General features: G+C 47.3%; 1 protein-coding gene, 3 long non-coding RNA genes, 1 pseudogene and 1 gene segment (V, D, J or C); 3 read left to right on the forward strand and 3 right to left on the reverse strand.

The window, feature by feature from the left end:
* The first annotated feature begins 948 nt into the window (after positions 1-948).
* Positions 949-6,643, forward strand: LOC121201959 (uncharacterized). Of its 2 annotated transcripts, none has more exons than XR_005897200.2 (3): positions 949-1,106; positions 1,607-5,409; positions 5,597-6,643. It is a non-coding gene; the product is annotated as an uncharacterized LOC121201959 (long non-coding RNA). The 2 variants fall into 2 exon arrangements; XR_008693688.1 differs by having other exon boundaries at positions 1,607-1,760; positions 2,899-6,616.
* A 157-nt stretch (positions 6,644-6,800) lies between these two features.
* On the reverse strand, positions 6,801-12,857 carry LOC129603616 (uncharacterized). The gene is made up of 3 exons (XR_008693692.1): positions 9,779-12,857; positions 7,060-9,740; positions 6,801-6,941 (listed from the first exon to the last, which is right to left on the reverse strand). It is a non-coding gene; the product is annotated as an uncharacterized LOC129603616 (long non-coding RNA).
* Positions 12,858-13,164: 307 nt separating this feature from the next.
* Positions 13,165-16,695, reverse strand: LOC114848402 (golgin subfamily A member 6-like protein 22). Its single transcript, XM_029138871.3, has 2 exons — positions 16,605-16,695; positions 13,165-14,829 (listed from the first exon to the last, which is right to left on the reverse strand). The coding sequence occupies exon 2, from the start codon at positions 14,599-14,601 to the stop codon at positions 13,204-13,206; it is 1,398 nt and encodes a 465-aa protein (XP_028994704.2). The 5' UTR covers positions 14,602-14,829; positions 16,605-16,695; the 3' UTR covers positions 13,165-13,203.
* On the forward strand, positions 15,465-21,221 carry LOC114848424 (uncharacterized). 3 transcript variants are annotated; one of them, XR_008693691.1, is made up of 8 exons: positions 16,544-16,845; positions 16,984-17,086; positions 17,873-17,953; positions 18,069-18,344; positions 18,663-18,749; positions 19,732-19,990; positions 20,659-20,848; positions 20,935-21,221. It is a non-coding gene; the product is annotated as an uncharacterized LOC114848424 (long non-coding RNA). The 3 variants fall into 3 exon arrangements; XR_008693690.1 differs by lacking the exons at positions 16,544-16,845; positions 16,984-17,086 and adding an exon at positions 15,465-15,681 and having other exon boundaries at positions 20,935-21,219; XR_008693689.1 differs by having other exon boundaries at positions 16,547-17,086; positions 20,935-21,219.
* Positions 21,222-26,419: 5,198 nt separating this feature from the next.
* On the forward strand, positions 26,420-27,691 carry LOC114848772 (T-cell receptor beta-1 chain C region-like). The segment is given in 6 exon segments: positions 26,420-26,441; positions 26,533-26,592; positions 26,683-27,075; positions 27,157-27,183; positions 27,287-27,393; positions 27,470-27,691. Coding segments are annotated over 6 exon segments (627 nt in total).
* A 2,231-nt stretch (positions 27,692-29,922) lies between these two features.
* Positions 29,923-40,245, reverse strand: LOC114848773 (papilin-like; annotated as a pseudogene).
* Positions 40,246-71,171: the final 30,926 nt, after the last annotated feature.

A 71,171-nucleotide genomic window follows, 5' to 3' on the forward strand; every position in this document is an offset into this window, starting at 1 on the left:
CGCGCACAACTAGACGGCCTTGATCACTTACAGACGCTTTCCCTCTAACGCATCATGCACATTTTTAGGTAACTCACGCAACCACGCAGTAGAATAGTGATAATACTGTTACTTTTGCTACTACAACTGCTGCTGGCTAGTGTTTCCTATATGTGGACTGTCTGACTTTGTCTGGACATTTTAATTCTGCCACATACTGTAAACTGAGGCCGTGATCAGTTCACCAGAGAATGTGTCCCTGAGAAGGGAGGGTCTGAGAGGTGAGTGGGACAAAATAGATGGTGTTTTAGCAGCTGAATAATGCTACCGTCAGCTTCCAGCTAGCTTGCTAAGTCTACCTACAGCGTCCAGCTAACATGCTAATGCTAACGGGCATTTAACATAAACAAAACAATTTGTTTGATATTAATTAGAAATTCTTATAAAAAACTTGACTGAAATACGCAGGTAAAGTAAGTAAACTTCTTTCTGAGCACAATTTAGTTGGACTGGTCAGAAAATACAAGTAAAATCCACAATTTTAGCTTAGCTGTAAAATGTCCTACCTCTCAGTGTCTCTGTTGGGTCGGGAAAAGAACTTTCTAGTTCTTTCTCCTATTAGTAGGTAGGGGAATTCCATCTCGTCATGGTTACAGCACACAACCAATAAGAGACTGTATCTGTACACGTTGTTGTCCTCACATGCGTATCAGTAATATTTAACTCATCAGAGCTGTTTGTTTTGCTGCAGCAAAGAAACTGGACCCACTTTAAACTGTTGCCTGAATGTTTACTCATGTTAAACGGGTTTAATAAACAGGTAAACAATTTTTTTCTAAATGTTAATTTTACTTTTTATATTAGAGAGCAAAATATTTACATCATCAACTCACTAATTATTCAAAACGATGAGTGATGCTTTAACAACCTAAAAAAAACCTTTGTTTGTCACTTATGAAATCTGGTAATGATGATGAAGAACCATCAGGAGATGCTCCTAAGGATGTGTATGGTCTCATGCTGTCACTTAGTTGCCTACATGAAGGTGCTGTGGTGCACAGACAGTGGTTTGTCCACTAACATGCAGATCAGCATGAGGAACATCCTGTTTTTGGCTCCACCGTTGTGTAAGTTTGTTTTTTGCTGCTTGTGTTTACATAAGCCTGACTCAAGGTTTCTGTAATCGACTTCTATGAATCTGTTTTACTGCTGTTATGGGAAAAATGGTTTCTCTCCTATTCTCATTTGGGTTAAGATTTATGTTATCTTATGTTTTGTCATTCATATGTTTTAAGTACTTTTCATTTAGATTGTTCATGGTTGTCTCTGCCTAGTAGACTCTAGGGGCCGGGGAGTCGTGTCTTTCTCTCTGTTGAGACTTAACGCTCCGTGTTCCCTGATACTTAGATGCCAATGGTGCAGGTGTGAGAATGTAAACATCTTGACACATACGTGGTGACATGGAAGAGATAGTGCATGTAATTTGATTGGGTTAGACAGACGTTCCACCCTAGTCGTTTGTTCTGATCTCCCCAGCTGACTTTTGATTTGCTTTTCTCATTATTCTTTATTTACTTTGTTATTTCAATAAATCGCACTCTCTCTCTCATCTGCCTTTATTCTAAAGTTTTCCACCACAGTTCTTGGCGTCACGAACAGGATCCTGCTGCAGGTCGTCTGGACGGCGGTCCTGACGACTAGGTTCGCTCAGCCTCCAAACCTCTACAGCTTTCTGAGTAGGAAGTCTGCCCACACGTCTGGATCGCCTCTGACTTGGCTCGGTGAGAGAGATTCAGTTTTTTTTGCGACTTGTTGGAAGCAAAAAAAGGGTGGGTTGATATTTGGTTCCAGGTATTAAGGTTTCCAAGGTTCTGATCATTTGGTTTAGGGAAAGAGAGGTAAAAATAATAATTCTAAAACATCTACTATTTCGCTGAAACTTTCCAAAATTTAATAATTAGGAACAACAATCAATATAATTACTTAATTAGGTCAAGTCTGCTCAGGGTTGGCTCTTGGAACCGAGCTTTTGTCTGTACTGGGGGGGTAACAAACAAGTGTGCAGATCTGAGCGCAGTCCACACAGAGTCTGGGGGACAAGAAAAAAGACGGCTTCCGAAAGAGGGAGTGCTTACGCAGAAGGAAGTTTTCTCGAGATACGAGGGATCCGGGTCTTAGAGGGGCCTGACGGTGAGGGATTACTTCTGGGAAGAGAGCTCGGGGCAATCTAAGTCTCCACCACTGGACAGCAGCCTTACGAAATTAATGAGACGTAAATATGGTAATGAGTGCGTGTCATGTCTTCACAACTGGACAAAAGATTATGGGTTTCGAGAAGGGGGATCACTCAGTGTGAAGGACATACGCGATTTAAAAGAGAAATTGGAAGAAAAGGAGTGACAGCTCTGTACGAGCAAAGTTAAAACCTTAGAGGAAATTGAATTAATCCAAATCTCAGGGCATCTGTTGTTTAAAGAATGAGAACGCAGGGAAAGACTGAAATGCCAAAAAGTTAGGAGGGATTAAGGATAGGAGTGGCGACGAAGAAAGACTCTGTGGAAGCTTGCACACCACCACCATACACACATACACACACACACACACTGAGTGGACGGTTTGCGTACACTATAGGTTAGTCTGGCCAGACAATAAAAGAAAAACTTACTGTTCCTCTGTCTTGCTCAACATCAGATGGCAAGACACTCAAACATTTATTTCTGCTTTCAAACATATGCCCAGTTAGAGATGCATCTGACCTGTCTTGTACAGTGCAGCACATGTGTCCACTGGTCCTGATGAGAACTTTGAAAAATCGTGGTTACGCACACACACTGACAAATTGACCTCAATCTCTCTCTTTTGCGCTTGCAATTTCTTTCACTAATGAACAAGAGAGATTTGTTGATGCTTATTCCGCAGATCCACATGTCCTCCTGTCAAAGCATGACGGAGACAGATAGCAGGACTTGGGTCCTTTCGTGGACAGATGTCAACGGGAAGGAGACTGGCAAGCGACTTCCGACATAAATGTGATGTATTGACCTACCTTGCATGCTTACAAGAAACTTTTTCAGTCCAACTTTCATGCGCAGCGCACAGTGCACTCGGTACCTCAACATTCCACACCACGTGTTTTTGTTGGAGGACGCGCTGACACAGTATCCAGCCTTACCGGAAGTTCCTGCTTCCCTGTGGGCCACACACAAATACAGTATGATGTAGGTTTAATCAAAGGGTGCGACCCAGTGGTCATCACACCTAAATCTGACCACAAACCATGTAAATATACCCTTTAAAGAGAGAGTTTAACTCTCTTTTGAAAGCAGGAGTCATCGTCCCATGTGCAACTCTCCCGTGAGGACCCCACTTTTCCCGGAAGAAAATCAAGACAAGGGACAGCCATCAGAATGGAGGTTTGTCCAGGATCTGCAAGCAGTAAATGCGGCGGTCCAACTACGCGCGCCTACGGTACCGAACCCCTACACCATTCTTTCTCAGATTCTGCCTATGGCAAAAAGTCTTTTTAGTTGTCGATTTGGCCAATGCTTTTTCAGCCTGCTCGTCCACAAAGACAGTCAATTCTGATTTGCTTTTGAATTTAACGGAAAGTCTTTACCAGACTCTGTCAGGGGTATTCAGAAAGCCCTACAATCTACAATATGGCATTAAAGACAGCGTGGATGATCTTGTTTTGTCCCCAGGCACCGCCCTACTGCAGTACGTTGAATTGATGATCTGCAGTGAGAATCAGGAAACTTGCACAGCAGACACGATCAAGCTGCTGAAATACCTGCACGCTGCAGGCCACAAAGCGAGCCAGTCCAAATTAGTTTGTTCAGACTAAGGTCACCTTCCTAGGTCCCATCATTACCGCTGAAGGGAAATCCATTTTACCTGAAGGAGCTGAAGCTATTCAGAACCTGCCTAAACCGTGCACATACAAACAGCTTATGTCCTTTCTAGGCATGTGCTCTTATTGCAGGAATTTAATTCCTAACTGCGCCGTCTTGGAGGCTCCACTCAGAGCTCTGATGCAGACATCCTCTTCGTCCACCTCTCGCCTCATGTGGACATCTGAGACTAAACAGGCATTCATCGACTTCAAACCTGCTCTTCAGTCTGCTCCTACATTGGGTCTGCCTGACCCTACGCGACCTTTTACCAAACAGTGGATGAGGCCCACGGTGCCTCCAAGCAGAGGTGTCACTTCCTAACTGTGACCTCGTTCTCTTTGTTGATGGCTCCATCTCTAGAGACCCTGCTTCGCACCAATGTCAGGTTGGGTATGCAGTCTGCACTCCTCATGTCGTCTTGAAGTCTGGCTACTCTGCTCAGGCTGCAGAGTTGATCGCATTGACTGAAGCTAGTAATTAGCAAAAGAAGAGTCTGTTACCATCTACACAGACTCCACAGATGCTTTTGGCGTTACACTTTGGTGATCTGTGGAAGCATTGGAAGCTTTTGAAGTCTAATTGCAAACCTATCTTACATCATGATTAGGTTGCTGCTTTTCTGGACGTTGCCACCCACAGCTAATGCTGTTTGTAACTGTCTGACTCACACCATCAGTGACCACTTTTTTTCTCCTGCAATGGTCACTGCCCGGCAATCCCCTCCCTCTCCCCATCCTTGTTCCCTCTCCTGATCCTCCTTTCCTCGCTAACTCTCTCTACCCTCTCCTGCCTCATTTCTCCCTGTGCTTTAAACGTTCTTTACCTCACAGGAATGCAGACTCTGGCAGACGAATGGTTCCTCCTGTAGCCATGGAGTCTGGTTTGGGCCTGATGGGCAGCTACGCCGCCCAAACACTTTTTTTCCCCACAATTCAGATTTTCCAACAGGTGAAAACAGGCGACAGGACCATTACACCATCCAACCAGGGGACTGAGCGATCGTTAAGGAGTTCAGGAGGAAGCATTGGGACTCCAAATGGTGGCAAGGCTCCTTCCAGGTCCTTCTGATGATCCACATGGCTGTGAAGATCACAGAGAGAGCGACTTGGATTCACTCCATCCACTGCAGGAAGGTCCCGGATCCGACAGACGACCCTCCATCTACACCACATGGAGAATTCTCCACTAACGAAAAGAACTGAGAAGAACGACCCCCCCTTGCTCACACACACGCACTGAGGCGAGGCTGCGTTGACCGTTCAGCTAAAGGTGTGAGCCAAGCGCCGCCTGAAGCTGCACCGGTGAATCACACTATCAGACCATACATCTACACACACGTTCCTGAGAAAACACACACACGAGCAGCCTTGAGTTGTCAACGCTGGACGACGTGTAGACTCTTCTCATCAAGAGAGTGACAGTGACACAGGCGACATTGGGAGGAAACCTGGCGGTGATAACAAATCCCAATTGTCTCTGTGATCAGCTGATCACAACCTGAAGAACTCCTTCAAACTGTCAATGCATCTACACACAGGTTGGAAACAATCTAACCGTTTGATTATTGCCTTGATCATATGATGTTTCCATGTAACTTTACACACTATTTTTGAATGAGAAAATTTCACAACGACACTGAGTTTAAATATCCTAAAGTTGATTTGGTGTTTTATTTGCTCACAATCACTTTATTCACTGGTACAATTTTTATCCTTCATCTACAGATGAAAGACAACACAAGCGGAAATCAGTTATCCCACTGGTTAGAGGTCATGCGTGCGACCTCAGTAACACACTTGTATTAAATGACACAATGCACTATGTTCAGAAACCCCGACTCTATTTCACGTAATGACTTTGTTGATGATCTTAGGCTATCTGATCACAAAATATAATCTGATACAAATATGATTATTGGCTTATTTTCTTCACATGCTCATACACAGGTTATTCTTGTATAACTACCCACCAAAACAGCTCCCAACCTTTTATCCCTAAGTTACTTGTATTTTATGTAAAGGTGTATTTGTGAATCTTGATGAGGTAATACACTCACTGTTTCATTTGTAAGGGCCGTTATTACAAAATGCAATGTTTGACAATTTTTATTATTTTAGTGTTTGATTAATGTGTAATCAAAAGGGGGGAGTGTTATGGGAAAATTTTTTCTTCCTTCTATGCAGTTAATATCTAAATTTATGTAATGTAATTTGATATATCGATATATATAGATTTTGGTTTGTTGATGTGCAGGATCAACATCCATGCTTTTTATTTGCTTTCCCCATTATTTTAAGTTTCCTTTATTTTTATAATAAATCTCACAAAAGACAACTTTCTCATCTGCCTCTTTATGGGAAATTTCCACCACAGTCAAATATTGAAAGCAAGTGAAAATTGTTTTTTTGTTTTTTTCAAAACTAGACATGGGTTGATTTCAGTCAATACAGTTCCTGTCATTGTTTCACTTTTAATGGGGAATTGGCAATAGAAGTAAGCAGTGTTCACGTTTTATTGAAATGTTCCTTTCATGAAGGATCATATGCTGCTATACAGAAAAAATACACATTGGGCTCAGTACAATTAACCAACGACTTGCGTCTTAGCATCAACATTAACATATCTAAAGCACAGTGACCGTGCACCTATGCATTCACATTACTTTGGTGTCATATTGCAATGGTGACGTGGTGTAATTACCAAAATAAAACAGTAAATGGATAATACAGACTTGTGATATGACAGTAGTGAAGTAAAGAAGTTGATATGGACAAATGAACCAACATAGTCACAATCACACAGTGGAACTTAAACATGAAGCAAAACAAAGAAAAGTATATGTTTAACATTGAATTGATTTATTGAAGCTTATAACAGATGTTTGTACATCATCTATGAAACTTATTGTTGATGTCTCGTCTTGACCGTCTTCTGCTCAGAGGGAGACCAACAGTGAGTTGAAGAGCTTCCAAGCCCAGCAGCACAGAGGATGCAGTGATCACTTCCTCTACGTGGTTGGGATCCGGAGGCTCCTCTGCGTCGGCGCTGCAGGGATCGGAGAGGTGCAGGCTGCAAGAAGAAGAAACATCAACAGATGTATTGTTAACATACGTCATTACATCTACAGTCAGTTTAAACTTATCACCACTTTATGTCACTACGATTACTAAGGTAATTGATGACTTACTGCACTGAACCTCCGGAAGCACATGTGATGACATCTCTGTCTAGGTCCTATGGTCAACATTTGGTCTCTGTCATCAAGGAAACCCTGGGCGAAGTTCTCCAGCCTCTACAGCTGCATCTGTTATCAGGATTCTGACCTTCAGCTCTGGTGTTGCTCGTCCAGTGACGCTGAATGTCCCTAAGGAAAGCAAAAACAAAGAAAGAGAGAGAGAGAGAGAAAGGGAAAAGGAAAGGGAGGCAGCTTGGAGAGAACAGTAGAAAGAGATAAAGTTTGGAGAGAGAGAGAAGAAGGGAGAGAGGGAGCTTGGAGAGAGAATGAGTGAGGGAGAGAGGGAAAGGGAGGGTGCTTGGAAAGAACAGTAGGAAGAGACAGAGTTTGGAGAGAGAGAGAAGGAGGGAGAGAGAGGGAGCTTGGAGAGACGGAAGGGATGGAGCTTGGAGAGATATAAGGAGGGAGATGGAGGGGCTTAGGGAGAGGGTAAGAGTGGCTAAGGAAGATGAAGATAGGATTTGGGGGTGGGTAAGGAGAGAAAAAAGAGCTTGACTAAAAAAAAGAAGGTTTGGAGGGAGGAAGGGAGGGAGGAAGGAAGAGCGCTTAACTAGAGGGAGGGAGGGACGAAGAGCGTGACTAGAAAGAGAAAGGTTGGAGAGAAGGTGGAATAAAGGGAGCTTGGAGGGGGGTCTTAAGACAGCTTGACTAGAGGGAGGGAGTTTGGAGGATGAGACAGACAGAAAAAGAGAGCTGACTAGAATGAGGGACGCTGGAGAGAGGGAGAGATGGAGGGAGCATAAAAGGTAAGAGAAAGGGAGGAAAAGTGCTTGACTAGAGCGAGGGAGGGAGGAAAAGTGCTTGACTAAAGGGAGGAATGAAGCTTAGAGGTTGAGAGGGAGTAAGCTTGAACATATAGAGTAGAGGCAGGGAGGGAGCTTGGAGGGTGAAAGGGAGGGAGTAAGAGAGCTTGACTAGAACGAGGGAGAGTGCTTGAAGGGAGAAAGAGAGGGAGGAAAAGTGTTTGACTAGAACCAGGGAGAGAGCGAGGGAGCTTGAACATCAGGAAGCTCTGCAAAAGGGAGAAAGGGATCTTGGAGAAAGGAAGGAGGGGAGGAAAAGAGCCTGACTAGTGGGCAGGGGGGAGCTTAGACGGAGAGAGGGAGGGAGGAAAAGAACTTGACTAGAGGGATGAGGGAACTTGGAGCAAGAGAGGGACACAATAACAGTTGACTAGAGGGAGTAAAAGAGCTTGACTAGTGGGCAGGGAGAGAGTTTGACCAGAAGAGGGAGGTTGGAGAAAGGGAGGGGCGGAAGGAGCATGGAGGGTGAGAGGGAGGGAGTAAAAGAGCTTGACTAGAGCGAGGGTGGGTGCTTGGAGGGAGAAAGGGAGGGAGGAGTGTTTGACTAGAGGGAGGGAGCTTAGACATCAGGAAGCTCGACAAGAGGGAACTTGAAGCAAGAGAGGGAGAGAATAAGAGTTGACTAGAGGGAGGGAGCGTGACTAGAGTGAGGAAGGGAGCATGGAGGGTCAGAAAGAAGGAGTAAGCGAGCTTGACTAGAGGAAGGGAGCTTGGAGGTTTAGAGTGATGGAGGAAGAGAGCTGGACTAGAAAGAGGGGGGTTGGAGAGAAAGCGAGGCATGGAGCTTGACTAAAAGGAGGGAAGGAGCCCAACTAGAGGGAGGGAGGGAGCGAGGGAGGGAGCTTGACTACAAGGAGGGAGGAAGCTTGACCATCAGGCATCTAGAGGGAAGGAGCTTGGCTATAGAAGGAGGGACTACCACTTAATCCCATGCGGGGTCGCAGGATGGGCTGGAGCCTATCCCTGCAGGCCGAGGGCGGCAGGGAGGCTGACTAGAAGGAGGGAGGTTGACTATTCATCCATCCAGCCATCTTCTAATACTATTATACTATTGACTGAAGGGAGGGTGGAGCGCCCTCATCTTCAACTGCTTTCCCCTTGTACGGGTTGCAGCTGCTTGACTCTATTAATAACATATTTTTAATATATTAAGAGAGATAGTTCTCAATTATTTTTTTTAAGTTTCTAGTGAAGGAGGAGGAGGAGGAGGAGGAGGAGGAGGAGCAGCACCAGCCCCCACCTCACCCCTACATTTAGCCTTTGTTGAGTCGTCGCTCACTTGGCCGTCACTTGTGTTGTTCGAGTTTTCCAATTGGTCACCATGGCCCTAACCCCAGTCCCACTCGCTGGCCACCTCCAGCTCACCGGGGGGGATCCCAGGGCGCTCCCAGGAGCAGTCCAGACATAGTCTGTCCTGTCCTGGGTCTTCCCCAGGGCCTCTTCCCGCGGGTCTGGTCTGGATCACCTGACCTGGAAGGGATCCAGGAGGCATCTAAAAGTGATGCCAGGCTGTCAGAGAACCCTTACTCTAAGCCTAAGCCCAACGCTCCTCTCCGTGTGGACGAGTTGCGGCCTGTTCGTCTGGTCATAAGTCAAAGGTCATGACCTTAGGTGAGAGAAGGAGCGTGGATCCACCAGTGAATCAAGAGCGTCAGCTCTTTCTCCACCACAACAGTCGGTGTTGCGCTCATTCTCTCACTCGTGAACAAGACCAAAAGATGCTTAACCCGTCCGCATGGAGCAGGAGCGCTCCCCTAACAACAAAGAGCCACCCTTTTCCTGTGGAGACGATGGCCTCAGATTGGAAGGCGCTCATTCTCACACTCACACCTCACACACTGCAAAAGCATTCATTCTCACACTCACACCTCACACACTGCAAAAGCATTCATTCTTACACTCACAACTCACACACGGCAAAAACAAACCAAAAACAAATTGTTCCTCGTGAATCTGAGGTTCCACTATCGGCCGACCTTTTCTCAACCCCAACAAAACCCTGGCACAGACTTTAAAAAATGAGGACTCAGATCAGTCAGACGTTCTCAACAGACCCACAGGCCCACTGAGTTGGTCCGGCTTCCTCCTCTGCCAGTGGACTCAACGACCACCAGGTGGCGATAACCTACTGACCTATAACAGCTCAGACCCTCTTTTCACAGGAGTGTCCATACGAGTGTGGTTGTGCCCACGGACACAACCCAGAGGTCGACCTTCGACCTCCGGCTGGAGTTTCCCGGTGCTTCATGGTGATATTTAGCTTTTTTAAAATTTTGAGTCAGGTGTGAACAGGTGTTCTGTTGCCCAGGCAGAATGTCAGAACTGCACTGTGGGTGGCAGGCAGACCGAAACAGTGAAGCTGATTCTTCCAATTCACTTAATTCATTAATTAAGCCCAATCACAATTACCAGGTCATGTCTTTTTATCATATCTCCAGATATTTACATCTGAATCTGATGCAGAACTTAGAAGATACCACGTTGTGTCAGAACTACAGGTCGTGAAAGTCCAACAAACAAGTGTTTGTGCATAAGATTTACTCTTGGGGACATTAAAGTATAAAGTAAGTTAATTAAGATGTGACTGATGTTGTTCTAAAGCCATAAAGGCTAAAGGGAGTAAAATAAAGAAACTGCAAGAAGTTACGGTCAAAGCCTGGAAAAGCATCACAAGCAGATAAAGTTAAGTCTGGTGATGCCAGTGGGTCACAGGCTTAATGCAGTTATTGCAAATACATATTTCAACTACATACTGTATGTGTTAATGTGTTAATGACTTTAATCTGGCTAATGTATGGCAACTATAGTTGATATGTGTGTGGGTCAAAACAAAGGTGCTATCTTCTAAGTTGTGCATCACATCCAGATGTAGGTGTTAATTTGGAAAATGGAAGGTGAATAAGTCAATAAATACCTATGTCAGGTCAAATTTAGACATGAATTTAGAATTTGAAGTCTGTCTTTGACCGCTCTGTTTGGTAACTCAACAAAAAGGTTGTATTTTATTACTACTGTACAATAAAATACAACCTTCTGATAAAACACAACCTATCAAATATAAACACAAACTACTGATATAAACTACTGATATAAACATAAACTACTGATATACTGATATAAACTACTAATATAAACATAATACATCCTCATAATAAAAGACTAATTGATTAAACGTAAAAAATACAAACATGATGATTGACATTTGCCAAATCATCATTTTTCAGTACGAACTTCGTACATCGTGTATGACGACCTGACGTAGCTTGATAACCTGCTGTAACTACATTATTTATGCTGCCAACACGCGAGCCCAGCTCGCCATCAACCTCTAGCAACAAGCTTCTAGACCAAACCACGCGGACGTACCAAACAGAGAGGTCTAAGACACCACTGGCCTCCACTCATGTACAGTCTGTACAACTCATCCCAGGAACCTGACACCTTTATGTTCAGACCGTGACTCCCATGACTCGAACAACACAGGTGACGACCCGGTGAGCCGATGACTCAACGGAGGTAAATGTGGTGCTAAGGTGAGGGCTGTAAATGTGGAGGGAGGAGGAGGAGCTCACAATGGGGGAGGGGGGGGGATGTTGGGGCACAGCTGCTGGAGCCGATCCCAGCTGTCATTTGTCCTCAGACTGTGGTTCTGCTGGATTGTGTGAGTTAATAATATCTTTCTATGTGTGTATCTGGGTGAGAGGCAGCGTTTACGCTGGACCGCTCTCCATCCATCACAGAACCACATACACAGAGAGGAACTAACTATCACTAGAGCCAGTGAAATGACTGCATGTCTTTGGACTGTGGGAGGAAACACAGTGATATGAGGAGAACATGCAAACTCCTCAGAGAAAAGCACCTGGGCCACGCGGGAATCGAACCCGCATCTTTGCTGTGAGGCAGCACTGAAAAATGTCATCAATGTGTGGGCCCTTGTAAAGGGCCTTGAGATCACTCTATTATGTATCGGCTCTTTGTAAACAAAGTTGAATTAAATTGAAAATTTCTTAACTCAGTTCAGGAGCAGCCTTATTGTAGTTAAAGGTTTCCAGTATAAATGCGTGTGGCAGACACCTGACAACACGTTGGCAACCACCTGATGACACCCAACACTACCACACACACACACACACACACACACATGCACTCTAATGGGGGGGTGGGCGGGTGCAGGCTGGGGGGGGGCAGGTACCAGCCTCAGGTTATCGTGACTGTGCCTCTGGGTATTAGGTGGGATCTTACCCGTCACAGGCGAACCAGCCTTCCAAACCAGTAGCGGTGGTCACTGAGTGGACTCATATGGAGCTTTACACACATTCATACGCTGGGGACAACTTTAAGTCAAGCCGGGTATGGAACCAGCGGCTGTAGTCCCAGCTTTTCTTCAGCTCAGCTGCTCAGCAGCTCTGACCTCAAACAATCGTGACTGTGCCTGCCTTAGGTCGTCCCGGGTTTGTAGGTGGGATCTTACCCGTCATAGGCGAACCAGCCTTCCATGTTTGCACCACCAGCAGCTCAGAGGCTGTTGTTGGCTCCTCCTCCAACACAGACACCACTGACGTCACCTTGACATCACCACCCAGAGGTGGTAGTGCCGCGGTAACGTTTTTGGAGGTGTCTGGTGAGAGGGCCTCAGCTTGTGGTGACAGTGAGGTCAGTGTGGCTCATACAGAGCTTTGACAAAAACACACATTCACACACTTTCAGTGTCTTTCCCAAGGACACGTCAGCTCGAGTCCAGAGCAGCTTGTTTCTGGCGTCAAACAGTCGTGACTGTGCCTCCGGGTCTGACCCGTCATCGGCGAACCAGCCTGCCGTGTTTACGCCTCACCACCAGCAGCTAGAGACTGGTTTTGGCTCCGCCCCCAACACAGACCCCTCTCCCCTCCTCCCCCTTCACCCACCTCACACCACGTCACCCGTGGTGGTTGTGGGTGTTAACAGGTGCTTGTAACGTGGTTGTCAGGCAGCTGCCACACACATCTACAGTATATTGAGTGGCCCAGGCTGTCAGGCTGCTCCTCGTCTCCTCCTTCTACCTTCTACCTCTCTTCTGGGACCTTCTACTTTCACTGTGCCGCCTCCTCCTCCTCCTCCTCCCTTTGTTTCCCCTCCTCCTCCCTCTTACCTTTATTTCTCCTCCTCCTCCTCCTCCTCCAATTTATTTCTCCTCCTCCTTTTTCTTCCTCCTTGTCCTCCTCCTTTTACTTTGCCACTTTCTGTCTTTCTATTCTTCTTTTTGGTCTTTCGACTTTCTTCAGGTGGATTTTCTTCTTCATTTTTCTTAACTTCAACCCCACCTCCTCCTTATCTCTCGTCTTAGTGCTTTCTCGTTTCTCTTCTCCTTCTTTATCAGTAGTTCTTTCAACTCCTTTATATCCTGCATGCTGAGTTTTCTTAGTTCTGTAGATATCTTACGCAGCTCCTTGTTACTCTCCTTCAATTGTTTCTCTCTCTCATTCCATTCTTCTTCTTTTTTCTTCCTATTCTCCCTCCACTCCTTCTCTCTTAACTTTGCCAACCTCACCTCCTCCTTCTCTCTTGTCTTTTTTTCTTTCTTTCTTTCTTTTTCAATCTCCTTCCGTAGTTTTTCATCCTCCTTCATCATCTGTATCCATTGTTTTCTTAGGTTCTTTATTTCCTTGATCTCCTCCTCGTTACTCACATTCAATATTTTCTCTCTTTCCTTCCATTCTTTTAATTTTTTCTTATTATTCTCCCTCCATTCATTTTCTCTTAACTTCATCAACTTTATCTCCTCCTTTTCTCTTTTCTGTTCTTCTTTCTTTTTTGTCTTTTCAATTTTCTTCTGTAGTCTTTGTTCCTCCTCTCCCATCCGTATCCATTCCTTTTTACGTTGTTTCAATTCTCTAATCTCCTTCTCGTTACTCTCCTTCATTTGTCTATCTTCCTCCTTCCATTGTTCTTCTACCTCCCTATATCTCTTCATCCATTCCATTTCTCTCCACTTCCTTAACCTTACCTGGTCCTTCAGTCTATCTCTCATCCTCTCCTCCGTCACCTCCTCCTCTGCTGCCTCTGTCGCCTCCTCCAGTTCCTCCACCGGAGCCTTGTCCGGCTCCTCCTCCTCTGCTGCCTCCTCCTCCGCCGCTGCCTTGTTCGCCTCCTCCTCCGCAGCCTCCTCCTCCTTGTTCACCTTCTCCTCCGGTTCTGCCTCCTTCTCCTCCTTCTCCTCCTCGTCTGCCGCCTCCTCCAGTTCCTCCACCGGAGCCTTGTCCGGCTCCTCCTCCACTGCTGGCTCCTCTGACCCTGCCTCCTCCGCCGCCGCCTCCTCCACCACCTCCTCCTCCTCCTCCTCCGCCACCGCCACCTGCAGCTTCGCCTCCAGCTTCGCCTTCAGCTCCACCTCCAGCACCTCCAGCTTCGCCTCCAGCTTCGCCACCGCTGCCGCCCTGTTCAACTCCTCCTCCGCCACTTCCTCCATCTCCTCCGCCGCCTCCTCCTTTGCCACCGCCTCCTCCTTTGCCACCGCCTCCTCCTCCTCCGCTGACGCGTGCAGCTTCGCCTCCAGCTTCGCCTCCAGCTTCGCCACCGCCTCTAGCGCCGCCTCCAACACCGCAATCAGCTCCGCCTCCAACTCCTCCAGCTTCTCCTCCTCCGCCTTCCCGTCCTCCACCTTCGCCTCCTTCATCGCCGCCGTCACGTCCTCCACCTTCGCCTTCTTCATCACCGCCTCCTTCTCAGCCTTCACCTTCTCCTCCACCTCCTCCTCAGCCTTCACCTTCTCTTCAGCCTCCTCCTCAGCCTTCACCTTCTCCTCCACCTCCTCCTCAGCCTTCACCTTCTCTTCAGCCTCCTCCTCAGCCTTTACCTTCTCTTCTGTTCTCTTCACCTCCTTCTCAGCCTTCAATCTCTGTCAATCCTCTGTATATTCTTTCGCTTTGTGGTTTGTAATCTGTAATGACACATAACATTAAAGGTTATTTGACTAAAATAGTAGTTACAGAATGAAGCTTCACATTTACACAGTTAAAGGCTGAATGCTGACTAGTGCTCAGAAAGTTTTACACACCTTTAAAAACCTGGATAAGTAAGAGTCAGGAAAAAGCATGTTCAACTCAGCTTCAATAGTTTAAGTAGTTATGAAAACATGATGTTATAAACTCAAAGATGTTGTTGTGTGTACACATACTTATGTTTAAATCATGCTGCAGTAATAATATTGGTTAAATAAATGTTATTTGTGAGCAGCAGAACTCTATAGCTAATGTTCAGAGTCAGGACTTAAGTTGGGACAAAGTCAGTAGTGACGCTTTTAATTTATAAACTTAATCACACACCAGGCAGTAAATGTTACATGCAGTAAATCCAAATTCAATTGACTAAATCAAGTAATAATAAATCATATACAATTAGTATTTAAAATAACCTGCTGCTGAACCTTTACACTTTTCAGATTATGAAGCCATAACTGTTCATTTAGTGCAGTAGCAAAAAAAAAGTGTTGACTGAACCAAACACATTAAAATTGCTGATTAGAGTAAAACTAATATAACACATGACAGCAGTCCAGCTCATCGGCGCAGTTTGCCCCACTTGGGACGAGACGGGAGCCCGACCACACTGTGCTCAGATGGGTTAAACCTGCTTCAGGTCGCTGAAGCAGCGCACATGGAGGAAGGCGTGTCTATGACAGAGACTCAGCTGATCACCGGCCAGCGAGAGCCACAGCGTGAAACAGCGCAAACAAGCGCGTGGAGCGGACAGCAGGCACGCTGATGATCGCGCCAGCAGCACTAACAACTCGGTAAGACGAGAGGGATTTCCTTAAATATGAGCACGGCGTTCAGGACTTTATAGGTGGTCAGTAAATGCAGTATTCGCCTTTTATTTCGCTGACTGTACGAGCCGTGTAAGGTCTAATTAACCTATCGCTGTGTTATTGTCACGTGACTATGCCGCCGCACATCTTATGGTTATCTGCTTTGTTGACGTGATCTTTCTGATTTTCATTGCTCTGTGTTTAAGAGCTTTTGGGGTTGTGAGCTGGGTTTTATCCCGAACCCCTCTGTCCAAATTTAGTACTAAAACACTTTGTTTGCAAACAACAAAGATATGCGCCTATGCGCTGGGCTTAGCCGTCATCTTGTGTAAGTAAAGGCGGCCGCCGCCATCTTGTTTTCCTCGCGCACAACTAGACGGCCTCGATCACTTACAGACGCTTTCCCTCTAACACATCATGCACATTTTAGGTAACTCACGCAACCACGCAGTAGAATAGTGATAATACTGTTACTTTTGCTACTACAACTGCTGCTGGCTAGTGTTTCCTGTATGTGGACTGTCTGACTTTGTCTGGACATTTTAATTCTGCCACATACTGTAAACTGAGGCCGTGATCAGTTCACCAGAGAATGTGTCCCTGAGAAGGGAGGTCTGAGAGGTGAGTGGGACAAAATAGATGGTGTTTTAGCAGCTGAATAATGCTACCGTCAGCTTCCAGCTAGCTTGCTAAGTCTACCTACAGCGTCCAGCTAACACGCTAATGCTAACGGGCATTTAACATAAACAAAACAATTTGTTTGATATTAATTAGAAATTCTTAGAAAAAAAACTTGACAGAAACATGCAGGTAAAGTAAGTAAACCCTTTTCTGAGCACAATTTAGTTGGACTGATCAGAAAATACAAGTAAAATCCACAATTTTAGCTTAGCTGTAAAATGTCCTACCTCTCAGTGTCGCTGTTGGGTCGGGAAAAGAACTTTCTAGTTCTTTCTCCTATTAGTAGCTAGGGGAATTCCATCTCGTCATGGTTACAGCTTATGGCCAATCAGAGACTGTTTCTGTACACGTCAGTGTACAGTAATATTTAACTCATCAGAGCTGCTTATTTTGCTGCAGCAAAGATTCTGGACCCACTGTAAACTGTTGCCTGAATCTTTACTCATGTTAAACGGGTTTAATAAACAGGTAAACAATTTTTTTCCAAATGTTAATCTTACGTTTTATATGAGGAGAGAAAAATATTTACATCATCAACTCACTAATTATTCAAAATGATGAGTGATGCTTTAACAACCTAAAAAAAACATTTTTGTCACTATGTAGACTGTCTGACTTTGTCTGGACATTTGAATTCTGCCACATACTGTAAACTGAGGCCGTGATCAGTTCACCAGAGAATGTGTCCCTGAGAAGGGAGGTCTGAGAGGTGAGTGGGACAAAATAGATGGTGTTTTAGCAGCTGAATAATGCTACCGTCAGCTTCCAGCTAGCTTGCTAAGTCTACCTACAGCGTCCAGCTAACATGCTAATGCTAACGGGCATTTAACATAAACAAAATTTGTTTGATATTAATTAGAAATTCTTATAAAAAAACTTGACAGAAATACGCAGGTCAAGTAAGTAAACTTCTTTCTGAGCACAATTTAGTTGGACTGGTCAGAAAATACAAGTAAAATCCACAATTTTAGCTTGGCTGTAAAATGTCCTACCTCTCAGTGTCTCTGTTGGGTCGGGAAAAGAACTTTCTAGCTCTTTCTCCTATTAGTAGGTAGGGGAATTCCATCTCGTCATGGTTACAGCACATAACCAATAAGAGACTGTATCTGTACACGTTGTTGTCCTCACATGCGTATCAGTAATATTTAACTCATCAGAGCTGCTTATTTTGCTGCAGCAAAGAATCTGGACCCACTTTAAACTGTTGCCTGAATCTTTACTCATGTTAAACGTGTTTAATAAACAGGTAAACAATTTTTTTCAAATGTTAATCTTACGTTTTATATTAGAGAGCAAAATATTTACATCATCAACTCATTAATTATTCAAAACGATGAGTGATGCCTCAACAACCTAATAAACATTTGGTTGTCACCGAAATCTGTTAATATCTGTGACGGTGTGTGTGTGTGTGTGTGTGTGTGTGTGTGTGTGTGTGTGTGTGTGTGTGTGTGTGTGTGTGTAAATATTTGACCCCATCCAACCTCTGCATCAGGTCTCCACCACCTGATCATGATAATGATGATGATGATGATGATGATGATGAAGAACCATCAGGAGATGCTCCTAAGGATGTGTATGGTTTTATGCTTTCACTTTGTTGCCTACATGAAGGTGCTGTGGTGCACAGACAGTGGTTTTGTCCACATGCAGATCAGCATGAGGAACATCCTGTTTTCTTCTCTTTTCAGGTTGTTTGGTGAAGTCACCTCCAATGACGTTGAAAATGTGTGCTGGCAGCTCTCAAGCCCACTGTTGCACAAATTTCCCAGAGTTTGACAACAATTCACATTTCTGCACTTCATGTGAAAAAAAATTCACCATTTGAAACTCTGTTTTTGTGCATGACCCCAGCACGTTCCCGAGGTCTGTGCTGCAATTTGTGACATTAGATCTGCAGCGTGCAGCAAGAGTCCTGTTGGTGCCTACATCACTTTCCAGGTTTTTAGCACCAGAACCTACATTAGGTATGAACTCTGTCAGAACTTACTTCTTATATTGATGCAGACATGTAATAATTAAACCTTTGAATTGTTGTGCACATGTGGAAGGCAGTCCACCATTGAAAGGGGTGTGTGTGTGTGTGTGTGTGTGTGTGTGTGTGTGTGTGTGTGTGTGTGTGTGTGTGTGTGTGTGTGTGTGTGTGTGTGTGTGTGCGTGTGCGTGTGTGTGCGTGTGCGTGTGTGCGCGCGCGCAACAACAACTTCAGCTAAAACATGCTTCTCCCACTTAATTTGTGATCTGAGCAACTCTCCCTTTTGGTTCTCGGTGTTTGATCCTTCCAGATCTGTGGTCATCACAGGGCAGAGAAAGTGAAGATCCCTGCTAATGGGCTGTCACAGGAACTGGAGATTACCAGCAGCCATCAGAAGGTAAGGCAAAGAACCCGCACACATGTGGTCATATCATCAGACCACCGGTCATTCTTGGCCCTACAAAGTGAGTTACATCACATCTCTCCTCCCACATGTCCAAAAAACCACATTAACATCACGGCAGCTTCTTCCACTTCACATTCTGTTCTAATTAGTGATCTGACCACCTCTCCTTCGTCTCTTTTGGTTCTCAGCGTTTGATCTTCCACCTTGTAAGATTCACGATCATTTGTGGCCATGAACAATAGGCCATAGTTAAGATAATCCTGGTTTTCTAGGTTTTGTCATGAAAACACCACCATGTTGAGAAGGGATAATTTGTGTAGCAGTACAGTAGTTGTAGTATGTGAGCCCAAGGTAAAAAGGCCTCTGGCCTGCTTCAGAGGCTCTTTAGAAAATATGGAGGAATCTGAGTGTCCCTTCATTCTTAAAATACTACTCGAGATTGTGTTGGTCAATCCCCATTGGAAATCGGTGATGTTTTCCTTTAACAAACAAAGCTGAAGGTTGCAATAGTTTAAAAGTAGACTTGATGCGCAGGTGAATGTGCTAATAGAAAATCATCCAACAATCATAGGTTAACAGAGCTGAGAGGCAAAGCTGAAAAGGTTTCTCCAGACAGTGAAACAAATTTGTAAATATATTATAATTTCAACATGCAATAAAGGTTTGAAAGTTATAATAAAAGTTTAAAATGGGTAAACCTAGACCTTTTCACTAAATAAAGTGAATATTTTATTACAAAGTCATGCAGCAGTCATTTCAAGGGGCACTCCTTCTCACACCAGTTTCATTTAGGGTGCCAACATTTACTGACTATTATTAAAAAACTGATATTTACAACAGATTATAAGGTGCAACTTTGATGCAAATGTGAAGAGTCTAAGGCAAAAGTCATTCACCAATCATTGCAAGGGTCACTCCGATTTACACCAGTTTCTGTTATGGTGCATTACCCATTATATATTTGTGAAACTAGAGAAATACTAAGGGCTCAGAAGAACTGGAGAAGGCTTGGAAGGTGAATGCCACAGTGGTGCCTGTGGTGATCGGAGCACTGGGGGCAGTGACCCCCAAATTGGAGGAGTGGCTACGACAGATCCCTGGAAAAACATCCGACATCTCAGTCCAGAAAAGTGCAGTCCTAGGAACAGTAAGATACTGCGCAGAACCCTCAAGCTCCTTGGCCTCTGGTAGAGGACCCGAGCTTGGAAAACGGATGAGACCACCCGCGTGGGGTGAGAAGGGAGTTTTTTTATTTATATATATATATATACACACACACACACACACACACACACGTATAAGAGAGATCATCATACCCGAATAAGACATTCAGCTTCAACTGTTGCTGAGCTCAATCATCATAATGAGGACGGTTCTCCAAAGGCAGGAAACTCCATACATCAACAGCTCAATCAGTTGTAGAGAAGCTAAATTGCACTTTGCAATTGCAAATTTACTTTGAGTCCCAAGTCTATGGGAGGAATTCTGGAACTCTCTGCACTTTGAGGCCGCTACAGACTAAAGTATGGCTCTGAGGGCAGACACACATTTTTAGAAAGAAGACAAGTATGACTACGACTGAGTGAAAAAAATATTTTCATAGAGTCAAAACTGTGACTGTAGTGACGAGTTAAAGAGAAAAGTTCTGGCTCCAAAAAAATGTCTCCTCACTCTCTAGCTCTGACATCACGCACACTAGCTCATGCAATACACACTAATGGAAATCTGAGAATTCCTCAAAAATCCCCCTATGCTTTAACTGCTTTAACTCAGAAACCTTTAAATATATTAAATAGTTGAAGATTGTTTTGTAGTTTAAATGGTCTGTAGCCTAAAGTTTGCTGAAGTAGTTAAAGCTGAACATTTTAAATCTTCTTTGACCTTTTTAAATGCTCTTCAGCTTTCTAGTAGATACAGCTGAAGAGGAATTGAACCTGCAGTAGCGTCTCACTGACACCAGGAGACTGTAGCTGGCTGGAGTTTAAAGAGCAGGAAGCAGAGGGAGGGTCCAAGCTTCACCTGGAGCTGATCACCCTGAACAGTGGCTGTGAAGATGCAGCTGCAATTTGCTTTGCTTCTGATCTTCACTGGTGAGATGATTTAAAGTCAGCAGAAAAACTGAGCTGATGTTTGTTTGTTTGTTCTTGCTAAAGTTTTTTGTTTACTTGTTTTTCAGATTTCTGCTTCTGTGTGAAAATCGACCAGGCTCCATTTGTAATTAGCCGCGCTAAGGAGCCATCAGTAACTCTGCAGTGCAAACAGGATGACAGTACATACTACTACATGTACTGGTACAAACAGAGCAGCAGAGGGGAAATGCAGCTGGTCACATATTCTATCAATAAAAACATTGCAAGCACTGAAGCTCCCTTTAAGGAGTCCAAGCACAAAATGTCTCGGCCTGAAGTGCTAACGTCCTCCCTGCAGATATTCACTGTTGAACCTGGAGACTCAGCTGTGTATTACTGTGCAGCCAGTTTAGCACAGTAACACACAAAACCTCAGCAGCTCAACAATAACCTCAGAGGAGGAGATGACAGGGAGGAGGGATGAGAGCCAGATGTTCCTGAACTCTGAGAGATTAGAGCAAACATTTATGTTTAGATATTAAAACCTGGTGAAACCTTGAACTGTCAGAAGGCAGTCACACACTGCCCTCTACAGGAGCCACCTGGGATTACACATACAACATTTCAGTCATCAGAGTAATGCAATGAATAGAAGTCTCTAAACAGTGAATGTCTTTAAAATGAAAAGTAAAGGTTTGTGTTGGTTTTATATAGAATAACTACAACCTGTGACTTATAAATATAGTAAACATATTATTTTACCATATTACATTAGTATTAAAACTAATTCAGTTTGAAAAAAATCAGTTTGAAAAAACTGCTTACAGTGTATTTATTACAATATTAATAATAAAAAGAAATGAAATGTTTACAATTACTTCATTTTTTATTTTTTACTAAATGCAGCAAGTGACTTTTTTACATTGGTGGACAAGTAGGTGTGACCAGCGGAGATGTCACTTCCTCTGAGGATCTTCCAACACAAACAAAACCAGTTCCTCCCTTCCTTCCTTCAGTTCTCGCTGCTTTTCTTAGCCGTCACTGAAATAGCAGCAGTCGGGCTGGCTCCCGTTCAGCACCAGCACAGCTGCCATGGCACCCAGAGCGATGGAGGCTGAGATACGGAGTTGTGGGGAGGGGGGAGGAGAACAGAGAGAAACAAGGGTTTTTGTGTGATGCTTTTTCACCGTGGGGACAGGGGGCCACGGTGATACAACCCAATAGAGCCGCCGTACAAAAACCTCCTCGCACCAACTCCCATTGTGTTGAGTGCTGCGAGCGGCCTGGGACACACTATGCAGCTGAAACCCCAGTTTTAGGGCAGGAGGTGGAACAGCAGCACCTCTCAGCAGTTTAATGTCAATGTAAAGGAGAGGATTTGAACAAAACAACCTGTTGTTGATGACGTTTTAGTCAAATATGATGCATTTGGATGCTTCATTAACTAACCCTGAGTAAAACTAAGCAATCTGGACATCATGAAGCTCGTCCTGCTCGCTGACGCGTCCCTCCGCTCCTGGACTATTCCTTTGGTTCTCAACATGCTCATTACGGAGGGTTCGGAGACTTCTTGTCAGTGGGGACAGTCAGTGTGAACCAGGCAAGCGAAGCTTACTTTGGAAAAGGGACCAAACTCACCGTCTTGGGTAAGAAACAGCCCCGACATCTTCAGTTTACAGCCTCAAACTTCCACATGCATGAATGGTTTGAGCGTGAAATCAGAACCCGTCTCTGTGAAGCGTTGACATATTGCGCTGAACTGCGAACACTGTGACCTACACTGAACCTGCTTATTTCGGCCGAGGGACCAAAGTCACGGTTTTGGGTAAATATTCCAGTTCGTCTTACTGTACGTTGGAACATGAGTGAGCAGCTTGTGTAAATGATGCTGGGACAGTTTCGTGCTCGGTGGCTCTGCACTGTGAACGTCAACGAGGCCTATTTCGGCCCAGGAACCAAAGTGACTGTTGTGGGTGAGTAAAGCGTCGCGCTGATGCTGGTTGTCGCGAGAGTGAGGCTCGCTGGGCTGTTTGGGGCCTGATTAGGTTCACTGTGACTCTGGTGTTGGTGAAGCTTACTTCGGTGGAGGAACAAAACTAACGGTTTTAGGTAAGAACCGGGCTTCATAACACATAAAGTAGGACAGGCTCAGGCCACAGCTTTTTGCTGCCGACCTGAAGCGCTGTGCCAATTACGAAGCTTATTTCGGCCAGGGGACCAAAGTGACTGTTCTGGGTGAGTAAAGCCTCCAACCTCCCTGTAAAACACGTTAGAGCAGGTCTGTTGATTCGAGCGCTGACTGAATCCACTGTGAGAGCAGTGGATTTGAAGCCGTGTTCGGTGGAGGAACCAAACTAACTGTTTTAGGTAAGACACAAGTCCAGCAAGTTCAGGAAGAATCCAAATCCTTGGTCCTCAGCTCAAAAGCACACTCTTAATATTTGAAGTCATTACTTTTCTCAGGGAACATAAATGATTAGTTCAAACGCAGAATTGATCAGCAAATGCTCAGCGTGTTGCTGTTCTGAGCACTGTCTAGACTCACTGTGACACTGGATCTGAAGCTCACTTCGGCGGAGGAACGAAGGTAACGGTTCTAGGTAAGAACGTCTATGGTGAAAAATCATCAGTCAGGTTTAAGAGAAGAGGGAAAACCAAGGAGCTGGTGAGAAGGGAAGCGGAGGCCTTTATGAGCACTGACTAGACTCACTGTGACTCTGGATACGAGGCTTTCTTTGGTGGAGGAACAAAGTTAACGGTTTTAGGTAAGAACGTCTCATAAATCATCAACGCTTTGGCGATAAATCATGAGTCAGGTTTTATTAAACAACAGTGAATGATGAGAGAAGCAGAAGGAGCAGGTTGAGCCGCTCTGAGGACTGGTTGGATTCACTGTGACACTGGTTCTAGTGAAGCGTACTTCGGTGGAGGAACCAGGTTAACTGTTCTAGGTGAGAACCGCGCTGGACAGATTCTACAGCCAGGACTTGGTTCATGGCTGAAATGGGAACATGTAGATAAATCTCTCATCGGGTGAGATTCTCTGACAAACGTACGCAACTCGTAGTGAATGTGAGGCTCAGCTCACAGCGTTTTGATGTGGAGCTCTGACGCTGTGTCAGTACGAAGCTTATTTCGGCCAAGGAACCAAACTGACTGTTCTGGGTGAGTGAGACAAACCCAAAGTTAAATATTGAAGCTGTGTTGTTGAAATTGATTTAGGTTTGAGGGTGAACGGCGTCAGCAGGTGGGTTTGAGCAGTGTTTGAGCACTGACTAATCGCACTGTGACCGCTGGATATGAACCTGCTTTCGGTGGTGGAACCAAATTAACCGTTCTAGGTAAGAAATGAGACCGAACGGAGCTGATCGAGTCAAGATGTTTGTTTGATTGAAAACTGCTACGAAACGAGCAGCAGCAGCAGCTTCTTGGGCCGTTTTGAGCTCGGATGGGCTCACTGTGACTACGGCACTGGATCAGAAGCTCACTTCGGTGGAGGAACAAAGTTAACGGTTCTAGGTGAGAAAACACTGCAAAACGAATGAAATGAGGTCGAGGCAAAGCAGGAGCCGCGTCCTGGGCCGCTTGAGGCACTGACAGAAGTCACTGTGACAGCGGTTCTGCTGCAGAAGCTTATTTTGGTGCAGGAACAAAGCTGACGGTTTTAGGTAAGAAATCTGTTGATCCACTGATCCAGTGGGGCCCAGACGTGGATCTGCTGAAATGTTCTGACACTGTCATTAGGTTCTAAGTAAAATTACTGCTTCAGTCATTAGAAAGACGTGGGTTAAGTGTATTAGGTGGTAGAAGCGGCACGTCCAGATGTTCAGAGGCAGAGTTTTGTTCCAGCTCAGCGTCTCTGTGCTCCGATAGAGAAGCTTACTTCGGATCCGGGACCAAGCTCACTGTTCTAGGTAAGAAAGTACTAAAAATGCAAAGTAAAGGAAGGAAGTAGCTGTTTGAGCACTGACGGAGTCCACTGTGACTCCGGTGCTGGAGCAGAAGCTCACTTTGGTGGAGGAACCAAGCTAACGGTGTTGGGTAAGGAATTCTTAAAACGCGTGTTTAAACATAATGGCTTAACGTTAAAGCGCTCGTGACAGGAGAATCAGCAATGAGTAGATGAAAGCGAGGGCCGTCGGGTGCATCCAGGTGCAGAGAGGCAGAGTTTTGTTCCGGCTCAGCGTCTCTGTGCTTCAACTCAGAGGCGTACTTCGGGGCTGGGACTAAACTCACTGTTTTAGGTAAGAAGCTACTGTTCTATGTGAACCTAAAGTGTGAATGGAAGCAAAGCGGCTGCGTTTGAGCACCGGCGGAGGCCACTGTGACTGGTGGTTTGGCAGAGGCTCACTTTGGCGGAGGAACTAAATTAACCGTGTTGGGTAAGAAATAGCTTATTAACATCACCAAATATCGCGCTGGCATCAGTGACGCTGTAACAGACCGCTCCTATTTTGAAACTCAAACCATTCAGAACCGCTGACCGCCGGTTAATTCCCATTAAATGAAGCCGTGGATGTCAAACATCATGGCAGAGCAGAGCAGGGAGAGTTTCGTTACGGCTCGGAGCCTCTGTGCTCCTATAATGAGGCCTTCTTTGGAGCCGGGACCAGACTCACTGTTTTGGGTAAGACGTTTTGAAGTACAACCGGGTCTGAGAGCTAGAGTTTTGTCACAGCTGGAAGCCTCTGTGCTCCAACACCAGAGAGGCTTACTTTGGAGCCGGGACCAGACTCACTGTTGTAGGTAAGAAGCTAGAACCCACTAACGCGTTTGAGCACTGGCCGAGCGAGCTGTGACTCTGGATACGGAGCAGAAGCCCACTTTGGTGGAGGCACGAAGTTAACGGTCGTAGGTAAGAAATGACTGGCACGTCCGCGTATGAGCCTCACGTGGAACGTGTTTAATATCGCTGAAGCTGAGTGGATGTGAAGGAGGCCGAGGCAGGAGGGAGAGTTCTGTTCCGGCTCAGCGTCTCTGTGCTACAACGCTGAGGCGTCCTTTGGAGCTGGGACTGAACTCACGGTTCTGGGTAAGACCTCTCACCTCCGCTTGCTGCCCTTGAATCAACCCAGAGGATGAGCGCAGGTGGACGCGTCGTTCGCTGCCGCCTCTGCAGCAGTTGAACCTTTGGCTCCGGTCCCCAGACTCTCGCGCTGTCAGCCGGTTGTTATCAGCGCGCTGAGAGGCTGTGAGCAATCAGGCAGAAGCTCACTTTGGAGCCGGGACCAAACTCACCGTCCTCGGTAAGAACCCGCTGTTATTAGACGCAGGCCTGAGCGCTGCTGAGTAACGCTTCGCAGGCGAAGGGGACGATCTGACAGACACTAAGTCACAGCTGAGGTGCTTTGGTCAAATCGTCCTTTACGAGCTTTAAAATCAGGACTTCAACCTCTCCCTCAGCTTGTTCTCGCGTCGCCTGATGTGTAAAATGCTCGTGGCCAAAGACACCGGCGCCGGTGCAGGAGGTTCGGTGGCGTCAGGCTGAGCAGCTTTATCTGCAGCCGCGCGTCAGTGTGAATAACTACGAGCCAGCGTACTTCGGGCAGGGCACCAGGCTCACCGTGCAGGGTAAGCAGCGCGTGCGACGTGATGCCTACAGCTCCACACGAAGGTTTGTGTGTTTACGGTGCCGTCTGGAAAAGTAGACGCGGCGAAAAGGTGGTGTAGCGTTTGAGGCAGCCCGTTTTTAACATGTGAGCCAGCGGTGTGCTCCGGCTCCTATCCGGCTTATTTTGGAGAAGGGACCAAGCTGACAGTTCTGGGTGAGAGTTGCTTCAAACTCCCAGTGTTTGCTTGTTTTTTGTCGAATGCGTCCAGGGTTTGATGAGCTGACGCCTAATAATGTGCAGCAGATTTGTGGATTTCAACTCGTTTATTTTCCTGTTTCTCTGCAGAAGAAGGACATAAGATCACTCCACCAAAAGTCAACCTGTTTTCACCTTCGGAAAAAGAGTGTCTAAAGGATAACAGAGACAAGCAGAAGAAGAAGACGCTGGTGTGTTTGGCCAGCGACTTCTACCCGGACCACGTCACCGTGTCCTGGCTGCATAACAGAGAGGTGGTGACGGACGGCGTGGCCACCGACGCCGCCGCCGAAAGGGATGGCAAGTTCTACAGGATCACCAGCAGGCTGACGGTCCCCATCAAGATGTGGTTCAAGACGGAAAGCGAGTTCACCTGCAATGTGAACTTCTATAACGGCTCAAAATACACAGATCACACGGCCAGTATTACTGGAGAGAAAGGTGCGTTCGGGCGTCATCTGAATCTGACGGTTGTCTGTCATGTTCATGTTCAGCCGCTCTAATCTGTTTCCTCTCCCTCAGCTCCTGATGTAGGCGTATGGACAAATGGTACAGTTGCTTCTCAATGCATTCATTTAATTCATTTCACACATTGTCGGCTGATGGAGTTTAAGACTCATGCCTTTTGTCTAAATGTCCAAACTCTCTGCAGAAAACTATTTGAAGATGGTAAATAAGATGAAACTCTCCTACGTTGTCATCACCGTGAAGAGCTGCGCGTACGGAGCCTTCATCGTGTTCCTGGTGTGGAAGCTCCAGGTTTGTCATGAAACACGTGAGTCCACGGGCAAAGGCGCCGAGTGTGACATTAAGACCGTGTCCTTTCTGGTTTCAGGGGTCAAAAGGGAAGTAGAACCACCGGGAGCTGAGCCCTACGTGACGCCGTGTAAATAAGGATTCTTATAATGTTGGAGTAACTTCATCCAGTTCTGTGTTTACTCTTATGCTGAAACGTTTTCCAGTCTCCAGTTTGTAGTTTTTATAGTTACTGTACTTCATCGCTGTGAAATGCTTGTGCAAAGGTTCTTTCAATAAAATATTTCAGATTTTGGGAAAAGTGCTTTGACGTCTCTTACTGTCACCCACATTTACATGCACCTATGATCAAAGCACGATGACTGATTTGGAAACACGCCAACACGCTTCACACTCACTCCTTCCAGACACGGACGTGTTTTCAGCAGCTCGTCGACAGTTTGATTTCTGAGAAATCGACCCGTTCACCCACACAGAGATGGAGCATCGCTCAAAAGCTCACATGCAAATTCATTCAGATTTAGAAGAGTTTCCAGTGAGTTTGACCTTTGACGCTTACATGAAATCCTGACACTAAACTGCATGAGCAAACCTGTATTTTGACCTTTTTAGGAAATCAATTCCATATTCTTGAATTATTCTGGCATCTGAGCTTGAATTAAAAAAATACTGCTTCAGTTCAAACCCTCTCAGTCACTGAAAGGTGAGAAAACCAACGTTGTCAGTTGCGCTCCAATGGAGATCAACGCGGAGCTGAAGGCAGGCGCTCAGAGGGCGGATGTGGTCGCGGTGCAGCCTGCAGCTCTGCACCGACACACGGCTTCACCGCAGCCTCCGCGTCCGCGCGCACCTGCAGCCCTGCACCAACTCCCACGCCGCACATCTGAGCGCACATCTGGCGAGCGCGCATTTCTGGGTCAACCGAACAGCACGCGCCGCTGCAGCCGTTCGCTGCAGAGCAAAGTGTGAACGTCACCTCTGCGCGCTGCTTCTGTGAAAAAACATGTTGACGCTCGCATGCGGCAGATAAACAGGAAGCAGCGTTTGCGGCGCAGCAACCGAAAGCCGACGAGCCCGACACCTGTGAGCGAGATTATTATCCGGACTGCCAGCGTTCAGCTAAATTTATGAGCTGCTGTTTTCATCGCTGTTAGGAAACAAGCAGTTATATTTGTGTGTTGGGGAATAAAGCCTGTGGTTATTTAAAGCTCCTAGATGATAGATGTGCCAAAACATGGAGGAGTCAACTCCACGGTGACGGTTCAAACCTCCATCATCTACTCACATTTACAGTAACAACAGGACTGGAATCACACGAATGAATCACACGTAGATGGAAAACCGGATGAACAAACTACTGAATCTGAATCTGCCTTTTGTACATTATACTAATGATTGTGTACTTATATTTATATATTATATCAACTAATATATTTAGATACTTTTTATCTAATTAAGTAAGCAACAGTAAGTTTTGAAACAGGATTGGACATGAAACTGTATGAACAACACGCATAAAGGTATAAACACAGTATCATTTAATTCACTGACGGCTAGTTGCCTGTAGATCTTTCTGACACTGATAAATAAACATGATAGTTCTGCAGAGAATATAATGCTGCGAATATTAGTTCTTAGTTCGTGATGAACAACTGTCTGGTAAGATTTTGGCGAAGCCATTGAATAATTGTTGCCACTATAAATATTGTAAGTTAAATGTATTTGGTAATTAGTGCACTAAACTTAAAGTTGGTTTATCTGATAAATTCATACTATTAAATATTTTGAGTAAAATGAACATTGCATTTAGTATATTGAACTCAAAATTCCTATTTCATAGCAATCAAAAACAATAGCAATTTTGAGTTATTGTGAAATTTGACATTTGAGTTCAAAAACGTTAAGCGTGTACAATGCTCAAAGTGACTGTACTTACTGTTTACGTTACGAGACTGTTTAAGTTGCAGAGTTTATAGCACCAATGCCAGCCTTTAACAATATCACAAACATTTAGTTCAATTAATCATTGCTTCCATCAGGGAGGTGGTTTTTGTATTTGTTTTTTTGTTTTACTGACTGCTTCTTTTGCAGGTGTGTTACTCTATGTCTATTTATGTACTAACAGAAGGAATAGCTCAAATCTTTAAATCAAAGAGTCATTTGCTCACTACATGTTGTATTTTTTATAAATCATTAAATTCAGACTAATATCTGAATAGTTTCTGATGTCTGAAGTTGTATCTCTAGATTCCAATTAACAGATAAGATAAAATACAAAACTCCTTTTAAAGCAGATAGAACTTCTGAAATGACTCACTTTGGCCAGATGTCATTTACCCTGAATTTAGACTTTGTTCATCATCAGTATAATTCATGCTACTGGGAAAACATTTGGTATAAACCCACACGCTCTCACTGTCTGTAACATGAGTTGAAGCCTTATGTTCTGCTGCAGGAACCTGAAGGAGACACCAAATCATCAGCTGAGTGCCCCCTTGTGGAGCAAAGTCAAGATATCTGCAAATGTTTAATGAAAATAATATTTTTATTATGAAATAATGATATAAAAAATAAACAGCTTCTGGTCAAAGATAAAATATACATTTAAAATGGTGTAGTGGTTAAAACTAGAGCAGATATGAAATATATGTGTAACATGCTTCATTTCGTTTAAATGACCTGAAATAGAAATTCATGATTCTCTTGAAAACATATATAAAACGGTCCAGTGATTAATAACTTACTGTTAGGATGATAAAAAGCAAACAATGTTTTTCTCATCACATTCAACAGGTTTTAAATGTTCACCAACGGTACTTTAGTAGTAGCATGTAAATAGTCCTTTAACGTTTCAAACATAGTTCAACTTGTACTTTTAGCTGAGGTTCGATTTAAGCGAGTGTTTTCAGTTTTACTGACGTTGTGTACTTCTGCCACCTCTGGTTGCATCTTCAGTGTTTAATGCCCCCCCCCCAGTCCTCCATGCGCCCCGCCATCCCATAGTTTTGGCCTTAGCCGAGCTGCGCCGACCTGTGGCCTCCGCTGTGAGTGCCTGGTGCAGCTGGCGCAGCAGAAGCTGGAGTAGTAGGAGTTGGAGCAGAGCCGGGCGTAAACGATCAGCTCGCAGTTGGCCAGATCCGGCTGGTCCACGCACTCAGGGGGCACGTCCGAGCCTGCGGGCCCAAGGGCAAAGAGCCTCCATTAGTTTGCTTCCTGTGCGTCCAGCAGTCAGATGGAGGCATGAAATGCTCCTTTTTATTGGCTGCTTGAAGTTTTAACTTTTAGAATATGAGTAGAACGAAAGATTTTAAGTCTGACGGTGAAACAGGTACCCAGAGATGCCACAGCAGCTCCAGAGCATCACTGGTGTTACCTTGCTGTGAGTCTCTGATGACCTTCACTTCAGCCGTGGCGCTCACAGAGTAGATGCCAGTGTAGGCGTTGCAGGTGTAGGTGCCCTCGTCCGACGGCTTCGCGTTATTCAGGATCAGGCTGCCGTCAGAGGACTGAAGGACGTCACGGCCGTCCGGGCGGATCGGTACACCGTTCCTGTAGCAGGTCAGAACCAGAACCAGAACCGGAACCGTCAGTGAGACTGTTGATTGATTTTACTACAATAAAATGCCATCAGGTCACATCATCCACAGCTGTACACTTCACTTCACAAGACACTTCACTCCTAAAAAATGTATTTCATACATTTAGTGTTAAATGCTCAACAATTAAACGTGTTTCAGAACCAGTCTTTAGTGTTTGTTACTACCTGGACCAGCCAATATTAACATTGTCTCCTGAGACCACACAGGGCAGCAGGGCTGTGCTGCCTTCAGACACCTGGACGTTATTTGGAGCAGTTGTTATCTTCAGATCCGCTGAAAGACACAAAAAAACAAAATAACAAAAACTTTCTTTTCTCTCCTTTACAGCGCATGTGTTTTTCAGCTATACTGACCTCTAGTGGTGAATAAGTCAAAGTGAATGTGATTGATGGGACTCAGACTCACCCCGGACTCGGAGCTGCAGCTGCCGCTGCTCCAGCTGCTGCGGACCGGAGGCCGTACAGGTGTAAACGCCAGAGTCGTCGGACCTCAGCGGGACAATGATCAGGGTGCCGTCTGAAGCCTGAGTGAACCTACAGCCCACAGCCTCAAGTTAAATCCAACATCTGTAACAGACAACATCAGATTTGAATGAGTTCTACCTGGAATCAGTGAGGGGTCGTCCGTCCTTGGTCCACTGGATCCTGACGGACTGGAGAGCCGAGGGCGGGACCACGGTGCAGGGCAGGGTCGCGCTTTGTCCCGCTCGCATGTGCAGCAGAGATGAGCTGGACCGATCGATACTGAACCTGAAAACAGAACGGAACACATCTGCCTCCTGAAAGGCAACGAGTGGGCGATTCACGAGGCGGTGGAGACGACTCTAACCTCGGGGACGGACCATCTTTGGGGAGCAATGGAGGAATCAGCTGTGAGGATCCTTCTGTGAGACACACAGGGCAAGCATCACATTGATGTTACATAGAGTCTGACATCATCAGTGAAGGCTTCAATCTCAGGGTTATTGCGTCTGGGGCCAGTTAGTTACCACTACTACTACACATGTATGTGATAAGTAACGCATGACACCACCTGAGACAGACAGGTGAACGTAGCGGTGATCTCGCTCTCGCTCCTGAGTGGCGATGCATAAGAACCAGCCAGAGTCCGACTTGGAGACAGGACCAACCAGCAGGGAGCCGTTGGGCTGCTGGTGGTGCCTGGAGGTAACGTGAATAAAAGTAGAGGTCATTCCTACTCATCCCGACCTATGACGCCACTGCATGCGCGTGCTTCCACCCACCTCTGCGTGGACAGGGGGACCCCGTCCCTCCTCCACTCCACGAGGACCGTGGACGACGGCGGAGGGCTGACTCTGCACGGCAGCACCACCGTCTGGCCGACCAAGGCCTCCACGGTGGGAGGGTCGCTCTTATCGATTGTGACTCCTTTGAGGGTCAAACTGAGGAAACACGAGGGACACGAGCACAGGGGGAGGAAAAGAAGGAGGAGGAAGGACAGGAGGAGGGAAACAATGACAGGGGAAGAGTCACTTTATGCTCCGCTGTTGGCACCTGCGCTAGTAGTCACCAAAGCAAGCATAAAGATCGGCCACGACCTGGCAGCAGCAGACGAAGCCCAGAGAAGAGAAACCTTTGGCACATGCAACAAGAGACAGACAGATGCACCCACAGAACAGAATGTTCAACTGTGACGATGATGATGATGATGATGATGATGATGATGAGACACAAAACAGATGATTTTACCCAAACACCACAAACAAATCAAAGAATGTCACTGAAACACAAAGATGGACAAAGACAAGACACACCGACATGAAGCATCCCAGCAGAACCTTTATTAGTCTGGTGAACACACAAAACACAGGAACTGGTCAGAATGGGCCGCACACGCCAGCCGTGTGGAGCTGCTGGGAGGCTCCCAGCTTCCCCAGGGGCTGAAGCAAGAGATGAGGTGAGGCGACCGGATTTAAGAGTCTTTGAAAGCAGAACCAGAAGCAGCTGCGGCTGCGAGAGCACGGTGCACGGGCTAAAGCACAACAGGGGGCGCTGAGGTCAGTTGGCATTAGTCGCCCTCACATCTTTAGTCACATCCAGCTGTGACACTGCAGAAATACAGATGTTTGTACACTAGAGGTCACCAAAAGGTTAAAGGTTAAATAAACTTTACATTTATGTTTTCATTTGCTATTCTGCTGCTATTTATTCATCTGCTGCAAGTTTAATATTGACTCCCTGATCAGGTTTTGCTAAATTATTCTGAAGCTGGTGTTTGTTATGCAGACACACGATGAACGATGAAAAGCTTGGTGTGGATGTGAGTGAATGATGCCTGTTTCTTTGTCTCTGGGGGGTTTGTTCTCTCCTCCTTTCTTTGGCCCTGCTCAGTCAGAGCAGGCCGGAGTGGACTGGGCTCCTTTCGCGAGGTGAGGAGCCCTTTGACAGCATAATGAGGCCAGTGGTGCTGGGGCTGGAGCCAGGCGCCAGCGTTCCGCCGTGCTCTCTGGGACGTCGAGGTCTTACCTTGCGGCCGGGCCGGAGTGCTGGGCGGCGGTGGCGGGCAGAGGCCGGCGGACCCGCAGGTACATTCTGCCTCTGTGGGCCTGCCTGGCAGCGCTGCTGGCCTGTCTGCTGGTGGAGGTGGAGCCGCCGGGGGCCGTGAAAACCCTCCCCATGTTGCGCGACTGTCCGGCCGTGGAGCCCTCCCGCCCTGGAGCCCGCTTCGCTGTCCCGTCCAGGCGTGGTTTCTGTTCCAGAGCCTGGGCCGGGCTGGGGGCCGGGCTGGGGGCCGGGCTGGGGGCCGGGTTGGCTCTGTGCAGGTACCTGACATGCCCTCTGGCACTCCGCTTGGCTCATGAAGTTGTTGCTGTTGCCGTGGCAACCGCCGTACCAGAACTGGACGCATTTCGAGGCGACGACGTCGTAGTGGTAGCGCGACACCCAGCTGCTGCAGGAGCCGGCGGCGCGGGGGAGGGAGCAGATGGAGCGCTCAACTACAAGACAGACACAAGCGGTGACGCCACCGGCACCAAAGTGCTTTCTCTCATTCTCCCAGACGTTGTGTAGCTTGGGTTCCTTACTGTGGTTTGGCGGGTGGGGGCAGCCCTCCCCACTGGGTCCTCCTGCAGGAGTGCTGCGGTCGTAGCAGCAGCCGTAGGTGGTGGTTCGGCACTGCACGGCATTCTCAGCAGGAAGAGGAGCAACCTGCACCAATAATATTTAATTTCAAATAATATTCATCTTTTTTCTGAGCAGACAACACTTCAAACATCCTATCCAATAATAATGAGCATGCTGTTTGCTTACAGTAGGTTCAGGGGCCACGTACTCCACGCAGCCTTCCTTGTTGGGGCCCTGAGCAGCCGTCGTCCCATCTTGGCAGCAGCCATAACTGTACAAACAGAAGGGAGCAGGTTTAAACTATCAAACTGTTTATACTCCACGTTTGTGCCAGAAATAACAAAAACAAACTTCAGCATTTCTAAGAAAGCCTCGACCTCACCCTCGGTACTTAAAGGCTGTAATTACTGTGGTGAAACACAAAATGATATCTTGGTGGTTAACGCAGAGAGAGTGACACCCAGGCAGAGATGTCAAAACAGGCCTCCACCGCAGGGAGCAGATACCTGGTGTGGACGCAGGGCGGCTGGGCGGGGGTGGGAACCGGGGCCTGTGGACAGCCCAGGCCCTGGGGGCCCCGGGCCAAGGTGCCTCCGTCTGGGCAGCAGCCATAATAGGACTGGCTGCAGTGGGGGCCGGGGCCGGACGGATCGGCCTCTGGCCTGCGAGCTGCAGAGAAAGGGAGCAGTCTGAGCTATTGTACTCGAGGCCACGCAGAGAGAATGGAAAGAATATCAACCAAGGGAAAGGCTGAAACACACTGGGGTCCAGAAAAAACAATTCCTGACCACTAAGACAGCGCAGGGTGGTAAAAAACGCAGGAACATGCCGCTAACGCCACAGCTAGCACACTCCAGTGCTCCAGAAATATTTTAATCAGGCCCACAATGCTCACAGGCGTCATTCAGGCCTGGATAATTAGTGTTGGGACCGTAGCTGGAGGGAGAGAGGAGCAGGAATCACAGGACATTTACAAACCTTCTGAGTTTCTCACTTTGATGATGCTAAAACTCCATGAAATATTTTTACTTTTATGGATTTTAAAAGTGACTGAACATTATTACGTTAGGCCCTCTGTCCGGTCCTACCTGTTGCGTGGTCAGGCACATAGGGCCGGAAGCCCGTCTGGGTGTGTTCGTGTCCTCGCGGGTCCTGGATGCTGGGAACCGCTGCACAAAGAGCACAGACAAACGTGAGTGTGTTTCAGTTCACGGTCTTGAGTCCAGAACCTCAGGACACGCACCCTGCGGCCTGTAGCAGGACTGGCTGTTGCAGCGCTCCACAGCGGGGGGTTTGGGGTGGGCGCCGCACTGGTCCACAGGGTACAGGACGCCCTCCTGGTCCGAGCAGGTCACCTGGCGCTCCCGAGAACCGGAACCGCAGCTCCTGGAGCACTGCGGGGGAACAGATCAACAGTCTTTGAACGGAAGCACAGGAACGACGCCGCATTCAGCGCCGCTGTCCATTGCCGTTTGTGCCCGTTGCTGCTGGTGCCGCTCACCAGGCCCCACGCGCCGACGCGCCAGCCGATCCGCTCGGAGCAGGCGGCCACCTGGCAGTGCTGGACGGAGGCCGGGCGGAGCGACCCGCCGCAGGACTGCTCGTCGAGCCTGGCACCGTTGGCGCCGACACACGTCACGTCTCTGGTCTGTTCACCTGAGCCGCAGGTCGCCGAGCACTGCGGACGCCAGCACACGACGCAGCGTGACGAACAGAGCGCATTCATTTGGGAGGCGTGAGCCTCGTGGCGTTGGCTTTACTCACCGCGCTCCATCGGCTTCACGCGGTACTCCGCGCACTGCTGCATGTTGCAGGTCTGCAGCGCGGCGGGGGCCTCCGTGTAGGCGGCGCACACGGCGTCCTCCACCACCCGGGGCCCAGAGGCATCATGGGAGACGCACTGCACGCTGCGCACCTGGGAGCCGCCGCCACAGGTGACCGAGCAGGTGTTTCCACTCGCCGGTTGTCCAGCTGGGAGACGGACCAGGAGCCAGAGGTCAGGGGGGAGAGGGTAACAGTAACACAACACAAAGACCGACTTGTCCAATAAATAGGCAGTTTCTATCTAGGAAAGGTAGACAATCTCACAACTAAAAACAAAGAGTGCAGGATTGGTGGAAATCCTGGTGATGTAGTTAGTTTGCTGCTAATTACTAGAAGCAGTAATTACTAGAAGACAACAAGGCTCCCCTCAAATTTAGCATCTACAGGTTTTTATGGCTTTGATTCGAAGACTGGCATCACGCGAGCAGAGCGTCTTAAACATCTGCTTTTAAGCAGCAGGAAAGAAAAAAAAAAGCAGGAAATACCACAGAGTCACTGAGCAAAGTCCTGGCATTTTACTGTCACGTCCCATTGAGACCCACACAAACCCCCCACGAGGCACGACCTTTCACCTACGAACACCTCACAGCCATTAAGGGACACAGGAGGGGAGGTTTACAGTTCACTACAGTAACCAGGCAGCAGTCCGGCTCATTGCTCAGGTACAAAGGAGGAAAACCCTGGAGGGAATGTGGCAGCAAATCATGAGCGGACAAATAGTGTCTAAGACAGATGGTTGACGCTGAGCTGGACCGTTGCCCCGAGCCAAGAGGAACAGGCTCGTACTAAACATACTGTAGAAGCTAGAGGAAAGGCTTCGTAAGGGACATTCGATCACCATCAAGACATTGATTATGAAGATTACTAAAAACTATTCTGCTCAGGAAATGACCAATCAGTGGATCCGATCTCCCCATGTTGGTCCAGCTAACTACGACCACAGAGCCCGAGTTACCTGAAGACACAGGCTTTGGGTCTTTGTGAGGATCTCCACAACAGTGGTGGATACAGGTACGCCATCCTTTCAGACAGTCACACCACGGCCTGGATCTTATCTACTTATCTACCTGAAGCTCTTATCTACCTGTGGGTCTGTGGGCATGGATGGGGGTTGCAGGTGCGGTTGGTTTGTGGCCTTGGCAAAGACGCGCAGAGGTAGTCGGGGTAGGCCTCGTTATCGATGGTGCAGAAGACCGAGCGAGACTGGTAACCTGGGGAAGGAGGACGGCTCATTTTACACAAGGCAGGGAGAGGTCAGAGGTCACGTTTCGATGGCGGCCTGCTTTAAGAGTCGCACCTGATCCACAGTCCTTGCTGCAGGCAGACCAGGAGCCGAAGCTCCAGTAGTAGCCCTGTCTGGAGCGGCCGTTGGGCAGGTAGAACTCGTACTCCACCCCCTGGTTGGGCTCCTGGCTGATCAGCTGCGAGGGTCGCACATAAACATCACATTCACGGAGCTCGTGCTCAGGGACTCTCAGCGAATGCAGCAATCGTCTCGTATCCGTGCGATCTCACCTCGACTACAAGCGGCTCGGTGGTGGGGCCCCGGCCGATGATGGTTTCAGGGACGCTGTCGCCCTCGGCGCCTCGCTGGTAATACAGCACGGTGCCGGCGACGGGCGTCGCCCTGGAGAACTCAATCACCCAGTGGCCATTCAGGTAGTACTCCCCACGCAGGTTCTTGATGGCTGCACAACAGATCCATGTTCGTTAGGCGCCGGACAGACTAGAGAATTATGGACCTGATTCATCGTCCACGTCAAACAAACCGACCAATATAGTTGCGTGTGGCCGCCGTCTCTCTGATGCTGATGGTGGTGGCGCCAACAGGGATGATGAACATCTGGTTGTAGCCTAGATGAAAGCAAGACTCCCTTCACTCACACAGTTCTGTTGATTAATGTTGTGTGATTATAGGTTGGAATATGCCCGGTACCTGTTTGCAGGTTGGGGACGGTGAAGCTGTTCTTGACCAGGTGGCAGGACTGACCGCTACCTCCACACTGCAGGCAGGGATCCTCCTGCTGAGAAGACTCCAACACGTTGTCGCAGCCCAGACGCTGGACGAGCATCAAAAATGCATACATTAATTTTGCATAGATGCAGAGTTTGCAACGTTTAAAATCAAAATTCAAGGCTGAACCAATACCAGGTTTGATTTAAGAAGGTGTGACGGAGGGAGGAGTAGCAGACAATAGCAATCTGGGGTCAAAGGTTAAATTCATCTGGAGCACAGACTGAGAGAGCAGAGCCTCTGGGTTCATCTCACTACTCATTACTACCTTGCACACTCCAGCAACGCACACGTCCCTCCGCCCCGGGTGGCAGGGCGTCCCGTCCACCACGGCGCTGCGGTGCCGGTAATAAAAGTTCTCCCCTCTTGGGATGCAGTTCAGCTCGCACGGGTTCTCGGCTGTCAGAGGAGGGAGATGATGTCACTGAGACCCTGATCAGAGCCCACAGGGCTTCACTTCTGCTGGGTTCTGACCTCCGTAATATGGGAGCCACTTGTAGCGCCTCCCCTGAAAGTCAGTCCCGTCGAACTGGGAGCACTGCTCCTCACGGAAGTCTCTGGATCCCTCTGGACAGTCCTGGGAGGAGGGGGAGGCAGAGGGTCAAAGGTCAGAAAGAAAAACGTCACACAAAGGAGGAAGCACACTAGTGAGACATCTTAGCGTGAGGTCACCTGGATGTTGCAAGAGCGATAAGACTTATCGGGTCCCACACAGTTGTGTCCTCCATCGCTCCTGTTTGTAGAAAAGTAATGAATGAATATGACAGATGATGTGATCTCACAAGCACAATGGAAGGAAGGAAGAGCATCTTCACTGGGGAGTTACTTCTCATGACCAGTAAACAAAAAAAAGTAACGTGCACCTTTAACCCAAATCATTAAACAAGCTCCTCTTTAATCTGCATATGTGTAAAGCAAAACTGAGTTCTTCCAGTCGTGCCGGGAACCCGCGATTAGGTCACCTCCAAAAAGTACCTGCCCTGGAGCCTGGGAGCGGGACGTGCCCCTGCTGGCACCAAAACTGAAAGCAACGCACTTGGCAACGGCACCCGGGCCTCCACTTCCCCCTGGGGGGAGACAGCTAACACCGGTGCCTTACAATAACATTTTTAAATCATCCGTCACTCAAAAGGTCAGGAGTGTTTACACTGAGTGAGTTCCTGTAAGGAGCATGATGACTCAACTTGGTAAATTACAGTGTTTGGGTGTGATTCGCGGAGGACAAGGCCCATCGTAGGCAGGTCTTCTTCTCTGGTATTAAGGATTCGGGTGCAGGGAGGAAACAGCCTGACTCACTGACTGGCTGCACGGACATGTTGGAAACCAGCAGCGAACGCAGCGGTGACGACGGGTTGGGAACATGGGGCTGGACTGACGGTTTCAACATTAAATGCTTGCTGTATGTGGGATTTGTTGGGTTTAGTTATGTGAGGTCTTAAACCTTACTTTGTAAAGTGCCTTGAGATAACTTTGTTGTGATTTGGTGCTATATAAATAAAATAGAATAGAATAGAATAGAATAGAATAGAATAGAATAGAATAGAATAGAATAGAATAGAATAGAATAGAATAGAATAGAATAGAATTGAATTGAATTGAATTGAATTGAATTGAATTGAATTGAATTGAATTGAATTGAACCTCACGCTCCTCTACCAGCGTTTAATGTGACGCTCTGAGCTGGAGATTAATCATGAAACCGTTTCAACATGCTAAGAGGCCGGCGTTCTGCCTGGTGGCGTCTTTGCTCCCCATTACTGAGACGCACCGATACGCTGAGCAGCTGATGAGTGACAGATAACCTGCAGGTAGAAAACCATCAGCAGCAGCGACCTTCAATTGGAGGTAAATTCATAATAGAGACAGTGATGGATCGAACCAGCAGCATTCACTCGTATGCTGCTCTCAGACCCTGCTTACAGGACTCGCTCTTAGCTGCTTCGTGCTCCTCCAACAACCCAAACATATTGTGTAAACTCCATTTTGAGCCCTTCAATCAGATATTATGCTTATGCATTCATTGCAGCAGAGCCCAGCCCTTTTAATGTCGAAGGGCCCCTCCCTGCGTCTGCTGCAGACGTACGGTGAGACAAGCCCGCGTCTGTGTGACTTCAAGGCATTCCTCTACAATTAAAGATCCAGTCCACGCGCCTCCACCCCCTTGTACCTGTGTGTGCAGCGCCTCCCGGTGAACAACACCGGCTTTGATGTCGGCACGTTGACCCGCATGTAAATGTAATAAAAAATATATATTACCTTGTGAGTGATGCAGCGTCTGGTTCTCGTAGTTACACCCCCGCCACAGCTGCGACTGCATTCCCCATATGGACCCCATGAGTCCCAGTGATCACACTGGGCACCTGGAGCCAAAACAGAGATTTATAAGTGGCACTGTGACATAAATCAGCAAAATCCATATAATAACACTAACAGAGCGGAGAGGTTTGAGCTGAGAGTTTTCCCAACTGAAATCTGACATTGTGCTGCCTCATCTGACGTGATTAAATTGGGAAATTTGCATGAAATGTAAAACATAATGATATTTTGCATGCAAATATGTTTCTCCAGAGTTTTACCATCAGCACTGGGGCCAGGAGCAGCTGGACGACTGCCAGACACAGGAGCATCTTCATTGTTGCCTGGTGACGAAAACCCTCAGTGTTAGTCACTGTGTCTAAGTCACAGAGGCAGGAGAACCATGCTGACGTGAACTTCCCAACACGGACAGAGGAAAGAAAAGAGAGAGGAAGAAAGAAGAGAGTGAGAGGAGAAATAGAGATGGGGGGTTGATGGGGGGGGCCGCCAAAGCACCTCTGACCTCCTAGCCATGGTCACCACGGCCCCCAGAGTGAGGAAAAGCTACCGTGCAGCTGTGAACCCCCCACGGAGATGCTCATATCAGAGAGGAGAGAGGCTGCAGTCAGCAGGTCTGATGCCCCTGTAGTGAAGACGCTGACTTCAAACAAAGACCACCACCTCTGGAGACCACCACACTCAGTATTCAGCCATGTTTGCTCCATAGACGCTTAAATGATAACTGTACCACAACTATAGAACAGCTATAACTTTAAAGCCTTCAGCCTCGTGACCTGCTGTTATAAAACCAAAGAGGCAGCTCCACAACCAGGAGGAAGGAGAAAAAAGCACCTGCTCAGAGTCCTCAATAACACGATAAATCAAATCTTTAGGGACTCAGTCATTTATCATCACTTCTCAGTGGCGCGCGTTGGTTTCTTGATCTGATTCCGCTTCTCCTAATAATAACTTTCCGCTGAGGCGTCATTCAAACAAACGTACTCAATTAAAAAAATATCCGCCACTTTAAGTCATATTGAACAACCGGAGTCGCAGTTCAGTGAGATACGCGGGCCACTCACCTGATCTGCGGCTCTGAATGCGGCGCCTCGGAGCCCGAACCGCCGCTGGATCCTCGCGCAGAGAGAACACGGGTTTCTATCGATCCGACTCTCGGACTTGAAGGCGCGTCTGAGCAGCGCTCGGGCGTCCGGGATATTTGAGGAGGCAGGTCGGGCTGCTCCCCTTTGTCTCACTGCCTCTCGCTGTCTCTGTCCCACAGGAAACCGACAATCGGCGGGGAAAGTCCTGCCGGTCGAACCTCCTCCGCGGCGTCACCGGCGGCGCCTTTTAAGCAGCGGCGCATCCAGCGCAATTACAGCCCGTCGTGACAGCGACGGGGACCTTTCGCGCGCGCTCTGTAATTTCACACTGTAAAAATAACAGTTAAACAGCGCGTTCGTGTCACATAAGAGCGGCTATCAACGACGAGGCCTCTTAAAAGGTCTATTCCCTCTTTGCGTAAACCAAAGCGTCATTACCGCTTCCACTGTACATGTAATACCAGGGTTATCATCCAGGCTTATTATTTTTAGCTGAAAATTGACCCCATGTGTTCTCTCTTGACGAGCGTTATCGTGTGTACTCAATGTTAGCTTGTTTGACGTTAACATAACGTTAGTGTTTTGAGCAAATGTAGAGCTAAAAACTGCTAAAAGGGTGAACAGTTCATGGAGAAGCAGCAAGAAAATAATGGGGGAAACCCAATAATAAGATCGTGGCTTATGGATTTAATCAAGTCATCAGTTTTTGTTTTGGTTTTCATTTGAGAAAATATTAGCTTTCCAGGCAATACGTGCAGCATTACCGTAATACTTGCTAATACCGTAATCCCCCAAATTCTTGCTTAGAGCTTCGATTAGGTCATTTATTTCGAGAACTAAAACCACATATTTAAACATATACGAAGAGCAGCTGTCGACCTCCTTATGTTAGCAGTAGCAGTGATGAGCACAGGTGAGGCTGATTGGTGGTGTTAGTAAAGCTGAGGGAAGACGAAAGTAATAAACAGGAAGTGCGGTTATGGGACTACAAAATAAGAGCCAGGAGGAGGAAGTAAACGTGAGGACGATGCTAGAAATGATAGAACTGTTTGTATTCTAGGACACAAGTGTTGGACTGAAACCAAAACACATTAAAATTGCTGAATGAGAGTAAACAAGAATATAACACATGACAGCAGGTCCCAGCTTCATCGGCGCCCCGCAGTTTGCCCCACTTGGGACGAGGGACGGGAGGGAAAGCCCCGACCCACCACTGTTGCTCAGATGGGTAAAACCGGCTTTCAGCGCTGAGCAGGCGAACCATGGAGGAAGGCGTGGTCTATGACAGAGACTCAAGTGATCACCGGCCAGCGCGAGCCACGCGTGACGACAACACAGCGGCCCCAAAACAACCACCAAACCCACCCCGACCAGCGTGCCCAGACACTGCCATGGACAAGCAATCAGGCACGCTTGATGATTCCGCCCCACCCCGCCCCCAGAGCCCAACTTAACACCCCCCTCACTACCCGGTCGAGCCCTACTCCCATCAGCCAGGGCTTTTCCGTCCTTTCAAATTCTGACCCGCACGGCGTTCAGACTTGCCCTACCTAGGTGTCAGTCAATTGCAGTCCCATTCGCCCTTTCTTTCGTGACTGTTACGAGCCGTGTATTTTCTGTGTTGTTTCTTCTCACGGGCAGGCACTCGCAATTCAACCTCTCGCTGTGTGTTACTCTGTTCCCGGTGCCCTGCCGCCGCCCTCCCCCCCGCTTCTCCTGGGGCTGAATTTGTGACGTGATACGTTTCCCGGATCCGCTACCAGTGCTCTGTGTCTGAAGACGCTTTTGGGGGTTGTGAGCTGTGGTTTTTATCCCGAACCCCCCCCTCCTGTCCAACCCTTTAGTACTAACAACCACACTTTGTTTGCAAATAACAACAAAGGCCTGCGCCCTGCGCAACACCCACAAACCCATGGCTTCGCGTTCCATCTTGGTCCACTCCAGCTAAAAAAGGGCGGGCCCACAACCACGGGCCCAGCCGCCGCCCTCTTGTTTTCCTCCCTCGCGCACAACTAGACGGCCTTCGAACCACTAGAACAGATATATCTAGCGAACTGAGCACACACACCACCACACCACCGCCGACTTTCCCTTCTAAACCATTTCATGCACCTTTTAGGTCACTCAGCGCACCCCCCGCAGTAAATAAGTCGTCTTCGCCGCCTCAGTTTGAACACCTTAAACCACAAACCACAGACCACTTTTGCACTACCCCATTGCAGGCACGCCGGACCACGAGTGTTTCCTGTCTGTGGCTGTTGACTTTGTTCTGGGGACCCTTTTCCTTTGCCACATTACTGTAAAAACTGAGGCCTCGAGATCAGTTTCACCAGAGAAGTGTGCCCTGAGAAGGGGAAGGGATGAGGAGGTGAGTGGGGACAAAATAGATGGATGTTTTAAGACAGCTGGAATAATGCTACAGTCAGCTTCCAGCTAGTCCTCTTTGCTACCCCCTCATCAACCAAACTAAAACCTAGTAAAAATGCCAAGTCCACCACCCACCCACGAGCACAGCCAACCAAAAGCGCAAGGCGCGCTCACCACACACCACCGACGCCGACTTCACAGACTCGAAAAACACCACCACACCCCCAACCAACCCCACCCAAACACCACCCTACCACAATTGTTGATATTAATTAGAAATCTTAGAAAAAAATAACTGGACTAGAAACATGACATTAAAGTTAGTAAACACCCTTTTCCTGAGTGAGCACAATTTAGTTTGGACTGGATCAGAAAATACAATAGTAAAAATCACAATTTTATAGCTTAAGGGTGTAAAATGTCCTACCTCTCAGTGTCGCTGTTGGGTCGGGAAAAAGAACTTTCTTAGTTCTTCTCCTTTAGTAGGCTAGGGGGAAATTCCATCTCGTCATGGTTTACAGGCTTATGGCCAATTCAGGAGAACTGTTCTGAAATACGTCAGTGTACCATAATATTAACTCACTGCAAGCTGCTTTATTTTGCTTGCGCAAAGATTCTGGAACCCACTGTAACTGTTGCCTGAAATCTTACTCCAGTTAAAACAAACGGGTTTAAAAAAAAATAACAGGTAAAACAATTTTTTTTCACAATGTTCTAATCTTACTTTTTATCATGAGGAGAGAAAAATATTACAATCAAGACTCACTTAATTATTCAAAATGATGAGTGAAGCTTTAACACCTAAAAAAAAAACATTTTTGTCACTATGTAACTGTGACTTGTCGGGACATTTGAATTCTGCCACATTACTGTAAATGAGGGCCCTGATCTTCATCCAGAGAACGCCCGTCACCACCTAGAACACCCGAAAGCAACAAAACAAAAACCCCCCTATGCGAGGTGTGGCCACAACACATGAGGTATTGTTGTGAGCCATAGCGGCAAACACGCGATCACAAGAGAACGTAGATTGGTGATGTCCCAGTTGGCACACTAGGGAGAATTTAGATATGTACTAAGACTAACACGAGCCGATCAGCTTAATCAGCGAGCTTGGCACAGATCTCAGACCACACAAGCGCGTCCAGGCTAGACAAGATGCTTAATGCTTAAACGGTCATAGTCAACCAATCACAACAATAATTGTTTTGATATTAACTAGAAATTCTTATAAAAAAAAAACTTGACAAGAATACGCAGGTCAAGTAAGTTAAACTTCGTTCTGAGCACAAATTAGTTGGACTGGTAGAAAATAACAACGTAAAAAATCCACAATTTTTAGCTTGGGCTGTAAAAATGTCTACCTCTCAGTGTCTCTGTTGGGTCGAGGAGAAAAAGAACTTCTACTTCTTTAAAATTCTCCTATTTAGTAGAGTGGGGGAACTTCCTTCTCGTTCATGGTTACAAGCACATAACCCAAAGAAAGACTGTATCTGCTACACGTTGTCACTCACATGCGTATCATATATTAACTCATCAGAGCTGCTTATTTTTGCTGCAGCAAGAATCTGTGACCCCCACTTTAAAAAACTGTGCCTGGAATCTTTAACTCATGTTAAAAAAACGTGTTTAATAAACGGTAAAACAATTTTTTCCAATTTTAATCTACGTTTTATATTAGAGACAAAATAATTTACATTCATCAACTTCATATATTATTCAAAACGATGAGTGATTGGCCTCAAACCTAATAAACAATTGGTTTTCACCAGAAATCTGAATATCTGTGACGGTGTTGTGTGTGTGTGTGTGTGTGTGTGTGCTGGTGTGTGGTGTGTGTGTGTGTGTGTGTGTAAATATTTGACCCCATCCAAACCTCTGCACTCAGGGTCTCCACCACCTGATTATGAAATGATGTGATGATGATGATGATGAGAAGAACCATCAGGAGATGCTCCTAAGGTGGTATGGTTTTATGCTTCACGTTGTGCCTACATGTAACAGGTGCTGTGGTGCACAGACAGTGGTTGGTCCACAGTGCAGATCAGCATGAGTGAACATCCTGTTTCTTCTCTTTTCTAGGGCTTTGGTGAAGTTCACCCTCCAATTTACGTGTGAAACATGTGTGTGGCAGCTCCAGCCCCGGTGCCACAAATTTCCCAGAGGTTTGACATTTTTATCATTCCATTTCTTGTGCCAACTTCATGTTGAAAAAAAAATTGACCAATTTGAACATACTCACTCGTGTGGTGTGCATGACCCCCAGCAACGTTCCCGGGGTCTGTCTGGTGCAATTTTTGACCATAGATCTGCACGGTGCAGCCAAAGGGTCCTGTTGGTGGCCTAACAGCAACTTTCCAGGTTTTATGCCAGAAAAACCTACATTAGGTACTGAAAAACTCTGTCAGAACTTACTCTTTTAAAAATAAATTTTGGGGATTGCAGAACATGTAATAAATTAAACCTTTGATTGTGTGCACCATGTGGGAAGTGCAGTCCACCATTTGAAAGGTGGTGTGTGTGTGGGTGGTGTGTGGTGTTTGTGTGTGTGGTGTGGTGCGGTGTGTGTGCATGTGCTAGTGTGGGTGGTGTGTTGTGGTGTGGCGGTGTGCTGTGTGTTGCGTTCGTTTATGTGTCCGCGCGCCCGATGTTTCCAACAACTTCGCTAAACATGCTTCTCCCCACTTAATTGTGTTTGATCTGAGCAACTCTCCCTTTTGGTTCTCCGGTGTGGTTAATCCTTCCAGAAGTTCTGTGGTTCCACCAGGGCGAGCAAGTGAGATCCCTGTCTATATGGGCTGTCACAGGAAAACTGGCATAAAGATTACCAGCAAGCCTCAGTCAATAGGTAAGAAGCAAAGAACCCCACACACATGTGTCAATATCTCAGAACCACCGGTCAATTCTTGCCCTACAAAGTGAGTTACATCAATCTCTCCTCCCCCACATGTCCAAAAAATACCACATTACACATCACGGCAGCTTCTTCCACTTCACATTCTGTTCTAATTAGTGATCTACCACCATCTCGCCTTCGTTCTCTTTAGTTCTCCAGCGTTGATCTTTCCACCTTGTTAAGATTCACGATCATTTGTGGCCAGGAACCCATAGCCCATGTTAAGATAATCCTGTTTTCTAGGTTTTGTGGCATGAAAACAGCCACCGATGTTGAGAAGGGATAAGTGTGTTTGTAGAGTTAACAGTGAGTTGTAGTATGTGAGTCCCAAAGTGAAAAGGCCTTCTGGCTGCTTCAGAGGCTCTTTAGAAAATATGGAGGGATCTGAGTGCCCCTTCATTCTTAAAAATACTACTCGAGAATTGTGTTGGTCAATCCCCATTGGAATCGGTGATGTTTCCTTCAAGAACAACAAAGCTGAGGTTTGCAATAGTTTTAAAATAGACTTGTATCGCAGTGAATGCTAATAGCATAAAATACATCCAACAATCTAGGTTAAAACAGAGCCTGTAGAGGAAAGCTGAAAAAGGTTTCTCTCCAGGAACGTGAAAACAAATTTGTAATAATATTATAATTTCAAACATGCATAAAGGTTGGATGTGAAAGTTATATATAAAAGTTTTAAATGGTAAAAACCTAGACAAATTTTCACTAAATAAAGTGAATTTTTTACAAAGTCATGCAGGCATCATTTCAAATGGGCACTCCTTATCGCACACCAGTTTCTATCATTTAGGGTTGCCAACATGTACTGACTGATTATTAAAAAACTGATATTTACAACCAGATTATAAGGTGCACTTTGATGCAAATGGAAAGAGTCTAAGGCAAAAAGTCATTCACCATCATGCAAGGTTTCACTCCGATTTACAACCAGTGTCTGTTATGGTGCATTACCCATTATATATTTGTGAAAACTAGGAGAAATACTAAGGGCTCAGAAGAACTGGAGAACGGCTTGGAAGGTGAATTGCCACAGGTCCCCCCCCCGTGCCACCTGTGGTGATATCGGCATAAGCAAGCACGGGGGCAAGTGACCCCAAATTGGAGGAGTGGGCTACGAACAGAGTTCCTGTAAAAACATCCGACATCTCAGTCCCAGAAAAAGTGCAGTTCCTAGGAACAGTACAGATACTGCGGAACCCTCAAGCTCCTTGCCCTGCGTAGAGTACCCCGAGCTTGCGAATTCTTCCACAACGGATGAGAACCACCCGCGTCGTGGGGTTGAGAAGGGGTTAAGTTTTTTTATTATATATAATAATACAACCACACTACCCACAACACGACACACGTAATAAGAGAGATTCATTGATACCCGATAAGACATCAGGCTTCAAACTGTTGCTGAGCTCAAATCAGTCATAATGAGGACGGTTCTCCAAAGGCAGGAAAATCCATACATCAAACATTAGGCTCAATCAGTTGTACTAGAGAGCTATTGCGACTTTGGCAATTGCAAATTTACTTTGAGTCCCATCAACTCGATAGGGGAAGGAATATTGGAACTGCTCTTCTGCACTTTGAGTGCCGCTACAGAAGACTAAAGTATGCTACGAGGGCAGACCACACACTGTTTTAGAAGAGAGACAAGTATGGAAATTACACGACTGTCAGTGATAAAACTACACGTTTTCATTTATGTCAAAAACTGTGACTGTAGTGCGAGGTTAAAAGAAAAGTTCTGGCTCAAAAAAAAATGTCTCCACTCTTTAGCTCTGACAATTCCGACACTGACTAGCTCAAGCAATCACACACTAATGGAAATCTGAGAAATTCCAACTTCCAAATCTATCATCCCCCTATGCTTTACTGCTTTAACTCAGGAAACACTTTAAATATATTAATAGGTGAAGATTGTGTTTGTAGTTTAAATGGTGCTGTAGCCTAAAGTTCTGGGGGGGGGGGTGAAGGTAGTTAAAAGCTGAACTTTTTAAATCTTCTTGACCTTTTTTAAAATGCTTTTTCAGCTTTCTAGAGACTACAGCTAGAAGAGGATTGAAACCTGCATCGAAGCGTCTCACTGACTACACCAGACAGAGACATGTACAGCTGGCTGGAGTTTTAAAGAGCAGGGAAGCAGAGGGAGGGTCCAAAAGCCTTCACCTGGAGCTGATCATCACCTCCAATGAAACAACAACGTTTGGGCTAGTTGAACATCCCGGCCACTCTGGCAACCATCTTGCTTTTGGCTTCTGATCTTCACTGGGGTTACGATGATTTAAAGTCAGCAGAAAAAAACTGAGCTGATGTTTGTTTGTTGGTTCTTGTAAAGTTTTTTGTTTACTTGTTTTCAGTTTCTGCTTCTGTGTTGAAAATCGACCAGGCTCATTTGTAATTTAGCCGCGCTAGGGAGACATCAGTAACTCTTGCAGTGTGCAAAACAGGTACCCGTGACATTGACTACTTACAAGTTATGGTGACAACAGAGCAGCAGCAGGGGGAAATGCAGCTGGTTAACATATTCTATACTATAAAAAACTTGCAAGGCACTGAAGCTCCCTTTAAGGATGCCAAGCCACAAAATGTCCGGCTTAAGTGCTAACGTCCTCGCCTGGCAGATATTCACTGTGAAACCTGGCAGGACTTCGCGTGTGTATTTCGTGGCAGAGTTAGCACAGTAACACAAAACCTACAGGTCGATCTCAACAATAACCTCATAGGAGGAGATGACAGGAGGAGGTGAAGAGCCAATGCCTGAACTCCCTGAGAGACTAAGCAACTTTATGTTTAGATCAAAACTTAGAGTGAAAACTTGAGAACTGCAAAGGATACACACTCCCTCTACTGCACACGTCACACAACGTTCGTGCAAGTATGAATGAAAAATCTCTAACCACAGGAGTCTTAAAACGGAGACCAGAAGGCCCCCTACAAGATGAACAGGAAATTGTTGTGCTTATCAACCTAATCAAAGCACACCTGTGACTTCACATCACAAATAATTCAGGAACATCATCAGTATTGCAATGATGGTCTCAAAGACTATTATCTAAAATGAAAAGTAAAGGTTTGTGTTGGTTTTATATAGAATAACTACAACTGGAGTTATAAATTATAAACATATTATTTACCATATTACTTAGTATTAAAACTAATTAGTTTGAAAAAAAATCAGTTGAAAAAACTGCTTACAGGTTATTTATTACAATATTAATAATAAAAAGAAATGAAATGTTTACAAATTACTTCATTTTTTATTTTTTACTAAATGAGCAAGTGACTTTTTTACATGGTGGACAAGTAGGTGTGACCAGCGGAGATGTCACTTCCTCTGAGGATCTTCCAACACAAAAAACAAAACCAGTTCCTCCCTCCTTCCTTCAGTTCTCGCTGCTTTTCTAGCCGTCACTGAAAATAGCAGCAGTCGGTGGCTCTCCCGTTCAGCACCAGCCACAGCTGCCATGGCACCCAGAGCGAGGAGGCTGAGAGATTACGGAGTTGTGGGGAGGGGGGAGGAGAACAGAGAAACAAGGGTTTTTGGTGAGCTTTCACCGTGGGGGGACAGGGGGCCACGGTTTGATACAACCCAATAGAGCCGCGTACAAAAAACTCCTCGCACCAACTCCCATTTGTGAGTTGAGGCGAAGCGGCCTGGGACACACTATGCAGCTGAAACCCCAGTTTTAGGGCAGGAGGTGGAACAGCAGACCTTCAAGCAGTTTTATGTCAATGTAAAGGAGAGGATGAGGATTGAAACAAAAAAAAAACCTGTTGTTGATGACGTTTTAGTCAAATATGATGCATTTGGATGCTTCATTAACTAAAACCTGAGTAAACTAAGCAATCTGGACATCATGAAGCTCGTCCTGCTCGCTGACGAAGTCCCTCCGCTCCTGGACTATTTCCTTGGTTCTCAACATGCCATTACGGAGGGTTCGGAGGACTTCTTGTCAGTGGGGACAGTCAGTGTGTGAAACCAGGTCAAGCGAAGCTTACTTTGGGAAAAGGGACCAAAACTCACCGTCTTGGGTAAGAAAAACGCCCGGACATCTTCAGTTTTACAGCCTCAAACTTCCACAGCATGAAGGTTTGAGCGTGAAATCAGAACCCGCCTCTGTGAAGCGTTGACATATTGCGCTGAACTGCGAACACTGTGACCTACACTGAACCTGCTTTATTTCGGCCGAGGGACCCAAAGTCACGGTTTTGGGTAAATATTCCAGTTCGTCTTACTGTACGTTGGAACATGACGGTTGAGCAGCTTGTGTAAATGATGCTGGACAGTTTCGTGCTCGGTGGCTCTGCACTGTGAACGTCAACGAGGCCTATTTCGGCCCAGGAACCAAAGTGACTGTTGTGGGTGAGTAAAGGTCGCGCTGATGCTGGTTGTCGCGAGAGTGAGGCTCGCTTGGGCGTTGGGGGGCCTGATTAGTTCACGGGACTCTGGTTGTTGGTGAAGCTTACTTCGGTGGAGGAACAAAAAACTAACGGTTTATGGAAGAAAACCGGGCTTCATAACACATAAAGTAGGGACAGGCTCAGGCCACAGCTTTTTGCTGCCGACCTGAGGCTGTGCCAATTACGAAGCTTATTTCGGCCAGGGGACCAAAGTGACTGTTCTGGGTGAGTAAAGCCTCCAACCTCCCTGTAAAAACCGTAGAGCAGGTCTGTTGATTCGAGCTGAACTGAATCCACTGTGAGAGCAGTGGATTGAAGCCCGTGGTCGGTGGAGAACCAAACTAACTGTTTTAGGTTAAGACCACAAGTCCAGCAAGTTCAGGGAAGAATCCAAATCCTTGGTCCTCAGCTCAAAAGCACACTCTTAATATTTGAAGTCATTACTTTTTATCAGGGAACATAAATGATTAGTCAAACGCAGAATTGATCAGCAAAATGCTACCGCGGTGTTTGCGTTACTGAGCACTGTCTAGACTCCACTGTGACACTGGATCTGAAGCTCACTTCGGCGGGGGAGGAACGAACGGGGTAACGGGTCTAGGGTAAGAACGTCTATGGAAAAAATCATCAGTAGTTTAAGAGAAGAAGGGAAAACCAAGGAGCTGGTAGAAGGGAGCGAGGCCTTTGACACTACTAGACTCACTGTGACTCTGGATACGAGGCTTCTTTGGTGTGGAGGAAACAAAGTTTAACTGTTTTAGGTAGAGACCGTCTCATAAATCATCAACGCTTTGGCGATAAATCATGAGTCAGGTTTTATTAACAAACAGTGAATGATGTGAGAGAGAGAAGAGAAGAGCAGGTTGAGCCGTCTGAGGACTGGTTGGATCACTGTGACACTGGTTCTAGTGAAGCGTACTTCGGTGGAGGGAACCAGGTTAACTGTTCTAGGTGAGAACCGGCTGACAGATTCTACGCCAGGACTTGGTTCATGGCTGGAAATGGGGGAACATGTAGATAAATCTCTCATCGGGTGAGATTCTCTGACAAACGTACGCAACTCGTAGTGTGAATGTGAGGCACAGCTCACAGCGTTTGATGTGGAGTCTGACGCTGTGTCAGTACGAAGCCTTATTCGGCAAGGAACCAACTGACTGTTCTGGTGAGTGAGACAAACCCAAAGTTAAAATATTGAAAGCTGGTGTTGTTGAAATTGATTAGGTTTGAGGGTGGAACGGCGTCAGCAGGTGGGTTTGAGCCGTGTTTGAGCACTGACTCTACGCATGTGGACCGCTGGATATGAACCTGCTTTCGGTTGGTGGGAACCAAATACCGTTTCTAGGTAAGAAATGAGGACCGAACGGAGTGATCGAGTCAGAGTGTTGTTGATTGAAAAAACTGCTACGAAACGAGCAGCAGCAGCAGCTTCTTGGGCCGTTTTGAAGCTCGGATGGGCTCACTGTGACTACGGCCACTGGTTCAGGAAGATCACTTCGGTGGAGGAGGAACAAAGTTAACGGGTTCTAGGTGAGATAAAACACTGCCAAAAACGAATGAAATGAGGTCGAGGCAAAAGAGGAAGCCCGCGTTCCTGGGCCGTTGAGGCACTGACAGAAGTCACTGGGCAGCGGTTTCTGACTGCAGAAGCTTATTTTGGTGCAGGAGAACAAGCTGACGGTTTTAGGTAAGAAATCTGTTGATCCACTGATCCAGTGGGGCCCAGACGTGGATTTGCTGAAATGTTCGACACTGTCATTAGGTTCTAAGTAAAATTACTTGCTTCAGTCATTAGAAAGGGGGTTAAGTGATTCGGTGGGATAGAAGCGGCACGTCCAGATGTTCAGAGGCAGAGTTTTGTTCCAAGCGCTCAGCGTCTCTTGTGCTCCGATAGAGAAGCTTACTTCGGATCCGGGACCAAGCTCACTGTTCTAGGTAAGAAAGTACTAAAAATGCAAAGTAAAGGAAGGAAGTAGCTTGTTGAGCACTGACGGAGTCCACTGTGACTCCGGTGCGGAGCAGAAGCTCACTTTGGTGGAGGAACCAAGCTAACGGTGTGTGGTAAGGAATTCTTAAAAAAAAGCGTGTTTAAACATAATGGCTTAACGTTAAAGCGCTCGGGAACAGAGAGAATAGCAGAGTGATGAAAGCGAGGGCCGTGGGTGCATCCAGGTGCAGAGAGCAGAGTTTTGTTCCGGCTCAGCGTCTCTGTGCTTCAACTCAGAGGCGTACCTTCGGGGCGGGGACTAAAACTCCACTGTTTAGGTAAGAAGCTACTGTTCTATGTGAACCTAAAGTGTGAATGGAAGCAAAGCGGCTGCGGTTGAGCAGGCGGAGGCCACTGTTGACTGGTGGTTTGGGCAGAGGCTCACTTGGCGGAGGAACAAATTAACCGTGGTGGGTAAGAAATAGCTTATTAACATCACCAAATATCGCGCTGGATCAGTGACGCTGTAACAGACCGCTCCTATTTTGAAAACTCAACAATTCAGAACCGCTGGCCTGACCGCCGGTTTTAATTCCCATTAAATGAAAGCCGGGATGTCAAAAACATCATGGCAGAGCAGAGCAGGGACGAGTTTCGTTACGGTCGAGCCTCTGTGCTCCTATAATGAGGCCTTCTTTGAGGACGGGACCAGACTCACTGTTTGGTAAGACGTTTTGAAGTAACAACCGGGTCTGAGAGCTAGAGTTTTGCACAGCTGGAAGCCTCTGGCTCCAAACACCAGTAGAGGCTTACTTTGGAGCCGGGGACCAGAGACTCACTGTTGTAGGTAGAAAGCTAGAACCAACTAACGCGTTTGAGCACTGGCGAGCGAGCGTTGTGACTCTGGATACGGAGCAGAAGCCCACTTTGGTGGAGGAGGCACGAAGTAACGGTCGTAGGTAAGAAATGACTGGCACGTCGCGTAGAGCCTCACGTGGAACGTGTTTAATATCGCTGGAGCTGAGTGGATGTTGAAGGAGGCCGAGGCAGGGGGAGAGTTCTGTTCCGCTCAGCGGTCTCTGTGCTACAACGCTGAGGCGTCCTTGGAGCTGGGACTGAAAAATCAACTGTTTCTGGTTGTAAGACCTCTCACCTCCGGTTGCTGCCCTTGAATCAACCAGAGGATGAGGCGCATGGTGGACGCGTCGTTCGCTGCGCCTCTGCAGCAGTTGAACCTTTGCTCCCGGTTCCCAGACTCTCGCGGGGCTGTGTCAGCCGGTTGTTATCAGCGCGCTGAGAAGGCTGTGTGGCATCAGGCAAGAAGCTCACTTTGGAGCCGGGACCAAACTCACCGTCCTCGGAAGAAACCCGCTGTTATTAGACGCAGGCCTGAGCGCGCTGAGTACGTTCGCAGGCGAAGGGGACGATCTGACAGACACTAAGTCACAGCTGAGGTGCTTGGTCAAATCGTCCTTTACGAGCTTTAAAATCAGGACTTCAACCTCTCCCTCAGCTTGTTCTCGCGTCGATGATGTGTAAAATGCTCGTGGCCCAAAGACACCGGCGCCGGTGAGGAGGTTCGGTGGCGTCAGGCTGAGCAGCTTTATCTGCAGCCGCGCGGCAGTGTGAATAAACTACGAGCCAGCGTACTTCGGGCAGGGCACCAGGGTCCACCGTGCAGGGTAAGCAGCGCGTGCGACGTTGATGCCTACAAGCTCCACACGAAGGTTTGTGTGTTTAACGTGCCGTTTGGAAAAGTAGACGCGCGCGAAAAGGTGGTGTAGCGTTTGAGGCAGGCCCGTTTTTTAAATGTGAGCCAGCGGTGTGCTCCGGCTCCTATCCGGCTATTTTGGAGAAAGGACCAAGGACAGTTCTGGGTGAGAGTTGCTTCAAAACTCCCAGTGTTTGCTTGTTTTTTGTCGAATGGCGTCCAGGGTTTGATGAGCTGACGCCAAAATGTGCAGCAGATGTTGTGGATTTCAACTCGTTTATTTCTGTTCTCTGCAGACAGAAGAAGGACATAAGAATCAACTCCACCAAAAGTCAACCTGTTTTCACCCTTCGGAAAAAAAAGTGTCTAAAGGATAACAGAGACAAGCAGAAGAGAAGAAACGCTGGTGTGTTGGCCAGCGACTTCTACCCGGACCACGTCACCGTGTCCTGGCTGCATAACAAGAAGAGGTGGTGACGGACGGCGTGGCACCGACGCCGGCCGCCCCGGAAAAGGAGGCAAGTTATACAGGATCACCAGCAGGCTGACGGTTCCCCATCAAGATGTGGTTCAGACGGAAAGCGAGTTCACCTGCATGTGAACTTCTAAACGGCTCAAAATACACAGATCAACACGGCCAGTATTACTGGAGAGAAGGTGCGTTCGGCGTCACTTGAATCTGAGGTTGTCTGTCAGTTCATGTTAGCCGCTCTAATCTGTTTCCTCTCCCTCAGCTCCTGATTGGTAGGCTATGGACAAATGGTACAGTTGCTTCTCAATGCATTCATTTAATTCATTTTCAACCATTGTCGGCTGGTGATGGAGTTTAGACTCATGCCTTTTTGTCTAAATGTCAAAACTGTCTTGCAGAAAAACTATTTGAAGATGGTAAATAAGATGAAACTCTCCTACGTTGTGTATCCAACGTGAAGAGCTGCGCGTACGGAGCCTTCATCGTGTTCCTGGTTGTGGAAGCTCCAGGTTTGTCATGAAAACACGTGAGTCCAGGGCAAAAAGCGCCGAGTGTGACATTAAGACCGTGTCCCTTCTGGTTTCAGGGGTCAAAGGGAAGTAGAACCACCGGAGCTGAGCCCACGTGACGCCGTGGTAAATAAGGATTCTTATAATGTTGGAGTACTTCATCCAGTTCTGTGTTTACTCTTATGCTTGAAACGTTTCCAGTCTTTCCAGTTGAGTAGTTTTTATAGTTACTGACTTCATCGCTGTGAAATGCTTGTGCAAAGGTTCTTTCAATAAATATTTCAGATTGGGGAAAGTGCTTTGACGTCTCTTACGTCACCCCAATTTACATGCACCTATGATATCAAGCACGATGACTGATTTGGAAAAAAACACGCAAACACGCTTCACACTCACTCCTTCCAGACACGGACGTGTTTTTCAGCAGACCGTCGACAGTTTGATTTCTGAGAAATCGAACGTTTTCACCACACAGAGATGGACATCGCTCAAAAGCTCACATGCAAATTCATTCAGATTTAGAAGGAGTTTCCAGTGAGTTTGACCTTTGACGCTTTTACATGAAATCCTGACACTAAAACTGCATGAGCAAACCTGTTTATTTTGACCTTTAGGAAAAATCAATTCCATATCTTGATTATACTGGCATCTGAGCTTGAATTAACAAAAAAATATGCTTCAGTTCAAACCCTCCAGTCACTGACAAGGTGAGAAAACCAAACGGTGTTCAGTTTGCGCTCCAATGGGATCAACGCGGAGCTGAAGGCAAGCGCTCAGAGGGGGATGTGGTCGCGGTGCAGCCTGCAGCTCTGCACCGACACACGGCTTCACCGCAGCCTTCGCGTCCGCGCGCACCTGCAGCCCTGCACAAACTCCCACGCCGCACATCTGAGAGCAATCTGGCGAGCGCGCATTTCTGGGTCAACCGAACAGGCACGCGCCGCTGCAGCCGTTCGCGCAGAGCAAAGTGTGAACGTCACCTCTGCGCGCTTGCTTCTGTGAAAAACATGTTGACGCTCGCATGCGGCAGATAACAGGAAGCAGCGTTTGCGCGCCAGCAACCGAAGCCGACGAGCCCGAACACTGTGAGCGAGATTATTATCCGGACTGCCAGCGTTCAGCTAATTTATGAGCTAGCTGCTGTTTTCATCGCTGTTAGGAAAAACCCAGTTATATTTGTGTGTTGGGGAATAAAGCCTGTGTTATTTAAAGCTCCTAGATGATACATGTGCCAAAAACATGGAGGAGTCACAACTCCACGGTGACGGTTCAAACCTCCATCATCTACTCACAGTTACAGTAACAACAGGACTGGATCACACGAATGAATCAACGTAGATGGAAAACCGGATGAACCAACTACTGAATCGAATCGCCTTTGTACATTATACTAATGATTGTGTACTTAATTTATATATTATATCAAACTAATTATATTAGATACTTTTTATCTAATTAAGTAAGCAACCAGTAAGTTTTGAAACAGGATGGGACATGAAACTGTTAATGAACAACACGCATAAAGGTAGAAAAACACAGTATTATTTAATCACTGACGGGTAGTTGCCTGTAGATCTTTTCTGACACACTGAAAATAAAACATGGATAGTTCTGCAGGAAATATAATGCTGCGATATTGTTCTTAGTTACGTGATGACCAACTGTTTGGTAAGATTTTGGCGAACGCATTGAAATAATTGTTGCCCACTATAAAACTATTAGTAAGTTTGTATTTGGAATTAGGCACTAAACTTAAAGGTTTGGTTTAATCTGATCTGATAAATTTCCATACTTATTAAAATATTTTGAGTAAAATGAACATGCATTTAGTATATTGAACTCAAATTCTATTTCACATAGAATCAAAAAAACAATAAGCCAATTTTGAGTTATTGTGAGAAATTTGACATTTGAGTTCAAAAAACTTAAGCGTGTTAACTAATGCTCAAAGTGCTGTACGTATACTGTTTTAACGTTACGAGACTGTTTAAGTTGCAGAGGGTTTATAGCAACCAATGCCAGCCTTTTAACAATATCACAAACATTTAGTTCAATTATCATTGCTTCATCAGGGAGGTGTTTTGGTTTTTGTTTGTTTTTTTGTTTTATGACTGCTTCTTTTGCTGGTGTTTTACTATCTATTCATTGATGTTTGTACTAACAGAAGAATAAGCTCAAATCTTTAAAATCCAACAGAGTCATTTGCTCACCTACATGTTGTATTTTTTTATATAACATCATTAAATTCAGGACTAATATCATTATATCTGATGTCTGAAGTTGTATCTCTAGAATTCCAATTAAACAGATTAGATAAAATGACAAAACTTCCTTTTTAAAGCGTAAAACTTCTGAATGGGACTCACTTTGGCCAGATGTCATTTACCGCTTGAATTTGGAACTTTTTACATCATCAGAATAATTCATTGCTACTTGGAAAACCTTTGTATAAACCCACACGCTCTCCACTGGTCTGTAACATGAAGTTGAAAAGCCTTATTTTCTGCTTGCAGGAAAACCTGAAGGAGACACCAAAATTCATAGCGAGTGAGTGCCCCCTTGTGGGCAAAGTCGAAGAATTAATCTGCAAATGTTAAATGAAAAATAATATTTTATTATGAAATAACTGATATAAAACAAATATAAACAGCTTCTGTCCAAAGTAGAAATAACCTTTAAAATGGTGTGTGTTAAATCTAGAGCATATGAAATAATTGTAACATGTGCTTCAAAATTTCGGGGGGGTTAATGAACCTGAAATAGCATTCTCTGATTCTCTTGAAAACATATATAAAAACGGTCCCAGTGATGTATAACTTCTGTTAGGATGATAAAATCAAAACAATGTTTTTTCTCATCACTTTCAAAACAGGTTTAAATGTTCACCAACGGGACTTAGTAGTATAGCAGTGATACATAGTCCTTACCGTTTCACATAGTTCAACTGTACTTTTAGCTGAGGTGCGATTTAAAGCCGAGGTTTTCGTTTTACTGACGTTTGTGTTACTTCTCTGCCACCTCTGGTTCAATCTTCAGGTTTATTCCCCCCCCCCAGTCCCCATGCGCCCCGCCATCCATATTTTGGCCTCTTAGCCGAGCTGGCGCCCGACCTGTGGGCTCCGCTGTGAGTGCCTGGTGCAAGCTTGGCGCAGCGAAGCTGGAGTAGTTAGTGGAGTTGGAGCAGAGATCGGGCGTAAACGATTCAGCTCGCAGTTGGTCACCAGATCCGGCTGGTCCACGCACTCAGGGGGCACGTCCGAAGCCTGCGGCCCACGGGCAAAGAGCCTCCATTAGTTTGCTCCTGGGCGTCCAAGCAGTTCAATGGAGGCATGACATGCTCCTTTTTATTGCTGCTTGAGTTTTAACTTTAGGAATATGAGTAGAACGAAGATTTAAGTTAAGTCTGACGGTGAAAAAGTACCCAGATGATGCCACAGCAGCTCAGAGCATCCACTGTTGTTACCCTTGCTGTGAGTCTCTGATGGACCTTCACTTCAGCGTGGCGCTCACAAAGAGGGCAATGCGTGAGGACGTTGCAAGGTGTAGTGCCCCGTCCGACGTCTTCGGTTATTCCAGGATTCAGGCTGTGGCCGTTCAGAGGACTGAGGACGTCACCGGCCGTCGGGCGGACGGTCAGCCCAAACACCGCCTTCCTGGTACAGTTCAAGAACCGAACCAGAACCGAAAACCGTCAGTGAGGATGTTTGATGATTTACTAACAATAAAAGTGCCATCAGGTCACATCATCCAAGCTGTACACTTCACTTCCAAGACCACTTCACTCCTAAAAAATGTATTTCATACATGTAGTGTTAAATGCTCAAAACAATTTAAACGTGTTTCAGAACCAGTTCTTTAGTGTTTTGTTATTACCCTGAACATGTCCAATATTAAATTGGTCTCCTGAGACCACCACCCCCACAGGGCAGCAGGGGCGTGCTGCTTCAGACACTGGACTGGCGTGTTTGGAGCAGTTTGTTATCTTCAGATCCGCTGAAAAGCACAAAAAAACTAAATAAACAAAAACTTTCTTTCTCTCCTTAAGCCGGCATGGTGTTTTTCAAGCTATTACTGAACCTTAGGGTGCAATAGTCAAAGTGAATGTGATGATGGGACTCAAATTACACCCCGGACTCGGATGCAGCTGCCGCTGCTCCAGCTGTCTGCGGGACCGGAGGGCCGTAACAGTGTTGTAAAACGCCAAGAGTCGTCGGACCCTCAGCGGGACTAATGATCAGGGTGCCGTCTGACGAGGCTGAGTGAATCCTACAGCCATACACCCACAGCCTCAAGTTAAATCCAACATCTGTAACAGGACCAACATCAGATTTTAAGAGTTCTATTCACTGGAATCAGTGAGGGGGTCCGTCGTCCTGGTCCAACTGGATCTCCTTGACGGACTGAGAGCCCGAGGCGGGACCACGGTGTGCGGGCAAGGGTTCGGCGCTTTTGTCCCGCTCGCATTGCAGCAGAGATGAGCCTGGGGGACCGATCGATTACTGAACTGAAAACAGCAACGGACACACATTCTGCTCTTAAAGGCAACACGGTGGCGATTCACGAGCGGTGGACATACTCTAACCTCGGGGACGCGGACCACTCTTGGGGGAGAACATGGGAGGAATCCGCTGTGAGGATCCTCTGTGAGGACACACAGTGCAAAGCCTCACATTGAATGTACCATAGAGTCTGGATCATCAGTGAAGCTTCAATCTCAGGGTTATTGCGTCTGGGGGCCCAGTTTAGTTAGCACTACTACTACTACACATGGTATGTGATATAAGTAACGCATGGACACCAACCTGAGACAGACAAGTGGAACGTTACGGGGGGTGATCTCGCTCTTCGCTCCTGATGGCGTAGCATAAGAAACCAGCCCAGGAGAGTCCGACTTGGAGAACAGGGAACCAACCAGCAGGGAAGCCTTTGGGCTTGCTGGTGGTTGCCTGGGACGGGTATACGTGGAAAAAGTGAGGTCATTTTCCTACTCATCCCCGAACCATATGCGCCACTGCTGGCGCGTGCTTCCACCCCACCCTCTGCGTGGACAGGGGGACCCCCCGTCCCTCCTCCAACTCCCACGATGACCGTGGACGAACGGAGGAGGGCTGACTCTGCACGGCTCAGCACAGCCCCCGTCTGGCCGACCAAGGCTCCACGGGTGGAGGTCCGCTCTATCGATTTGACTCCTTTGAGGGTCAAACTGATGGAACACGATGGGACAACGAGCACAGGGGAGGAGGAAAGAAGGAGGGGAAGGACAGGAGGAGGGAAACAATAGCAGGTGAATAGGTCACGTTTCTGCCCGCTGTTGGCACCTGCGCATAGGTCAGTTCACAAGTCAAAGCATAAGAATCCGGCCACGAACCCTGGCAGCAAGCAGACGAAGCCCAGAGATAGAGAAACCTTTGGCACATGGCACAAGAGGACAGACAGATGTCACCCACAGACAGAATGTGACAACTGTGACGATGATGATGAGTATGATTGGATGCATGATGATGAGACCCAAAAACAGATGATTTTCCACAAACACCACAAACAATCAAAGAATGTCCACGAAAACACAAAGATGGACAAAGACAAGCACCCACCGACATGAATCAATCCCACAAACCTTATTTAGTCTGGGTGAACACACAACACAGGGAACTGGTCAGAATGGGCCGCACACCCACGCCGGTGGAGCTGCGATGGGCTCCCAGTCTCCCAGGGGCTTGAAGCAAGAGGGGTGAGGCGACCGGATTTAAGAGGCTTTGAAGCAGAACCAGAAAGCACTGCGGCCTGCGAGAGGCACGGTGCACCGGGCTAAACGCACAACCGGGGCGCTGAGGGTCAGTTGGCATTAGTCGCCCTCAACACTTTGAGTTCACATCCAGCTGGGGCACTGCAGAAATACAGATGTTTGTAAACTAGAGGTCACCAAAAGGTTTTAAAGGTTATAAAACTTTACATTTATGTTTTCATTGCTCTTCTGCTGCTACTTTATTCATCTGCTGCTTGCAAGTTTAATATGACCTCCCTATCAGGTTTTTGGCTAAAATTATTCTTGGAAGGCTGGTGTTGTTATGCGAAACACACGATGAACGATGAAAGCTTGGTGTGGATGTGAGTGAAATGATGCCTGTCTTTGTCTCTGGGGGGTTTTGTTCTCTCTCCTTCCCTTTCTTGGCCCTGCTCATCAGAGCAGGCCGAGTGGGACTGGGGCTCCTTTCCGCGAGTGTGATGGGGGCGCAGAGGTTGGAAGCATAATGCAGGCCAGTGGTGCTGGGGCTGGAGCCCAGGCGCCAGGTTCGACGTGACTGCTGGGGCTGGGACTAGCGGGTACCACCTTGCGGCCGGGCCGCGGGTGCTGGGCGCGTGCTGGCGGGCAGTAGGCGGCGGGGACCCGCAGGTTACATTCGCCTCTGTGGGCCTGCCTGGCAGCGCTGCTGGTGTCCTGCCTGGTGAGGTTAAGGAGCCGCCGGGGGCCGTGAAAAACCTCCCCATAGTGCGGACTGTCCGGGCCGTGGACCCGCCTCCCGCCCTGAGGCCCGCTTTCGTCGCTGTCCGTCCAGCGGTGGTTCTGTTTCCAGAGCCGGGACGGGCTGGGGCCGGGCTGGGGGCCGGGCTGGGGCCGGGTTGCTCGGTGCAGGTACCGGACATGCCCTCTGGCACTCCGCTTGGCCCTGAAAGTTGTTTGCTGTTGCCGTTGGCAACGCGGCCGTTACACCAGCACTGGACGCATTTCGAGTGCGACGGGACGTCGTAGTGTAGCGCGACACCCAGCTGCTGGCAGGAGCCGGCGGCGCGGGGGAGGGGACAGATGGAGCGCGCAACTTACAAGAGACACAAGCGGTGGACGCCACCGGCACTCCAAAGTTGCTTTCTCCTCTCTTATCCCAATACGTTGTGTACGCTTGGGTTCTTACTGTGGTTTGGCGGGTGGGGGACAGCCCTGCCCCACTGGGTCCTCTGCAGGAAGTGCTGCGGTCGTAGCAAGCAGCCGTAGGTGGTGGTTCGGCACTGCACGGCATTCTCCCATGGAAGGAGGCAACCTGCACCATAATTATTATTTCAAATAATATCATCTTTTTTTCCTGAGCAGACAAACACTTTTTTTCAACATCCTATCAAACATAATGGCATTGCGTTTGTGCTTACAGTAGTTCGAGGGTCGACGTACTCCACGGCAGCCTTCCTTGTTGGGGCCCTGAGCAAGCCGTCGTCCCATTCTTGGGCAAGCAGCATAAAACGTAAACACAGAAGGAGCAGGTTTTTTAAATATCACACTGTGTATTATACTCCACGTTTTGTGCCAGAAAAGAAATAACAAAAACCAACTTCAGCATTTCTAAGAAAGCCTTCGGGACCATCAACCCTCGTCTAAAGGCGTGTAATTTACTGTGGTGAAACACAAAAAGTGATATTCTTGGTGGTTGTACGGCAGAGAGAGTGAACACCCAGGCAGAGAATGTCAAAACCAGGCCTCCACCGCAGGGAGCAGATTTACCTGGTGTGGCGCAGGGCGGGGGCTCGGGCGGGGGTGGGAACCGGGGGCCTTGTGGGACGCCCCAGGCCCTGGGTGCCCCGGGCCAAAGGGCCTCCTTCTGGGGCAGCAGCCATAATAGGGGACTGGCTGCAAGTGGGGGCCGTGGGCGGACGGAATCGGCCTCTGGCCTGCGACTGCAAGAAAGGGAGCAGCTGAGCTACTTGTTACTCGAGGCCACGCAGAGAGAATGGAAGAATTTCAACCAAGGGAAAGGCTGAAATGAAAACCACACTGGGGTTCCAGAAAAAAACAATTCCTGTACCACTAAGACCAAGCGCGAGTTGTAAAAAAAACGCCAAGGACAATGCCGCTAACGCCACAGCTAGCCACCTTCCATGCTCCAGAAATATTTAATCAGGCCCAACAATGCTCACAGGCGTCATTCAGGCCCTGATAATCTGATGTGTTGGGACGTAAGCTGGAAGGAGAAGGAGGAGCGGAGAATCACAGGACTTTACAACCTTTGATTTTCTCACTTGATGATTCTAAAAAACTCCATGAAATATTTTTTATGTTAGGATTTTAAAAAGGTGACTGAACATTATACGTTAGGCCCTCTGTCCCGGTTCCTCTACTGTTGCGGGTCAGGGCACAAGGGCCGGAAGCGTTGGGTGTGTTCGTGTCCTCGGGGTCCTGGATGCCTGGGAACGCTGGCACAAAGAGCAAGACAAAACCGGAGTGTGTTTCAGTTCACGGTCTTGGTCCCAGAACCTCAGGGACCACGCCCCCTCGGCCTGTAGCACGGAATGGCTGTTGCAGCGCTCCACAGCGGGGGGTTGGGGTGGGCCGCCGCCACTGGTCCACAGGGTACAGGACGCCTCACTGGTCCGAGCAGGGTCAACCTTGCGCTCCCCGAGAAAACCGAACCCAAGCCAGCTCCTGGAGCCACTGCGGGGGAACAAGATCAACAGTGTCTTTGAACGGAAGCACAGGAACGACGCCGCCATTCAGCGCCGCTTGATCCATTGCCGTTTGTGCCGTTGCTGCTGGTGCCGCTCAACCAGGCCCCACGCGCCGATGCCCAGGCCGATTCCGCTCGGAGCAGGCTGCCACCCTGGCAGTCTGGCCGGACGGTGCCGGGCGAGCGACCCGCGCAGGACTGCTCGTCGAGCTGGGCACCGTTGGCGCCGACACACGTCAAGTCTCTGGTCTTTTCACGCTGAGCCCGCACGGTCGCCGATCACGCGGGGGACTGCGGCCAAGCACACACGCAGCGTGAACGAACAGAGCGCATTTCATGGGGAGGGACGTGAGCCGTGCGTTGGCTTTACTCACCGCGTTCCATCGCTCAGCGGGTACTCCGCGGCCAACTGCTGCAATTTGGCAGGTCTGCAGCGCGGCGGGGCCTCCGTTAGGCCGGCGCAAACACGGTCTCCTCCACCACCCGGGGCCCAGAGGCATCATGGGAACCGCATGCCACGCTGCGCCACCTGGGAGCCGCCGCCACAAGGTTGACCTAGAAGGTGTTCCAACTTCGCGCGTTGGTTCCAGCTGGGAGGAGAGGACGCAGGAGCCAGAGGTCAGGGGGAGAGAGGGTAACAGTAAACAACACACAAAGAACCGACTTGTCCAATTAAGATTATAGTTTTCTATCTAGGAAAGGTTGACAACTCTCACAACTAAAAAACAAAGTGAGTGCAGGATTGTGTTGGAAAATCCTGGGTGATGTAGTTGTTTGCGTGCTAATTACCTAGAAGCAGTAAAGTAATTAACTAGAAGCAAAAACAAGGCCCCCTCAAATGTAAGCATTACACAGGTTTTATGGCTTGTTGATTCGAAGAATTGGCATCACGCGAGCAGAGCGTCTTAAAACATCTGGACTTTTAAGTCGCAGGAAGAAAAAAAAAAAAGCAGGGAAATACACACAGAGTCACTGAGCAAAGTCCTGGCATTTTTACTGTCACTCGTCCCATTGCGACCCACACAAACCCCCCACAGGGCACTGACCTTTACCTCCGAACACCTGCATCAACCCATTAAGGACACAGGAGGGGAGGTTTTTACAGTTTCAACTACGTAACCCAGGGCAGGCAGTTCCGGCTCATTGCTCAGGTAAAAGGAGGAAAAAACCCTGGAGGATATGTGCAGGCAAATATGAGCGGACAATAGTGCTAAGACAGATGGTTGGCGCTGAAGCTGGACCGTTGCCACGCAAGCCAAGAGGAACAGGCTCGTACTAAACATACTGTAGAAGTAGAGGAAAGCTTCGTCAGGGACATTCGATCACCATTCAAGACATTGATTATGAAGATTTACTAAAAAGATTCTGCTCAGGGAAATGACCAAGTCAGTGGAGTCAGATTCTCCCATGTTGGTCCACTAACACGACTCAACAGAGGGCCCCGATTACCTGAGACACAGAGGCTATTGGGTTCTTGTGGGGATCTCCACAACAGTGGTGGATGGATTACAGGTACGTCCATCCTTTCAGACAGTTCACCCACAACGGGCCTGGATCTTATTATACTTATCTACCTGAAGCTCTTATCTACCTGTGGGTGCTGTGGGCATGGATGGGGTTGCAGGTGGCGGTTGTGTTTGGGTCCTTGGCAAAGACGCGCAGAGGGTAGTCGGGTAAGGCCTGTTATCGTTGAGAGAATGGCAGAAGACCCGAGCGAGACTGGTAAACCTGGGGAAGAGGAGGCTCATTTTAACAATCAGGGAGAGGTCAGAGCACGTTTCGATGGCGGCCTGCTTAAGAGAAAAAGAAAGAAAAATAAAAAAAAAATCGCACCTGATCCACCAGTCCTTGCGCAGGCAACCAGGAGCCGAGCTCCAGTATAGCGGCCCTGTCTGGAGCGCCGTGGGCAGGTGAAACTCGTACTCCACCCCCCTGGTTGGGCTCCTGGCTGATCAGCTGCGAGGGTCGCACATAAACATCACATTCACGGAGCTCGTGCCAGGGACCTCAGCGAATGCAGCATCTCCTCGTATCCGTGCGATTCTCACCTCGACACAAGCGCGCGGTGTGGTGGGGCATCCCGCCGATGATGGTGTTCAGGGTGACGCTGTCGCCCCTCGGCGGCCTCGATGGTAATACAGCACGGTGCCGCGACGGGCGGTCCCTGGAGAACTCATCACCCAGTGGCCATTCAGGTAGTACGTCCCACGCAGTTCTTGATGGCTGCACAACAGATCCATGTTCGTAGGCGCCGACAGAACTTAGAGATTATGGACCTGATTCATCGTCCACGTCAAAAAACCGACCAATATATTTGCGTTGTGGCCGCCGTCTCTCTGAGAGACTGAGTGGTGGCGGTCCAACAAGGGATGTATGAACATCTGGTGTAGCTAGATGAAGCAAGACTCCCTTCACTCACTACAGGTTCTGGCTTGATAAATAGTTGTTGTGATTAATAGGTTTGGCATAATGCCCCGGTAACCCTGTTGTCAGTGTGGGGACGGTAAGCGTTCTTGACCAGGTGGCAGGACTGACGCTACCCTCCACCTGTCAGGCAGGGATTCCTCCTGACTGAGAAGACTCCAAACACGTTCCTCCGCAGCCCACGACGCTGGACGAGCATCAAAAATGCATACATTAATTTGTGCATAGATGCAGAGTTTGCAACGTTAAAATCAAAAAATTCAGGTCTGAACCAATACCAGGTTTTGATTTAAGAAGGTGTGGACGGAGGGAGGAAGATAGCAGACATAGCAATTCTGGGTCAAAGGTTTAAATATTCATTCTGGAGCACCAGACTGAGAGAGCAGAGTCCTGCTGGGTTTCATCTCACTACTATTCTACTACCTTGCACACTCCCCACGCAACGTCTCCCTCCGCCCCGTGTTTAGTGCTTCGTTCCACCACGCGCTGCGGGTGGTTGACCGGTCAATAAAAGTTCAAAAGTTCTCCCCTCTTTGGGATTGCAGTCAGCTTGCACTGGTTCTCGTTCTGTCAGAGGAGGCGAGTGATGTCACTGGAGACCCCTGCAGAGCCCACAGGGCTTTCAGCGGCTGCTGGGTTCGACCTCCGTAACTATGGGAGCCACTTGTAGCGCCTCCCCTGAAGTCAGGTGTCCCGCGAATGGGAGCACTGCTCCTCACGGAATTCTCCTGGATCCCTCTGGGACAGTCCCTGGGAGGAGGGGAGGCAGAGGGTCAAAGGTCAAGAAAAGAAAAACCGTCAACAAAGGAGGAAGCAACTATTGAGACATCTATAGCGTGAGGTCACCTGGATGTTTGCAAGAGACGATAAGACTTCATCGGGTTCCCACACAGTGTGTCCTCCAATCGCTCCTGTTTGTAGAAAAGTTAGAATGAAGTATGACAGATGTGTGATCTCACAAAGACACAATGGGAAGGACGAAGAGCATCGTTCACTGGGGAGTTAATTCTCAGACGCTAAACAAAAAAAAGGTAACGTGCACCCTTTAACCCAAATCATAAACAAGCCTCTTCAATCTGCATATATGTGTAAAGCAAAACGAGTTCTTCCAGTGTTGCCGGGACACCCGCGATTAGGTCACCTCCAAAAAGTACACTGCCCTGGGAGCCTGGGAGTCGCGGACGTGCCCCTGCCTGGACCAAATAAACTGAAAGCAACGCATGTGGCAAACGCACCCGGGGCCTCCACTTCCCCCTGGGGGGAGACAGTAACACCGGTGCCTTACAATAACATTTTTGAAATCATCCGTCACTCAAAAGGTCAAGGAGGTGTTACACTGAGTTGAGTTCCTGTAAGAGCATGTGACTCACACTTGGTAATTACAGTGTTTTGGGTGTGATCGCGGAGGACAAGGCCATCGTAGGCCAGGTCTTTCTTCTTGGTTATAAGGATTTCGGTGCAGGAGGGAAACAGCCTGAACATCTGATGGCTGCAGAGACATGTTGGAAACCCCGCATGGAAAACGCAGCGTGTGACGACGGGTTGGGAACATGGGCTGGACTGACGGTTTCAAACATTAAATGTTGCTGTATGTGGGATTGTTGGGTTTAGTTATGTGAGGTCTTAACCTTCTTTAAGTGCCTTAGATAACTTGTGTGATTTGGTGCTATATAAATAAAATAATAGAATAGAATAGATAGAATCGATAGAAAAATAGAATAGAATAGAATTAGAATAGAATAGAAAGAATAGAATTTAGAAATTGATTGAATTGAATTGAATTGAATTGAATGAATTTGAATGAATTGAATGAACCTCACGCTCCCGCTACCACGAGTTTATGTTGACGGCTCTGAGCTGGAGATAAATTAATCTGGAAACCGTTGCAACATGCTAAGAGGCCGGCGTTCTGCCTGGTGGCGTCTTTGCTCCCCAGTACTGAGACGCACCGATACGTGAGCAGCTGATGAGTGAAGATACTGCAGGTAGAAAAACCATCAGCAGCAGCGACCTCAATGGAGGTAAATCATAATAGGAGACGGGGGGGGGGGGGGGGCAGTGATGGATCGAACCAGCAGCATTCACTCGTTGATGCTGCTCTCAGACCCTGCTTAAGGACTCGCTCTGAGGCTTCGTGCTCCTAAACCACCCCACCCACCTCACACCACGTCACCCGTGGTGGTTGTGGGTGTTAACAGGTGCTTGTAACGTGGTTGTCAGGCAGCTGCCACACACATCTACAGTACATTGAGTGGCCCAGGCTGTCAGGCTGCTCCTCGTCTCCTCCTTCTACCTTCTACCTCTCTTCTGGGACCTTCTACTTTTACTGTGCCGCCTCCTCCTCCTCCTCCTCCCTCTTACCTTTATTTCTCCTCCTCCTTCTCCTCCTCCTCCTCCTCCTCCAATTTATTTCTCCTCCTCCTTTTTCTTCCTCCTTGTCCTCCTCCTTTTACTTTGCCACTTTCTGTCTTTTCTATTCTTCTTTTTTGGTCTTTTCGACTTTCTTCAGGTGGATTTTCTTCTTCATTTTTCTTAACTTCAACCCCACCTCCTCCTTATCTCTCGTCTTAGTGCTTTCTCGTTTCTCTTCTCCTTCTTTATCAGTAGTTCTTTCAACTCCTTTATATCCTGCATGCTGAGTTTTCTTAGTTCTGTAGATATCTTACGCAGCTCCTTGTTACTCTCCTTCAATTGTTTCTCTCTCTCATTCCATTCTTCTTCTTTTTTCTTCCTATTCTCCCTCCTCACTCCTTCTCTCTTAACTTTGCCAACCTCACCTCCTCCTTCTCTCTTGTCTTTTTTTCTTTCTTTCTTTTTCTTTCCAATCTCCTTCCGTAGTTTTCATCCTCCTTCATCATCTGTATCCATTGTTTTCTTAGGTTCTTTATTTCCTTGATCTCCTCCTCGTTACTCACATTCAATATTTTCTCTCTTCCTTCCATTCTTTTAATTTTTTCTTATTATTCTCCCTCCATTCATTTTCTCTTAACTTCATCAACTTTATCTCCTCCTTTTCTCTTTGTTCTTCTTTCTTTCTTTTTTTTGTCTTTTCAATTTTCTTCTGTAGTCTTTGTTCCTCCTCTCCCATCCGTATCCATTCCTTTTTACGTTGTTTCAATTCTCTAATCTCCTTCTCGTTACTCTCCTTCATTTGTCTATCTTCCTCCTTCCATTGTTCTTCTACCTCCCTATATCTCTTCATCCATTCCATTTCTCTCCACTTCCTTAACCTTACCTGGTCCTTCAGTCTATGTCTCATCCTCTCCTCCGTCACCTCCTCCTCTGCCGCTGCCTCCTCGCCTCCTCCAGTTCCTCCACCGGAGCCTTGTCCGGCTCCTCCTCCTGCTGCCTCCTTCTCCGTCGCCGCCGCCTCCTTCCCCTCGTCTGCCGCCTCCACCTCCTCTGCCACCTTCGCCTTGCCCAGCTTCTCCTCTGCTGGCTTCTCTGACCCTGCCTCCTCCCTGCTGCCTCCTCCATCTCCACCACTGGCCTCCTCCTCCTCCTCCGCCGCCCGCCTCCTCCTCTCCTCCTCCTCCTCCACCACCTCCTCCTCCTCCAGCCACCCCAGCTTCGCCTCCACTTCGCCTCCACCCGCCTCCTCCCTCCAGCTTCGCCACCGCCTCCGTCTTCCTCCTTTCAACTCCTCCTCCGCCCTTCCTTCCTCCATCTCCCTCCCCGCCGCTCCTCCTTTTGCCACCGCCTCCTCCTCCTCCGCCACCTCCTCCGCTGACGCCTGCAGCTTCGCCTCCAGCTTCGCCTCCAGCTTCGCCACCCCGCCTCTAGCCGCCGCCTCCAACACCGCAATCAGCTCCGTCTCCAACTCCTCCAGCTTCTCCTCCTCCACCTTCGCCTTCTTCATCACCGCCTCCTTCTCAGCCTTCACCTTCTCTCCTCCTCCTCAGCCTTCACCTTCTCTTCTTCAGCCTCCTCCTCAGCCTTCACCTTCTCTTCACCTCCTCCTCAGCCTTCACCTTCTCTTCAGCCTCCTCCTCAGCCTTCACCTTCTCTTCTCTTCTCTTCTCTCACCTCCTCCTCAGCCTTCAATCTCTGTCAATCCTCTGTATATTCTTTCGCTTTGTGGTTTGTAATCTGTAATGACACATAACATTCAAGGTTATTTTGACTAAAATAGCAGTTACAGAATGAGGCTTCACATTTACACAGTTAAAGGCTGAATGCTGACTAGTGCTCAGAAAGTTTTACACACCTTTAAAACCTAAAAAAGTAAGAGTCAGTAAGAGTCAGGTTCAACTCAGCTTCAATAGTTTATGTAGTTATGAAAACATGATGTTATAAACTCAAAGATGTTGTTGTGTGTACACATACGTTATGTTTTAAATCATGCTGCAGTAATAATATTGGTTAAAATAAAATGTTATTTGTGAGCAGCAGAACTCTATAGCTAATGTTCAGAGTCAGGACTTAAGTTGGGACAAAGTCAGTAGTGACGCTTTTAATTTAAACTTACTCACACACCAGGCAGTAAATGTTACATGCAGTAAATCCAAATTCAATTGACTAAATCAAGTAATAATAAATCATATACAATTAGTATTTAAAATAACCTGCTGCTGAACCTTTACACTTTTCAGATTATGAAGCCATAAACTGTTCATTTAGTGCGTAGCACAAAAAAGTGTTGACTGAAGCAAACACATTAAAATTGCTGATTAGAGTAAAACTAATATAACACATGACAGCAGTCCAGCTCATCGGCGCAGTTTGCCCCA

The sequence above is a fragment of the Betta splendens genome, chromosome 22, assembly GCF_900634795.4.
Source record: "Betta splendens chromosome 22, fBetSpl5.4, whole genome shotgun sequence".
NCBI classification, from domain to species: domain Eukaryota; kingdom Metazoa; phylum Chordata; class Actinopteri; order Anabantiformes; family Osphronemidae; genus Betta; species Betta splendens.

Excerpts from the sequence above, each read along its gene's own strand:
- LOC114848402 (XM_029138871.3), bottom strand. The coding sequence starts at position 14,601 with ATGAAGAAGGCGAAGGTGGAGGACGTGACGGCGGCGATGAAGGAGGCG.